The sequence below is a fragment of the Silene latifolia genome, chromosome 6, assembly GCF_048544455.1.
Source record: "Silene latifolia isolate original U9 population chromosome 6, ASM4854445v1, whole genome shotgun sequence".
Taxonomy (NCBI): Eukaryota; Viridiplantae; Streptophyta; class Magnoliopsida; order Caryophyllales; family Caryophyllaceae; genus Silene; species Silene latifolia.
The window spans coordinates 95059756-95130311 of record NC_133531.1 but is presented as its reverse complement, the minus strand read 5'-3'; the positions used below and the strand labels follow the sequence as shown (position 1 = coordinate 95130311).

At 36.3% G+C, this 70556-nt stretch overlaps 1 protein-coding gene across 1 annotated transcript; it reads left to right on the top strand.

The window, feature by feature from the left end:
- Positions 1-28652: 28652 nt before the first annotated feature.
- On the top strand, positions 28653-50821 carry LOC141658864 (protein MODIFYING WALL LIGNIN-1-like). The gene is made up of 3 exons (XM_074465632.1): positions 28653-29318; positions 29425-29636; positions 50522-50821. The coding sequence occupies exons 1-3, from the start codon at positions 29208-29210 to the stop codon at positions 50772-50774; spliced, it is 576 nt and encodes a 191-aa protein (XP_074321733.1). The 5' UTR covers positions 28653-29207; the 3' UTR covers positions 50775-50821.
- Positions 50822-70556: the final 19735 nt, after the last annotated feature.

Here is a 70556-nt window from a genome sequence, read left to right as displayed (position 1 = left end):
TATTTCATGAGAAATTAATTCAGCATGAGCTTACTGTCAAAAACCAACCACAAAATACCACCACTGCCGCCTTTACACCTTCTGCTCACGCAGCCTTCCATCGCTCCTACACCACTAACCAATCTCGCCCACCCCATTCCAACCACAACAACCAATCCCGTCACAACTATCAACACCAAAACACCTTCACCAACCGTGATTCCAACAACACCAACCCGACCCCAAACCCGTTCAAAGGACGCTGCCAATATTGTCGCACCCAAGGTCATGTCATTCGTGATTGTCCCGATTTTAAGAGGGATTATCCGAATGTAGTTTTCCCACCACCACCCACCCGTCAGCCTCGACATCACGCCCACACAGCCACCACCAATCCGGGTTCCTCTTCTTCCTACCTCATTGATAGCGGGGCCTCACATCACATTACGAACGACCTCAACACACTCTCCTTCCACACACCATACGACGGACCTGACGACCTAGTGATTGGCGACGGCTCGTCCTTACCTATCTCGCACCTTGGTTATTTTTCTATCCCTAATTCATCTCATATTTTACGATTTACCAATGTGCTTCTTGTTCCTAAAATTTCCAAACCATTAATTTTTGTCTCGCAATTTTGCACCGATAACCATGCTTATGCTCTCTTTTCCTCTACTTCTTTTTGTTTTAAGGAAATCAAGACGGGGGAAACTCTGCTTGAAGGACCATTTGTTGACGGTTCGTACCAATGGACTCCCTCCACCAAGCCTCCTCACGCCCTTGCTGCCAATAAATCCTCGAGTGTATTGTGGCACACTCGTTTAGGACACCCATCAAATTCTACTTTACGTTTGTTAAACACTAGTTTTAATTTCAACATTTCTGATTTCTTGCATTGTAATTCTTGCTTAATCAACAAGAGCCACAAACTACCTTTTTCGACTTCTACTCTCCAATCTCATGCACCACTCGACTTAATCTACTCCGATGTATGGACGTCACCAGTTTTGTCAAATGATTCATACAAATATTATGTCATATTTGTTGACCATTTCACCCACTACTTTTGGCTATACCCGTTAAAACATAAGTCCGACACCGCTATCACATTTCATCGCTTCAAAGCTATAGTTGAGAAATACTTTAATCGTCCTATTCGCCAATTCTATTCCGACAACGGTGGTGAATACACCAAAATAAACCCCGATCTTCTCAACGATGGCATAACCCATCTTACCTCACCCCCGCACACTCCCGAGCACAATGGTTTTGCGGAGCGTCGTCACCGACATATTGTTGAAACGGAACTAGCATTACTCACTCAAGCTCAAATGCCCACCAAATATTGGCCCTATGCGTTTTCGACCGCGACGTACCTCATTAATCGTCTTCCATCTGTCACCCTCACCAACCAATCGCCCTACAAGCTCCTCTTTGGCCAACATCCCAACTATCACAAACTCCGTCCCTTCGGTTGTCTTTGCTACCCATGGCTCAAACCTTACACTAGCCACAAACTCGACCCCAAGTCCGTCCCTTGTGTGTTTGTTGGCTATTCCAACACCCAAAGTGCGTATCTTTGCTTGAACCCTATTACTAATCGGCTTTATACCTCGCGACATGTTCGCTTCGTTGAGCTGGAATTTCCATACCTCACCTTATCGAACTCCAAACCCGAACCTCTACATACTCCCACTCAATGGTGTACACTCACCCTACCACTCCTACCCCCTGCCCAGCCGCCAATCGACCCACCTCCTACCCCTCCTTCACCACCCGTGACCCCACCAGCTTCCCCACCCCCTGCTGTCACACCCCCTGCCTCCCCTTCCCCTCCACCACCTCCTCCTCCTCCTCCACCTCCTTCCCATTCCCATCGAACCCGCCTCTCCAACATCACCGTTCCCAACCCTCGCTACTTTAAGACCACCAAGACTGCCCAAACTGCCTCTCTTTCCCTTCTTCACACCACGCCAACCACAACCAAGCAAGCTCTCCTTCACCCTCAATGGCGTCAAGCCATGGTGGATGAGTTCGATGCCTTAACCCGGAATCAAACATGGACCTTAGTCCCACCCACCCAAGCCCCTAATGTTATTGGTTGCAAATGGGTATATCGAATTAAATACAACCCCGATGGTAGCCTCAAGCAACACAAGGCCCGACTTGTCGCCAAAGGATTCCATCAACGACCCGGTATTGACTATTCGGAAACGTTTAGTCCGGTTATCAAACCAACAACCATTCGGTTAATTCTTACTATTGCTGTCACCAACAAATGGCACTTACATCAAATTGATATTAACAACGCATTTTTACAGGGACGACTCACGGACACCGTGTTCATGAGTCAACCAGCCGGCTTTGTTGACACTACTAACCCCTCTTATGTTTGCAGACTCAACAAGGCTATTTACGGTCTTAAACAAGCACCACGTGCGTGGTACACCGAATTAAAGAACTACCTCCTTGCCACAGGTTTTCGAAATTCACTCTCTGACCCGTCTCTTTTCGTTTTCAAAACCGACCACACCACATTATTTGTTTTAGTTTACGTTGACGATATAATCGTCACTGGACCAAATAAAATTCATATTACCAATTTTATCAACCAAATTTCCCAAAAATTTGCCCTTAAAGACTTAGGCCCTCTGTCCTATTTCTTAGGCATCGAGGTCACCCCAACCAAAAATGGCTTACATTTAAACCAAACCAAGTACCTATATGATCTTCTTGTTAAATTTAAAATGGAACAATCCAAACCCGCGTCCACACCAATGCTCGCCCATCCACCTTTACTAATGGACAAAACCGCACCCATTGAAAACCAGTCTGACTATCGCTCAATTGTTGGTAGTTTGCAATACCTCTCCCTTACGCGACCCGACATTGCCTTTTCCGTCAACAAACTAGCCCAGTTTTTAACCCACCCCACCGCGGCCCATTGGACTGCTCTAAAGCGTCTCCTCCGTTACCTTAATGGCACGCTCCATCTTGGCATTCATTTGACCAACTCGACACCATTGTGCCTTCATGCGTTTTGTGATGCGGATTGGGGGGTGATCCTCATGATTACCTTTCTACCCCTGGTTACATAATATATTTGGGCAGTAATCCTATTTCGTGGTCCGCTAAGAAACAAAAAGCGGTCTCATGCTCTTCCACTGAAGCTGAGTTTTGAGCTGTTGTAAGCACCACTGCCGAGCTCATTTGGCTCCAAAACCTCCTACTCGAACTTGGCATCTCGGCCCCTGCTCCACCAATGATATATTGTGATAACTTAAGTACTACTACCTACTCGGCTAACCCTGTTTTTCACTCGAGAATGAAGCACGTTGCCCTTGCTTTTCATTTCGTTAAAGAGCAAATCCGCCATGGTTATGTTCGAGTGCAACACATAAACGGGTCTGATCAGCTTGCGGATACTCTCACTAAACCGCTCCATAAGCCACGGTTTCAATTGCTTTCTTCCAAGATTGGCCTTCGCTATCGCCCGTCCATCTTGAGCGGGAATGTTAAAGAAACAAGTCAACCAAGCTAATTGTCAAAGTCCACTCTCCTTCAATTGTGGAACATATCTCTCGTGTTTGTTAAGCATATACATATTATCTTGTAATTAGTTAAGTTGTTACCTCTTTTCTCTCCTTAAAATATGTAAGTGTATCTTAGTTAACCTAGCTTAGCTTGTATACAGTAGTATATAAACAAACCATATGTAACTCTTTTATTCATCAATACAATTACTAATATTCACATATATCTTATATGGAGTTGTGACAAGAAATACAAAAATAGCTAAATTTTCATTGAAATATGTAGAAAAATTTACAGAAATTCTTTCGGATTATCGCTGATCGAATACATCCAATCTGAGGTGCAAGAGTCTGTTTGAAAATTATTTCCGAGAATAGACCTATTGCCATCAATTACTCAAATACATTCAATATGAGGTGCAAGATACTGTTTCTTAGATCGACAAATACTCAATATTCATCGGCATTCTCGTAGATATTAATGCAAAATAACTCAGTAACTGACTGTTTCTTATATCGAACTAATCGTCAGTCAACATTCATCAGTATTATGCTATTTCCAACTTCTTCTTGCTTGTCCGAGATTTTCGGATTGGTGTTTCTCGTCATAAAGATGATGATCGAATAAGGAATACTTTGATTGGTGTTTGTCGGATTAACGAGAATGTCGAGCTCGGAAAGAGAACCGCTGAACAACTTATTGAACGGTACCCACAAGATTATGCTCCATGTTTATTGCTCTCAAGCATACATGCTGCCGGAAATTGGGAGAGTGTCGAGATGACTAGACGGTGGCCGGTCTGAGGAGGTCGTCAAGACGAGCCGATGTAGCAGGGGGCAGCGTTCACGGTTGTGGATGGTGAATGACGGGTCGGGCTTTAGTGTGGTGGGCGTCGTCGGTCAAGGGAAGCGAGGGAAGGAGGCGGTGGTTGGCGGCTAGTGAGACCGGGAAGGGCAGTGGCAAGGTGGTGGCAAGAGTGGGAGAGGGAGGCGGTGGAATTCAATGAGAATTGAACATAGAGGTAGAAAATTGAAAATTGGGGAGTTAAAATAAGAGGGGTAAAATGGTCATTTTCGTCCATAAAAAGTAAAACTCGTCCATGAATTAGCACCACTTTCTCAAAACTTCCTTTGAAGCTTTGGCAACCACTCTTTCCCGTCACAGCCACGCTAATTCGTTTTCACTTTGTAAATATTGTTTTATTTATTTTTACACTTTTGATCATATTTTCACACATTCATAAGTAAGATCTAATCTTTACGGGATTTAAGCCTTAATTAACCATATAAACTGACCACACACTACGAAGAAACGTATAAACGAATGCGTCCATTAGAAGAAACGCACAATTTGGTGCGCCTCTTCTTAGGGTCTGCCAATCTGTTTTTGTTTTCTTCCTTGGTTCTCTAACTCGGGTTATGTGATTAATTATCGTTTACGCGGGGATCTTCATAGATCCCCAAGACTTTGTTTTTTAACTCTTTTATTTTCAATCATTTTCTTATTTCTCTTATAATAAGTTTTTATTTTACTTTTACATCTTTTATAAAGCTTTAATCTTTGTTTGGTTTAAATCAATTTGAATATCTGACAATCGATATGAGAAGGTTTGAATTTATTTTAATCCTATTTTATTAATTTAGATCTCTAATAATTCATATTGGAAGTTTTAATTGAGATTTAAAATATTATAAAGTTTTCATAATTAAATTTCGAACAATTTCACTTTCTTTTCTTGAACTCGATCCTAAGTTCCTAATAATCAGTATTAGGTGCCCTAGGGTCGATTTTCAAATATTTAGATCTTATTGCGCTCATTGTTTTTGGTTTGCGTTATAAATCATAAATAAAGGCGTTTTTGGTCCGTTCTTAAGTGAATTCTGACTGTGCAAAACGTTTGTTATTTTCGTAATATAACATAAGGTGGATTTGATTTCCGCAGTCAGAATCCGCCTAAGAACGGATACAACAGGTGATACGCCTATTCAAAGGGGGCACCCCACTAGATGTGCCTATTCTTAGTTGGCTTCTGTCCCTGGACTCGTTCTGTTCAGACCTAAGATGTTTTTGATGGAGTAAGTATCCTCAACAATAGTGCGATCACATTATTAAATCTCAAAATAAGAATATGTAAGGGATGATTTAATTATATAGTCAACTGATCAACATTTATCGGTAACGATTGGCTAACTAGAGTTTGACGTTACTATCGTTTGACGGTGGTGATCAGTTGATCCCTTAAGGTCACACCTATAGGACAATTCCCTTAACAGTAAAGTTAATTAATTGTATATCGATACATATTAATTAATTCCTTAAATTTGAACAAATTTTATTGTAAGTGAGAATATTATATCTTATTGTAATATGATTAAATAAGATTCAATTTAGTAATTAAAATATTATATTACTAAAATTGATTAATGTTTATGAAACATTTGAGTATTAGTTAGTTATAATTACAAAATATTGTAGATTATATTAACTAAATTCAAAATGACCCATTTTACATTCATGTAATTATGAATTACTATTTAATTTGTTATGTTATTTATTTGATATGTAATGATATTTAATTGTTAAATATGCATTAATATGACTAACAACATGTCATATGTCACATATTACACATTGTATGACAATTGACAAAATATGTAAGATAAAATGGAGGTCCATTTTGAAAGGGGGTCGGTTTTTTAATTAGGGTGGTTAGGGTTGTGATTAGTTGGTTGTTTTAATGCATAAACAACATAATTACTTTTATACACCTAGACCTACCTTAATGTTTTGGTAAGACCAAAAGCAAGAGTAGGCATGCCCTTCCCAAGGGCCTAAAACCGGCACACCCCCTCCCCTTTTAATGAGATTAGTTCTCATTTTTAATAGATTGAAGATTCTTATGCTCTCACTCCTCCCTCTCTCATAAATAGTTTATGTTCATAAAATTTGTTCAAAATCTAATATTATCACAAGAATACTAATGTAGTATTTATATTAATACTAGATTTAATAATTTAAGGTTACTAGTAATATTATCTAGTTAATAATATTATTAGTGTTATGGGTAATGTCTTGGGGGCAACTAAGAGGAGTGTTTCTATACTTAAAACTTGAAGATCTTGGAGGATCATCCTAAAATACTTTTAGCTCAAGAACAAGGCTAGGAAGGAGTCCTACCTTGTGCCCTAAATCGGTCCACCATTTTGTAAGGATAAATCCATTTTCTCCTTATTTCATTTATTTACATATTGCATGCACTAGATCTATTATTCTAAATTAGTGAGTAATTTAGAAACTAATTAGAAAAGTCTAATTAGGAGTTAATGAACCTAACAAGTGGTATCAAAGCTCTGTTGATGCATGCAAATCATTTTATAGGTTTTTTACGAGTTATTAGATGACTAAAATAAAAACCGGAAATTTTTTGTCTATATAGGATAGACAAGAAATTTTTCATGCATGTATACATTCTGGTCCTAAAATATTTTAGGTCATTTTAGATGATTTATGGAATTTTATTGCTCACTTTTATAATTTATTGGATAATAATAACATTTTAATGAGTAAAATGGTGGTTTATTAACTAAAGATAGTTAAACTTCGAATCTGACCATGAAATTTTAATATGATCTCATATGCATATTTTACTTATTGTATGTAAAATTTGAGATTAATTTGATTAATTTTGCATGATTTATGATTTTAATGGTTAAAATTGGAATAAATTTGAGATTAATTTGATTAATTTTGCATGATTTATGATTTTCGTATGCTTTAAGTATTTTATTTGATAAAATCGATAAATCGCAACTATATTTTTCTCTTAATTAATTCGAATTTTTAACCCAAATTTTTGACATTATGAAGGTCATGGGAATATTCCAGAATGTTCAAAATTTTAAATTTCAAATTTTGAGATTATTGTAATTAAATTTGGAATTATTTCATAAAAGTTATGATAATTAGGGTTAAATATGAGCAATAATATAAAAACAAGTTGAATTATTGCCAAATCTTATTATAGACTAATATTTGAGTCCTAAAACAGTTAGGGTAATTGATTTGCGCTTAAATTTGATTTAAATATTATTTTAGTGATTGTAATAAGTTAAAAGTCACGCATTTCCATAAAACCAAAGCGATATACGATATAATCTAGTAGGGCGATTTGGCACATTCATTTTACATGTTGAATACATATATTATGCTGCATATTTTTATGAATGAATGTCATTTAAATTTATGTACTTTTGAATCATGTAATTTGTCTTAGTATGGCCTTAGTTTAATTTGTATTTCCCGTAATGTAAGGGAATATCGATTCGGTTGTAATTTTATTGTGATCTCGCATCACCGTTCTGTAATTTAATAGATTTAAATTTTTTATTACAAATGTATAATAGGAAATGCAATATATTTTTATTATTATATTTGTAATTTCGGAGTTTCCTAAAGACGGAGCCATTCGGAAAGGAGTTTCGATCAAGACGGTGTCCTTGGGAGGCGTGCCACATGAAGTTCAAGGGACCAAAAGAGTTGGTTTCCGAATTTGTAATAGATAATTAGTTTTTCTATTTTGGAAAGGCCATACTAGGAAATTGCTTTTCTTTACATGTTCTATTTTATATGTTTGCATACATGCCAAATCGCCATAACATCTCATGCATTTTTTATATCGAATCATCGACCTTGTCAATTATAATTATCGATAGATCACTAATTTAGTTCACTTAAAAGAGAGAGATGATAAATTGACAAGACCTCTCACATTTTAATAAAATTGAGACTTAGCCTTACCAAATAGTAGGAACTCATGAATCCCAATTTCATTAGGGGTACAATACGGTATTTTACTATACCGGGGTGCTTTCTTTTTACGTTGGGTAAGTGGGGTAATAAAAAGTTATTACATTTCGAAATTTGGTTGATCTCAACGAAAGTATTAGGTATCGTTGTCTCAATAGGTCCGGGCTAAAGATGAAATTGATGTAACTTCATCGACCGAGAGTTCTAAGTGTAGAATTGGTTAAAAGAGTTAACCTACCAAATTATATTAGTAAAGGTGTAGAGGGCCCGTTGGCTCACAACCGAGTTAATATGAATTTGGGTATTGGAATCATTTATATAATTGGGTGGAGGTCATTATATAAATGTTAAAACTTGCTAAAATGTTTACAAGTCTAATATAACGATGAATGTTTGTTTTTCCACTATTTCGTTGTTTTAATATTGTTCTACATCATTGCTCCTAGACATATACAATATCATTTCGATTTTAACATATGTCTCCATTAAACCTCTATAGCTAAAGACAAATAGAATCTCCTTTCTAAAAGCCAAAATTGAACCGTTTAAATATGGCATGAACTAGCTTCATAAGGAATCGTTCTATTCCATAGAACTCCATAGGAATCGTCCTATGTAATATAAGATTAGCATCTTAAATTCCTTACATACCTATATATGATCTCTTATGAAGAAGAATGAATAGAAGTGATAATTAGTCAAAATATATTTTGATAATGTCTTCTATGTATTCACGGTTCAAAGGTCTTATTGCTCAAGCTAAACACTTTTCATCAAGCACTTAAATAGTTAAGAACATGACAATGTTGAAAATAAATTGGTAAATTGATTTGTTAGAAATCTTGATTGACCAAGTACCACAAATGCTTCATAAAGTTGACCCTAATGAGGGTTTAAGTAGGAATTAAAAGAAGAAATGTCTTCATCGAGTAGAATTTCTTAGAAGTGAGTGCGAGTAATACGAAGAACGTGTCTATCTTAAATTGTTAAGGATAGAACTAGGTTCGAAAGGGAAAGTGTTAGACACTAAAATAGATACAACCCCAAATTAGTAAAGATCAAGGAAGTTGGTTGTATGACCCCAACATATTCCTTCTTGAATATCTATGACATTGACATTGCAATCTTGCCAATTACCACATCATGAGTATTTGAATATCCATGAACATATAAATGTTATAGTGTATTCATTTTAGTTATATATTTAGAAATGTACCTCAATAATTGTGATGTACACTAGCTCTAAATAAGAATATAATTCAAGTTTTGTATAATACGAAAAGGGTTTCACTATTATGCAATTAAAACAAGCGTTGTGTCCTTACATACCATGATTAGGTTTATGGTTAGACCATACATATCAAGGTAATTATATTCTAATTCAAACTAGAAATAAATGTCATATATATAAGATTCAAGTTAATGACCCCAATCATTTCTCAATTCTCAATTGAAAATCGCATTTAGAAACTAGTTTTGACTAGTGTCCCAAATCATTTGATTACGAATCTCTTAGTGTGTGCGAATCTTGTATTCAAAGCAAGATAATTCATGACTTTTTATTGAAAGGATTACGAATAGAGAAAGATATTCGCCCTATTTACACTTTGAAGTGTATGGTCGAATACAATTTCAATCAGAAAAGGTTATTATTACTTCTTCATCTCTTTTACCAATGAACTAGGTAGATACTTGGTATCCACTTAATGAGGTAAGAAGAGAAATTCTTTGAATAAGTTCAATGAATTCTTTTTAAAGTATCAAAACTTAGAGATTATAAAACCAAAGTATTAGTACTTTGTTAAGGTTGGGAACAATAAAGTAATGACTCTGATTTGCACTAAAAGGAGTGTGATATGGTATCACAAGTTCACATTTATAAGCACATAATATTAGATAGGGTGTGTTAGAAAGTGACAAACAATCCTATATGATATGATTGAATCTTTACAATAGAGTTAGAGGTAGTTTCTGTTATAAAATTTGTCTAGCATTTAAATTTTTCACTAAAGTAAAACATAGTTAAAGCAATCATCTACATTTCATATGAGATATGTTTAGGCATGGTACCTAAATTGTAGCTTGTTTCGATAAGTAAACATGTGCTCATTTTTCCTACATAATCATGAGAACGAAGGGTTCTATGGCTCGTGATGCTGTCTATTCAGAAAAGAGGATTATTTCTTAAAGATATAGTGGGAGAAAATGTTCAAGAGCCACAAACGGAACATAAGACGTAAGAAAATGTTCCTTCTTGGTCAAAATCAGTAAATATTTCTTCGAAACCTAAGTGGACAGGAGTCATGTTATTTTTTTGAAAGTGACAAACCTGTAACTTATGAAGATGCTTTATCTAGTTTCAACTCCACTAAAGTCCGAACTGAACATAAACATTGAAATGTTTCCATAACTTGGTTGATTGGTGGTAAAAGATTTGTACCAATTTCAACGTTTCATTAAATTCGGATTTCATAATATTATTTGACTGTTGGATTTTAAAAATCATCTTGCATGAGTTTTGTAAATCACAACTATCCTAAGGTAGGATGCGAACTTAAGAAGAAGTCTTAAGTAGACGTCAAAGAGTTGAATGATATGTTTTAATCATGTGATAAGTCTTTCTCGAATTGTCGAGTAGTTTTGTTTATACATGAAGTTTAGTGGGAGTAGGGTGGTATTATTAATCTTATATGTAAATGACATATTGATCACTATGAGTGATGAAAGACTTAGGAGAAGAATAATACATCTCTAAGATATCCAGTTCGATGGATATTAGCGTAAAGTTAATATTCTTATTTTAATAAGAATCTTGACAAGTTCTAAAGTATTGAACATGTAGAAATTGAATCTATTTGCTTCCACTGATGGATTAATTCATTATGCTAAGATGTATCACTATTCTTATACTTCGTATACTTAGAGTATGACGAGAAATTAAAATCGAATCTTGTGAAAGTCACTATATAACCATATAGTTCATCCGTTACTACTCAAGAAGGACTAAAGATATGAAGCTAAATGTTTGGAAATAATTGTTGGATTTATGTGCAGTGAGTTACACAAAAACCATATTCTAAACACATAAGGATGGTTAGAGAACCATCTTGGCTATGATCATTTGAGGAGTAAATCTGCGAGAAACGTTCTAGGCAGTTGAACAATGAGAGATATACAATGGATATTATATTGTCAGCTGATCAACATTTATCGGTAACGATTGGCTCACTAGAGTTTGACGTTACTGTCGTTTGACGGTGGTGATCGGTTGATCCCTTGAGTACACTTGTAACTATGAGATATGCAAGAAGGATGAATCCCACATACTGTGAGTACAGTGGGAGTTATCCTAAGGCAAGAGAGCCTATGTCTAGATTGGATCTAGATACGTACTCAAAAAGGTTTTTATAATATAAGATTATAGCTAACAAAGGGAAATAGTATGTAGTAAGGTTAGGAAAGGTGCAACATGTTGCTGAAACTCACTAACCAAGGCCTTCTCATAGGCTTAACATGATAAGTAATGCCATTTCCGCGGCAAATGGGCATCTTTTACAAAATTGAATTAAAATGTACCATTATATACAAAATTAAATATGGATTATAGATTATGTAGTAATTGATATTGTATCAATTTTACATATGTGATAATGCATTCATCGTTTGAGTTTTACTTTGTTAAATCCAAATAGGTTGTAAAGACAACGTTGAACCCTATTAAAGTGAACTGGATTAACATAGTATTGGCACCTAGTCACTTATATGAGGTGACGTCTCCTAGTGACTAGAGTGTGAGTCGATTGATGGCAAGTTCAAGTGCCATAAAGTCATAATGGATGACTAGTCGATCACATAGGCAGACTGTATGGGACACTCTGTCGGGCAGTGACCGCTTATAGAGTTCTTGTAATTTTTATATAGCCTGGTCGTGGCGAGAGCTACTATAATATTCTTTTTGAGCCGATTCTTTGACTAGAGACTGTTCGCCCAAGTCGGCACAGTTTCTGATTGGCTTTGATTTTTGCTCTACGACTTTCGAATATGGAGTGCAAATGGGCATCTTTTGGGTCATCATGAACTGTGGCTGAACAAACGGAACAATGCGATAGGAATTGTCCACCACCTTGTCAGGGTTATCTAAATCTCAGGGCCACTCAAGGAGTAGTGAACTGAAAATGCGTGGCCACGCTCGGAAGGTATCTACGGTAGATAATTCCGGTCAGACAGTTACTCTCCAGATCGAGGAAACCACTCTAGATATGATCAAATGCAAGTACGACCTGCAAGACACCTTGCATTGAGTGAGAGATGTAATAGGACAAGAGAATTGGTGACGCACACTTGTATCGGACAAGTGGGAGATTGTTGGAGTAAGTGTCCTCAACAATAGTGCGATCACATTATTAAATCTCATAATAAGAATACATAAGGGATGATTTAATTATACAGTCAACTGATCAACATTTATCGGTAACGATTGGCTAACTAGAGTTTGACGTTACTGTCGTTTGACGGTGGTGATCAGTTGATCCCTTAAGGTCACACCTATAGGACAACTCCCTTAACAGTAAAGTTAATTAATTGTATATCGATACAGATTAATTAATTCCTTAAATTTGAACAAATTTTATTTGTAAGTGAGAATATTATATCTTATTGTAATATGATTAAATAAGATTCAATTTAGTAATTAAAATGTTATATTACTAAAATTGATTAATGTTTATGAAACATTTGAGATAAGAATTATTAGTTAGTTATAATTACAAAATGTTGTAGATTATATTAACTAAATTCAAAATGACCCATTTTACATTCATGTAATTATGAATTACTATTTAATTTGTTATGTGTGATTTATTTGATATGTAATGATATTTAATTGTTAAATATGCATTAATATGACTAACAACATGTCATATGTCACATATTACACATTGTATGACAATTGACAAAATATGTAAGATAAAATGGAGGTCCATTTTGAAAAGGGACCGGGTTTTTTAATTAGGATGGTTAGGGTTGTGATTAGTTGGTTGTTTTAATGCATAAACAACATAATTACTCTTACACACCTAGACCTACCCTAATGTTTTGGTAAGACCAAAAGCAAGAGTAGGCATGCCCTTCCCAAGGGCCTAAAACCGGCACAGCCCCTCCCCTTTTAATGAGATTAGTTCTCATTTTTAATAGATTGAAGATTCTTATGCTCTCACTCCTCCCTCTCTCATAAATAGTTTATGTTCATAAAATTTGTTCAAAATCTAATATTATCACAAGAATACTAATGTAGTATTTATATTAATACTAGATTTAATAATTTAAGGTTACTAGTAATATTATCTAGTTAATAATATTATTAGTGTTATGGGTAATGTCTTGGGTGCTACTAAGAGGAGTGTTTCTATACTTGAAACTTGAAGATCTTGGAGGATCATCCTAAAATACTTTTAGCTCAAGAACAAGGCTAGGAAGGAGTCCTACCTTGTGCCCTAAATCGGTCCACCATTTTGTAAGGATAAATCCATTTTCTCCTTATTTCATTTATTTACATATTGTATGCACTAGATCTATTATTCGAAATTACTGAGTAATTTAGAAACTAATTTAGAAACTAATTAGAAGAGTCTAATTAAAAGAGTCAAATTAGGGGTTAATGAACCTAACAGTTTTAGTTAGTATTAATTGACTATTATTATGGATTATCACTGTAGCCAGAATATAATAGCTTATTATTAGTATTTTGGCCCTTTTCTACTTTAACTCTCATTTTATTTTCGTATTTTCAAAACATTCATTCATTTGCTTTCTTTCATTTGTTTGTATGATTTCACATGTAATCAATCTTATTTCCTACTTCGATTCATCAATTTTGCTTGTTATATCCACCGACATAGTTTAGTTCACATGCTAGAATCAATCTATTGTTTGTTGCATTACATGCATACTCGTTAGAGTCAGCTCCCAATCATAAACCCCAATTGATTAGTAGAGGCCGCTATAGAGAGCGGGTGAGATTGGGTGTTCAATTAGTGAGCTTCTCATTACGTACCCTTACCCCTTAATCAGATCTCTTTGAATACTGGATATTCGTATTCATTGACATTCAAGAGTCATTCTAGAAATAGAATTCTAAGGGGAACAACTTCATCTTTAGTGTTCATGTCAATTCTGGTTTGTCCTTAATCTGACATGGTATAAAGTTGATTCGAACAGTTTCCAAATTTTCCATAATAATTTAATTCCAACTCCTAATTACAGGCTTGTGTAAAACCTTTCACCACTTTCAAAACATTACAAATTAGTATCAAACTCATGACGTGTAATACTACGGATTTTATAGGCTGGTACTCGATCGGGTATGGCCTACTCGGTCGAGTAGAGTGTGTCGTGCAGCCTGTTTGGCTACTGCCCAGGAACACTCGGCCGAGTATGCTGAATACTCGGCCGAGTAGAGGGTACTCGGCCGAGTATACTTTATACTCGACCGAGTATCCGGTCTGTCGAGTATTATTTCCGCGGTTTTGATTAAAATGATTAGAGATTATTTATATAATCGTTTGTCAGTTTCTAAAGGCATTTTCTTCCAAAACATAAACTATGTTTCTTCCCCCCTCTAATCATCTTCATCAATTCCAAGGCAAAGGTCATCGATTGTGGGTTCTAGCACCATATTCCGTGTCAGTCGTCATAGTAAGTGCCTTATCTTTATTGATCTATTGTTGTCCTTATAAGTTAGCAAACCCTAGTTTGATTTAATTTGGGGGTTTAAGGTTTGCTCATCATATATGTGTTGATTGTTGATTACCATTGTTGTAGGTGACGATGTGGTATTTGTTATGTATTTGTATGATTGATTGCAGCATAGCGGATTGCGAAAAGGTAGGGTTTCCCTACTCAGTTACTGTTAATTGATTTAAGACTGTGCTTGTGTTGTAATTGTTGTTATCTGCTGATCATCGGAGTATGGGTGTTGTGATGACGGTGGTGATGTGGTTGTGTTGTGACGGTTGTGGTGTTGTGACAGCTGTGATGCTGTGGTGTTGTGGTGGAGTCACTTGCGGAAGTGGCTTCACACCCTAGTTCGCCCTCCGTGGAACCCGTCATGGGAGGGGATGTGCACATTAAGGGACAAGGATTGTTAGTCGCTCGTTGATGAGCTGGACTTGGTGGGGATGGGATGCGGTCACCCACTGGCAGAGTAGATTACCTGTTGCGATGGGTAATCTGGTAGGGCTACACACTTCGGTGTGTAGTTGGTTACTGTGGAGGATGATCAGCCGGTTACATTATTTGTTTGTCTTATCTTGATTGAGCGGTACTGACCCCGTGTTGATGTTATGTAAAACCTGCGGTGATCCATTCGGGGATGGTGAGCAGATTATGACAGGTAATGCAGATGTTTAGCTATGAGACAGTCATGGGGAGTCATCACTTCGAGTCTAGCTTCCGCTGTTACGAGTTTAGCTGTCTTTGATTTCAGTTGTATTGAGTTTCTTACACTTTTATTTTGAGTTGGTCTGAGATTATGTAATTGTTAAACTCTTTATACTTTATTAAAGTTGTTTTGGATTGTTGCTTTTGATATACTAACCTCGGGCAACCGAGATGGCAACCACCTTTCATACTAGGGTAGTCTTTGGTAAGGTACCTTGGTATGAGGGGGTGTTACAAAGTGGTATCAGAGCCGACGATTCCGGCACCTAAAAGTAATGAACCCAATGAACTTAGGGAGTCTAAATAAAATGAATCCGAGGAGAGTTGTTTGGAGCTACCGCAAAGACTTGGGAGACGTACCGAAGTCGCATTAAGGCCCTTACGATCTTAAGCCGGTCACATGGGGGGGGGGGGACTGTTATGTGTTGAGTCATTTATGTGTGTGTGGTACTTGGAACTTGAATGGTTGGATAATGCGGTATGAGAAGTGGTATGTGGAAACATGTGAAAAGCGTGGAGAGATTTACTAATTTGAATTTTAGTATGGAATATGTTGGCATGTTAAGTGTTTATTATGTGTCTTTCAAAAAGGGTAGTGGTACATGCGTATATGATCATGATGATGTTAATGTTTGGTTGTTGGTAGTAGCATGTGATTAAGGTCATGCGTCTATATATATATGAATGTTGTGTTTAATTTTCATGTGAGTATGGTAAGAGTTCAATTATGTACTGCTTTCTTGAAGTATTGAGTTGTTGTTGACTTGTTGTTGCCTTATGCATGTTCAGATTGTTTGGGTTTAGAAAATTTGATTTGTATGAAGATTGATTACGGAAGGGTTGTCTTAAAACTGTCATAAGTCGAGTTCTAGAAATGATATGGCTGTGATTCCAAGTTGAGGTGATAGCTTGTCTTCTTAAGATTCTAACAATAGGTCACACGCCCAAAACGACGAAGTAACGAGTGAGATATGACTGTTTTACGAAAACTGGACGATGCTGAGAATTGTGTTGGTACTCGACCGAGTAAGGGCTACTCGGCCGAGTATTCCCAATACTCGACCGAGTAATCCTCTGTGATAATTACGTTCGCTTCTGGAGTCGAAAACTCGGCCGAGTAATATAGTTACTCGACCGAGTATCCTGTACTCGACCTAGTATGCTATGTACTCGACCGAGTACCTCAGTGGGCGGCTATTTTGAGTCGGTGGCTATATTTTCACCTTAATTTTTAAGTCGGTGGCTATGTTCTTACATTTGTTTTGAGTCGTGGGGTATGTGCACACGCATGTTTTGAGTCTTAACGCATTCTTTTATATATGTGACGATCTTGATACGTAAGTTACCAAATGCTATGATAGGGAGGATGCCGGCGTATGGGGGATAGGTGTTGGATATAAAGGACATGAGTTATATGTGGTTGTGAGGGATAGTGGAACAAGAAAAGAGTAGATTGATGAGCTAATCGAGACAAGGAGCATGTTTTGTGAGATATGATGAGTGATATAGTCGTGGGTTGAGTAATATAAAAGTAAGTGTATATGGGCAAGGGTGATGTAAGTGTAAAGAAACGTGAGAATGAAAGATTGAGATGAGGGATACGAATAGTGGCATATTGGGATGTGTAAGGATTTATGGAGGGAGACGGTTTGGATTGAGTTGCTTAAGGATATATGTGATAAAAGGTCGCTATAGAGAGATGGAAACGAATAGTGTATAGTGAGGTCAAGTTATGCCGCGATGAGTAGACAGTGGTTGATTTGGGAATTTGGAATATCAAGAGGTGAGCCTAGTGTTTAATTCTTTGGGCAATTAACGGTAAGAGATGAATTTTTGGTTTCCTAGAGATACGACAGGGAGATACAGCTTATTGAAGAATAACCGTTAGTGTGTAGACTTGATGGTAACAAGTGCGAGTGAATAGTATGATGGGAGGAGATAAGTGATAAGAAATAAAGAGAAGATATCGATATGAATTACTGGAATTTGAGTTGTGGAGTAACAAGAAGGTAATCGGATTACTAAAGAGTTAGGTAGAAAGAGAAAGGAGATGATTTATTAATTGGTATTATTGAGTAAAAAGGGGGAAAGAGGGATGGAAGTAAGTTGAGAGAACGTTGTCCGGAGTTAAGGAGCATGAAGGTAAGAAATTATGGAAATGTACGATACCCTCACTAGAGGGTGTGAGTTAATGGTTATATAGGAGAACATGACGACATGTTAGCCGTGAGTTTCGAGGTATTAAGAGAATAAGAAGCTTGTAGAGTGTTTGCACGATCTGAGATTTTGGTGGAGAGTTAGGTAACAATACGATAAAGGATAGAATTGGGAATAATGTTGAGGTAGATTTTGTTGATGGATTGGATGTTCGTTATTTGGGATGATAACAAAAGAGAGGAAACGGATTGTTATATTAAGAAGTGATAGGAAGAGAGTAGTCACATGAAGGATGTTGGCGTCATAGTATTGTCGCTAGTGGTTGAGGATGATGTTACTTTAGGGAAGTTAGTTGTTCTAATGAGGTTGATTTTGTGGAGGTGATTAGTATGTTTGGTTGTGAGGGAGTATAAGATGTAGATATATGAGGTGCTCGCTGGAAGTTGAGCACTGATGTTATGGCTACATTTGCCGGAGGGGTGATAATTGTGTGTATGAGAGGATATGTTATGAAAGGCACCTGAGTTAAGTCCGGATGAGAGGTATTCATTGTCAAGTGGTAACTTACGTGGTCAGGATTGGCTAGTTATATTCGATTATGGGTCCATGAGGTGTGTAAAACTTTGTGTGAGGTCCTGGCCTCACGAGTAATGGCGTGACGTGATAGTTACGAGTCGTTATGTGTGTGTTCCGCGTCATATGTTATACTTATATGTGTATGTATGATATTTGTAAGTGATGGTGTGAGGTTCCGGCCTCAAGAGTCATGGTATGGATAATATTCATAAGGTTGGTATTTGGGATCCTGTCTAATGTCTTTGCGTCGTGATCCGGTAGAGCGATTTTAAAACAGTCTTATGGTCAAGGAAGTTGTGCTGAGTCAGTATTATGAGATTGTAAGAGTTGCAATGACTATCGATGTGGTTTTGTGCACTGGGCACGGTAATTCGTGTTGTGATATGAGTATTTTCGTGTTGTCATCGATCGTTGTTTGTTTACTGCTATTTCTTGTCAGTGTCGGTCGGGGCATATAGACCGTTGTGTTGTTTCCCGATGTTTCTTACCAGTGTCAGCTTAGGAGTGAAAATAGAGTATGGTATGAGAGAGAGTTGGGTATGGTGCTGTTGATGTCATGGCATAGTAATATTCTATTAATGGGACACCATTGTGAGAGGTTGTTGGAGTGCTTTTGATCTTGTGTTAGATGAGGCATTGGTGGACATAGTTGTGAAAAGAAATTGTGGAACATGTGTGGTATTGAACTTGAAACTACAAGTGGTTTAGCACCTTTCCTTGGGACAGGGAGTACGGAGGTTTAGGACTTAGTATCGTGTCAAGTTAAGGGAGTAGTGGTAATAAAGAAGATGAACTTGAGAAGCTAATGTAAGTATGTGTAACACTTGAGGATTGTGAGATAAGATTGTGGAGATGAATGTATATGTATATAGAAGTATGTCGTGTTGTGGTAATGTAGAAGAGATGGAGTAGTGGTTATACTGAGGATTTTATGATATATGTTATGGGAGTGCAGAATAATTGGAGGCACGAGAATTGTTAAAGAAAGAGAGTCCTGGATATAGGAATGGTTGTAGGTGTTGAGGTTATAGTGGGTTATCGTTGTCATGCAGTAGTAATGAGGATTATGGGAGGTATAGCAAAGGACCTAATATTAGTGAGTTACGAGGACATAACATTTATCTTAAGAGGAGTAGGATGCGACAAGAGAGTTTGATGGTCATACAGGTTGCAATTGGAAGTTTGAGTGTTGGTGCAAAATAAGGATGGATTTGTGTGATTGCCGATTTTATTACAGGTAATGGCAGTGCTCGTAGTAGTATGATGTTTATGAGTGAGAGTAACGGATTGTGTGAGGATGTTTATGTGTGTGAGTAAACTTCAAGGACGAAGTTCGTTTTAAGGATGGTAGAATGTAACATTCCGTTTTGATGGTTGATCTTATTTTGTGGATTGTCTTGGTATTGAGTTGCTAGTGAGTGTTATGAAAGTGAGACAAGGTTGACAACATTATATTGTGGTTATTTGGTAATATTACGGAGTTAGTATTGAGAGTATATGTTGTAGTTGGGACGATATCGTGAGTCATGTTGTGGAAGTAAGTGTGGTTGGTAGACCTAGTGTTAGATGTCCCTGTTTCATAGGTTGGGTTGGAACTTCGGGGACGAAGTTCTTTTTAAGGAGGGAAGACTGTAATACTATGGATTTTATAGGCTGGTACTCGACCGAGTATGGCCTACTTGGTCTAGTAGAGTGTGTCGTGCAGCCTGTTTGGCTACTGCCCAGGAACACTCGGCCGAGTATGCTGAATACTCGACCGAGTAGAGGGTACTCGGCCGAGTATACTTTATACTCGACCGAGTATCCGGTCTGTCGGGTATTATTTCTGCGATTTTGATTAAAATGATTAGAGATTATTTATATAATCGTTTTCAGTTTCTAAAGGCATTTTCTTCCAAAACATAAACTACGTTTCTTCCCCCGTCTAATCATCTTCATCAATTCCAAGGCAAAGGTCATCGATTGTGGGTTCTAGCACCATATTCCATGTCAGTCGTCATAGTAAGTGCCTTATCTTTATTGATCTATTGTTGTCCTTATAAGTTAGCAAACCCTAGTTTGGATTAATTTGGGGGTTTAGGGTTTGCTCATCATATATGTGTTGATTGTTTATTACCATTGTTGTAGGTGACGATTTGGTATTTGTTATGCATTTGTATGATTGATTACAGCATAGCGGATTGCGAAAAGGTAGGGTTTCCCTACTCAGTTACTGTTAATTGATTTAAGACTGTGCTTGTGTTGTAATTGTTGTTATCTGCTGATCATCGGAGTATGGGTGTTGGGATGACGGTGGTGATGTGGTTGTGTTGTGACGGTTGTGGTGTTGTGACAGCTGTGATGCTGTGGTGTTGTGTGATTGTGGTGGAGTCACTTGCGGGAGTGGCTTCACACCCTAGTTCGCCCTCCGTGGAACCCGTCACGGGAGGGGATGTGCACATTAAGGGACATAGATTGTTAGTCGCTCGTTGATGAGTTGGACTTGGTGGGGATGGGCCGCGGTCACCCACTGGCGGAGTGGATTACCTGTTGCGATGGGTAATCTGGCAGGGCTACACACTTCGGTGTGTAGTCGGTTACTGTGGAGGATGATCAACCGGTTATATTATTTGTTTGTCTTATCTTGATTGAGCGGTACTGACCCCGTGTTGTTGTTTTGTAAAACCTGCGGTGATCCATTCGGGGATGGTGAGCAGATTATGACAGGTAATGCAGATGTTTAGCTATGGGACAGTCATGGGGAGTCATCACTTCGAGTCTAGCTTCCGCTTTTACGAGTTTAGCTGTCTTTGATTTCAGTTGTATTGAGTTCCTTACACTTTTATTTTGAGTTGGTCTGAGATTATGTAATCGTTAAACTCTTTATACTTTATTAAAGTTGTTTTGGATTGTTGCTTTTGATATACTAACCTCGGGCAACCGAGATGGTAACAGCCTTTCATACTAGGGTAGTCCTTGGTAAGGTACCTTGGTATGAGGGGGTGTTACATGACGTGCCTACCCTCTCTAGGGGCGAGTGAAGTCGCGTCGCGGCTACTGCGCACGTGGGTGGCGTGGTCCACAGTTTGACGACTCCGCTGAGGATGATACACCTAGACTTAGTGTGTTACCCGTGATGAAACTTGAACGAGGTTAGGATTTAAATTTGTATTTGGCATTATCGATTCCCATTTGCAGTCTTCATAGTCCTTCTTTCTTAGCCTTCCTAAACTTCTACGTTACCCAATTCGACGAATTGTCCGGTCTCAAAGATACAAATTCTTATTTGTTTCCAAGTAGATGGATAATGGTTGATGTGTATCAACCACACCGTGGTGCATACTCATGTTTTTATTGACAAGCTATATCGCGCACCTTTACAAAATAAACATATCCTCTTTAACTAATGCAGTCAGGATAAGTCGGGATCGAATCCACCTGGAGACTATTATATTCCAATTGCTAATAAACAAGTTTGTCAAGTAACAATCTAGGTTGTTTTGTTTGGTTTTCTAAACTAATGCAAATAAATAAATATGCGAGAATGAAAATACGAGTAAAGGTATAAGGAGAAGCGACTAGGATTGTCGGTTTAGCATGAATTATTATAGGTCAAAGGTAGGGTCATAAATCAGTCTCAATTACTAATCTAAAGGGTAGTGATAATGTCCTCTCGGATTGCTAGTCACCTTAGAATGCATCTAACGAGTTCTCTCTCTACTTATTAGGAATTCTATTATTTGCAACAGGCCTAATCCTCACCAAGTTTTCGATCTTAACCCGGGATTTACCAATTCAAATAATCGATTGTGGCCTTTAATCAATTCCTCGTAAATTAAATGTTGCAAGTAACAATTTAGACTAATAAATTTGACCGATATAATCACCTAATTAAAGACCCTTGATTAGTCCATGGATTCCCTAAATCCTATTGATCGATTTAGCTACACGTAGTTTGATTAAAGCTAACAAGGCTAATAGTGAGAATAATGAATGAAATCATAATTATAAGACGATAAAGACAATTAAGCATAAAATGAATAACAAAGAAAGGAAAGATCAAAGGAAGCAATAATAGATAATGAAAAACGAAGGTTAATTAAATTACCTAATCGAAGGAGTGTAAATAGATGATCACAAGCTTTGATGATGGAAAAGTTCAAACGTAATAACTAGAATCTAGAGCAATGTAAAGTGTAACCTAAAAAAGGCTTAAATATTCCATCTAAAAACCAAACTAATTAACATACTAACTAGTTTTGTACCCGCGAAAATCACGGACTTGTTCTATTTGTCCCATTTATTTGCTTTTGTTGACGTCCATCTTTAACTAAAATATAAAATATTTTTTTTATCGCGAATAAGCTATAAACCAAACATTTGTAAATATTTACTTCTTTTACATTATTTTTCATGATCATAGTAATATAGATAGAAGTTTTAATTTGAATTTTATTTCCATATATTTTAATACATGTTAATACTATTCATGAATATTTTGTAGTCAACAATTTAATGTAGCTAATTTTATAACTATAAATGTTTGTTTAATTTTTTTACAAATTTGTTATTTTTATGTATTTATGATGTACGTCATAAATAATTAAGCTAAAAATGGCTGCGTCGTTAGGATGATAAACAAAGCACTCCAAGATCGCGGTTACATATCTGATAGGTTTTTTTAAGAAAGTTAAATAGATACTATTAATTTAACTTTTCCTCAAAATCTATACTTTTTATAAAAAATATACATGTAAAATAGAGAATCTCGCCGATGATGAATGGTGATGTTTTGTAAGCCAACTAAAAGAGTAAAAAATATGTTTTCGTTTGTCACATTTAGATCCAAACATGTAATCTCGACTTTTTAATAGCCTCCTCACAATCAATAATCTGCAAATTGAGATAGTTAAAATTAAAATTAAAATTAAAATTAAATAAGCATCATCTTATTACAAAACTAACTATACAACTTATTAAACGTTTAAAATTTTAAAATCTTAAAAGATAGAAATATGGAGTACTTTTAAGAAGACTATGAATGTTTGAATCACATGCACATATACACCTTATTTTTCACTTTTTCGCAAGTGTGCTAATTACAATATTTAAGATGGTTTTGAAATAAATCAAAAGTAACAATATGAGAAATTGTGAAGCTTTATAATCCAAGTTATTGGATTTTTCATTTACCACATATAAGAACTTTTAGCTACTATCTTTATTACTAATGTGGAATTATATGGATAAATTTTACGATTTAAAATTTTAAATAATGAGAGTAAATTCTTAATTTATTTTTGTAATTTAGTACATGATCTTATGGTTTCCACTAAAAAATATTATTAGTAGCTTTATAATCCAAATTATTAGACTTTTTATTTACTACATATAAGACCTTTTAACTACTATCTCTATGGTTAATGAAGAGTTAGATGGACAAATTGTACGATTTAAATGATGAGAGTAAATTGTTAATTAATTTTTATAATTTAAATCATGATCGGTATTATGATTTCCATCAAAAAATATTAGTAAACCTTATGAAGAATTTTAATAAATAAGTTTGATGTAGCCTTAATATTAACCAATATAAAAATGACATGTGAATTAAAATTAGATGTTTTAAGTAGCATTTTAACTATATTGTACTTTTTTTTTTTTTACAAAAACAAAGTTATAAAAAAAAACAATTTACTAAGATCCTCTAAATTCGAATTAAAAACTAAAAATGTTTTGTTTTTATATCAAGTGAGACAATTACGTACCAAATAAGTTTTAATATCATTAGAACATGGTTCAAGGACGGATATCAAGTTTTTGTTCAACTAAATCCTTCTGTTGCCTACACATTTCCCATGTAGTTTTTTTTAACACACTATGTTAATATTATGAGAAGACAAAGGAAGCATCACCTACAAAAATAGAATAAGAAACAAACATACATTTAACGATAATTCATTAATCTTGTAAGAGGGTTTACATCAAGATAGTATAAAATAAATCTACCACAAAACGATATTAGTGGATAAATTACAAAAAACTGTGCATTTTACAATAAGCTTATATAAATTACACAAACAAAACTCGTAGAAAATACCTTATGTATAACGTAATTAACTGCACAATCCAACTTTGCAATAATAAGAAAATTGTACCATTCCATCTGCAAAAATAAATCAAGGTGAGAAATACAAATTGACATCAATAAAAGTTATTTAAACAATACCAAATAAAACACAAATCTTATGTATGATATAACTTTATTTTTTTCACAAATGCAAATGATTAATAAAAATTATATGCAATGAAAAGTTTCAATAACATATGAATATGCCAAAAGGTTAGAAAAAGAGGGTAAAAAATAAAAGTGCTTATTTTAAAGATTTTACTTATATTAACTTAACATCAAATAAGGAGTTAAATTTTAGGGGGAGAAATGAATCATCAAAAAGGAAAAGGAAGAGCTAAAGAGAAAATGAAGAGTCGAGATGAATAAGGGGTCATAAACGTGATAATAAGTATTCTATCTTAATTCTATGAATGAATATTATTAATTAGTCACATATTATCAAATGAAAGTTTCTTAGTGATTCTACGTTGTCGCATGTCTTATACATATGCTCAAGGTAACCTTTTTATATTATTGTATAGATATGACATGTAGATTATGATAGGTAATTTAGCATGCCTTTAAGTTAGATATATAGATTTTGTATTTAGATTATAGAGTTATTGATTTTACATACATAAATATGGAGGAAGGAGAAATGTAATGTAAAAGGTTTGCATGAGAGTGGTTTATAAATTATCTTATGAAATTAAAATAAGACATATAGTTGATGGTTGATAGTTTGACTTACTTTTTAATTATATTTATAGATTATTATTAGGGTTTTTTTTGTCAGAAACTACCTTTTATTTAGGGTCATTTGTGAACAACTACCTTTCATTTTATTTTTGGCTTTCAATTACCTTTCATTTCTTCATTTTGCGAAAGACTACCAAAAATCTACTTCCGGCAAAAAAAAGTCAACTTTGGCATTGACTTACCATTTCATGTTGAATCTAACTCTTTACTTCATAACCCTAATAATCGATGATAAAGATTGATTAAACCCAACATTAATCACCTCAATTTGTCTATCTCTTACCCGAAGCAAAGTCCTAATCACTGAAACAAAATCATCATTGATATTAATCTTAACATGGTAAATAATTCTTCAACAATAATGATCTATTATGACCTTGTTGGCAAAATTAACTCCTAGTGTTAACTATTCGGAAAAAAAAAACATGGATTCATTCTTAGGATCACTTGTGTGCTACTATCTCATTAGTATCTCTTACCATAAAGAGAGAAAGAAGGTACTTTAATATGACTTAGATGGACAGTAGATTGATGAATCATGAGTAGTCAATAAGGTTGTTGAAATGTAAGGGTGAATGTGAAAGTGGTAGTAAAGGTGACGACGGAGATGGAGATGGAGATGGAGATGGTTGATACGTTGGTATTGCTTTGAACAAACTTTTGATAAGGTGTTGAGCATGGAGATGAGTTTTTTCGGATTTTGTTGGGTGAACAAAGGGAGAAATATAGGTTATATGTGTGAAAAAAGGAGAAAAGAGCAAGTCAACGCCGGAAAGTTGACTTTTTTTCGCCGGAAGTGGATTTTTGGTAGTCTTTCGCAAAATGAAGAAATGAAAGGTAGTTGAAAGCCAAAAATAAAATGAAAGGTGATTGTTCACAAATGACCCTAAATAAAAGGTAGTTTCTGACAAAAAACCCTTATTATTATTATTATTATTATTAAATCCACTCTGCATGAGAGTGATTTAAAAATTATCCTATGAAATTAAAATTTTCTAAATTTAGTTTTTTACCATTAATTATGAGAGTAACTTTTAAATGTGGAATTGATAATTTTTTTTCATGTGTACTACTATGCTAGTAATTCCACGTGGACTATATTTTGCCACGTCACAATTAATTGTTGTCATGTCACATTTGTCTACGTGGCATTTAATGTCTAGCCTTTTAATAATATTTATCGATGGACTTCTAATTATAAAATAAACCGGACAACATTGTACTTTGGTCGATCGACCAAATGGTCATGTCGATTAACAGGACTAAGTGGTCGATTTCTGTTTGCAACATTCTTAAGTTCTGTCCGGTTGCATTTGCACGGGTTCGAGTCAGGTCACTCGGGTCGGATCACTCGGATCGTGTCAAGCTTGCCTGCTCTAGATGAGGACAAATTTTTGTTAGTATGTAAACATTTTACTTTGATCACATCTATTTACTGGACCCATTTTAGGTTCAAGACCACTTAGACCTGTCGATTTACCATAAAGGTCAGTCGATTAACCACCCTAAGCTTTTGTGTCGACCGAAGATCCTTCTTTTGCTCAATAAACCATCTTTCATGGATAATGGTCAACATTTCTAGCGGTCTACTAATATTCTTAGTCAAGCCTCCTCACTTCACTACGAACTCAAAATGGATGGTTTTCGAGCTCTATTTGCATCGACAGAAGCTCATTTCACCTCTTCGGAATTTGGCTTGCATTTGGGCGTCAAACCTGCAAAAATCATAATCAAGTACCCAAAGTATCAAAAGCAGGGAATAAAGTAACGAAATAGTATCTAAAATGCATGGAAATGTGTGCCAAAATAGTCAAACAAACGTATATAAAAGGAACGCATCATGTATCCAGAGCTTTCACTTCTCGCACAAGTTAATGGAACTAGGAATCGACCTTACTTTTGTTTGGCACAGATCTCTCCATAAATAGGAGTTTGATTGCTTGGTGATTTTACTTTGATCACATCTCTTTACTTGACCCATTTTAAGTTCAAGACGGATATATCCGTGTAAAACAAGTATCTGTGACGAGGAAGGAGTATATAAGGCTGGGCCAAGTTACAATCGAGTTCATCATGAAAGGGTGGATTTGAAATGTGTCATATTGAATCCGTTTAACTTTAGTAGGTTTATGTCACGTTGTCATAGGTAATGAATTGAGTTAAGTTTTGCTCATCTCCTCGTTAAATTATGTTATCAATATACATTTTTTTCCTTACTACACACATAGATGAATTTTAGTTGGAACATTTTTCATGTTTTAAACGATAATTTTGGGATTAAACTACACATAGATATTTTTTTTTCTTTTATAAAAATGAAGTTTAACGTCACAAATTGTAAAATATTAAACCAATTTGTTATCATGTTTTTTTTTGAAAAATTCTCGGGTACACCGGGTGTACAAGATTATCGTACACCCTAATCAATGATAAACCTTTAATTATATTTCACATAGATTTCGCTTCATTATTTATGGAGAGTTTGGGTAGTTCTAATGATCTTATTGGCTAGGGTGTACGATGACGTGGTACACTCGGTGTACCCAAGAATTTTTTTTTTTTTATTGTATTGGTTGATAATCGATATCCAATTATGGTTGTATGGGTTATCTTGATCAGGTTTAAGTCCTATTAAGTGAAAGAAATACGGTTGTTAATAGTTGCATCGGTTTGGTAGATTTAACAATTACTATGAGTTACTTATCTTGTCCGTTCAGCGTATCGTATTCGTATGTTTCAGTTTACACAATAACTTGTGAATTCCAACCTATCTAATTTTTAAGACAGTTGAAACCAAGTTTTCAAAACAAATCAAAAAAGTATACGTTACGATAATGGTCTACTCATGCGTTAATTATTACCTTCCCTGGTACAGCCGAATTGTCAAAAATCTTAATATTCCCAAATGAGTTGCACAACTTAACTTCCTCGAGTCTTCCCTTCCCAGGCTCCACCTTTCACACACCTCTATCCTTTTCTATAGTGTCCTAAATTCAACTATTCTCAATGATAACTGATATAGACCAAATAATAGAAAAACAGCTAGTCTCGTTTAAAATAGTACAATCCGTCTTAAGCTTAAACCAGGGGCGGATCCAAGATTTTTGTACAAGGGGGCACAAAATTATTTTTTAACAAATTGTCTTCCATTTTATTTCGTATAAGGCACTTTATACATATTATAATTTATTTTTTCTATAAAATATAAAAAAGTAATATGCTAAATGTTCTTTATACATCACAAAAAATTCTTAATTATTTACTCTTTTACAAAACCTAATTTACTTGGATATTAAACATTGAACACTTGGATGTGTCATTTAAGATAAAACACATTTTACTTAAGAGTGAGATACCAAATGGGACAGATGATCCTTACTGTTTACTTAGATGAGCCCCAAAAATACACTTTGTTGGGAGAGTTGATCCCTGGACTTCCCACTATAAGTTCAAGTATTCTACCAACTGTGTTACAACAATTGTCTAATAATTATCTGCACATACAAATATATATTCTTGAACTTTCATGGCCCCTAGATCCGCCCCTGCTTAAAACGGGTCAAATTCCCGTCTTAAATAAGAATTTGTGATAAAAAAAATGCATGAAATTACAAATATTCCAAAACCCTCCAGGACTCCAAACAAAACAACTCTCAGAATAGTTTCATTTCATTGCAAAGCAAGCAAGCAATTACAAAATACAAATAATCTTGCTTCAAAGAAACTCTCTCTTCTCTTTCAACAACTACATCAATTTCCATTCACCAACCTTAATAAAAACTAGCATGCCTTCCTATTCCAATATTCCCCTGTTTTCGCTCATGTTTTATTCATCCATTTAATAAATAAAAAAAACAGGGTATTTATGGAAAAATCAAATCAAAATTACACATACCCATTAATCATTTCTCTTGTATTTGCTTTGGCTGTCCCATCATTTGTGTTTTGCATTCTTGCGGAATTTAACAAGTCTAAGGTACGCAATTTTGTGTAGATGTTAGCTAATTTAACTGATTATTTCAACTTGTGGTCTATATTATTCTATAATAATGCCATTTGTTTGATTATGTTGCTTTTGATAGATAGAGAATGTGAGGTTGGATGGGAAATTGTGTGAATTGCCAGGAAATAAAGCATTTGGGTTCGGAATTGCGGCTTTGATATGTAGTTCGATTGCTCAGATTATTGGGAACTTGATCATTTTCGTGAGATGTTGCCCGGATTCGAGGGAAAAAAATTCATTTTGTCGGACAAAATGGCCTACTACTGCCACCCTACTTTTTGCTGTTTCGTGGTAAGCTCTAATTGACTAATTCCTCATCTTAATATAACGTTTATGTCCGTTAGATAGAATCTTGATCGTTGAGATAAAATCTTCATTGTAAGCTCTAATTCCTAACCGAGATAGAGGGCCCATTTCCTCTCACAAGATAATACAGTATAATCAGTGGTGGAGGAAAGGGTAATTGCAAGAATGTCGCCTTTTGCGGATAAATTTTCGAAGTTTTTAGTTAAATTTTTCGAAATTTTTTCGGGGTGCCTTATGAAATTAGTCGTTCGCCCCCCCCTAAAATTTTTCGCCCCCTAAGTTCAAATCCTGGCTCCGCCACTGAGTATAATACAACACTTCTTATTCTAATGTTTTTTTCCTTTATTTTTCGGTATAAACCGTTAGATAAAATCTTGATTGGTTGAGAAGAAATGAAAGCGCCATTTCTTTAAGGAAATGGTGAGGATCCTAATTGATTATATACATGGATAGTGAGAAATAATGGAAATTAGTGACATATCAGCAAATTAACTATTCATTTACATACTCACAATGCTTAATGAGATAAGATTGCATACATTAATCTTTTATTTAAGTCGGTTGATATAGTGATTAGTTGAAAATGGGTTATACTTATGTCCAGGTATGTAGGCCTAGAAAATTAGTTAGGATGGAAACTTTGGACCTACTTCTATAGTTCTAGTTATTATGATGCTTCGTTATCTCTTCTCTTTATATCTTGTTTGTATTTTAGATACTCGTAATTCCAAATTAGTATAGTTGGAATTAGCAACAAGCCACGTTCAGTTCCCCTCCAATGCATATATGAGAATGGTTTACTTAACATACAACAACCACCACGTTAGAGTTTTCTTAACCTACATGACTTGTAAAGTTGAAATCTGAACTACTCAACTACTTCAGACGCTGATTTACATAGTTAGTCGTCGCACCAGGGGTGTCTCAAACAAAAAGTAGATGACAATAAATATAGTGAAAATTGTAAGTTACCACCTAGTATTTTCCGTATTTTACAAATTACCACCTTATATTTCATTTATTACTAATTAGTAATTACCACCTACCTTATCTTATATATATATATAAAACTGGGTTGAAGCGCTGTGGATGCGACACGTGTCAACACAGCATTTAATACACGTATTAATTACAGCTGAACATTAAATATAAACATAATAAATGACACATAAATCTCAGCAAAGTATTAATTAGAGTTTAATAAATGTATTATAAAATTACAGATAACAATTATGATGATTTGATTTTAAATTTATTAAAAAATTATCTTCATAAAAAATTTAAAATGTAAATAATTACGTTCATTGCGAAAAATGCTTTTAATTGAATATAATTTTCATTATATTTATTGAAATATTTTTATATGCAGAGATGATTAGAGGGAGTGTCTCACAATGATTTAAATTTACGTAAAAAAATATTTTGAGAAAGTGATAAAACTTAGACATCCATTAAGAAAAACATATTTGGAAGAGTTATTGTATTTGTTAAAAACAAAACGTACAGAAAATTACAAGAGATAGGTTTTTGCGATAGTGGTAACTAAGCACCGTAACTTTGTTTGTGAAATTAGGCCTCATAAGTTTTATTTGCAGCAATCAAGCCCCTTAAGTTTCACAAAAAGTGAAATTCAACCTCATCTTTAAATTTTTTACCAAATTCTTATATTAAAATCACTTTTAATACTCCCTCCCAGTCACTATATTGTTCCCATTTGATATGAGCACAATACTTAAGGAAAAATATTAAAATAGGAGTAAAAGAGTTGTGTGAGGTTGGTGATAGGAAAGATGGATGAATTATTAGTAGTTAAATAAAGAATTGTGGGGCAAAACATAAAGGAAAGTAATAAAATAGGAGTAAAAGAGTTGTGTGGGGTTTGGTGATAGGAGAGATGAATGAATAAAATAAGAGTAAAAGTTACTAAAAATAAAAAGGGGAACATTAGTTCAATAATCCGTTTCGGGAAAGAGGGAACATTATAGTGACAAGGAGGGAGTACTATTTATCAAATATAAAATATTTTGTTTTATAATTTTAGAACTTTCATATTTATATTAAATACTGAGTTTTTTTTTTTGAATTTTATAGTATATAGACAATTTATTATATATGTGTGAATACTATATAAATTATAAACAATTTACTAAATATGTATGTAAAAGCGTTCTTCTATGATTAATAAATTATGTAGAAATTCGTAAAGTTTTAATTAGTTATTTTTAGTATTTAATAAGTTGTTTAATACTAATATAAAATAATTTTAATATAAAAATTTGGTGAAAATTTAGAAAATGGGGTTGAATTTCACTTTTGGTGAAACTTAAGGGGCATAATTGCTTCAAATGAAACTTATGGGGCCTAATTTCACAATTAAACAAAGTTAAGGGGCTTAATTAAAACTTTCGCGAATAAGCCTTTATAGTGTGTGAATGAAAAAAAGTAATATTGCGAGAAATTTAAATACATATGAGATTTTGATAGTTTTAAATAGTGTGAAAACGAGTATGTGTACAAGTATGTATGTACACAGTGATCGCGAGTGCATTTGAATAATAAAAAACAAAGTTAATGATTACCAATTAATATAGTATTATAAAAGACATAAAAAAGTAGAAAATACGTTACATTTTTATTTAATATTTCCAATTAAATATGTATATACGTCAAGTATAAAATATTGATTATGACTAACTACATTACTTTTAGTTAAATATTTTATATGTTATCTTTTAAATACTTTGAAGTTAAACCTCAAAAAATAATATTTGAGAAAAGTTCAACCTATTTTATTACAGAAAACTCTTAAACATCGTTATATATAGTTGTTTAAAACACCAAAAAGTGCAAATTTCTTATAGATATGTTTGACACATAGCAGATGCAAAACACAATCAAAACATTTGAATAAGTTGAGTTTGGACCATATATGTTTGATACATAAAAATATCATACGTTATACATAAAAAATCAAAAATTACATAAAATTATATTCACATCATTTTAAACAAATATTAATTGATTTGGAACTTAACCTATCGTGAAATGATATAATTTGAGAATTTAATGTTGATTGTTGCATTATTCGAATAAATTTTATTTTAATTAATATGATATTTGATCAGTCACAAATTTATTTATAAAATGTTGATCATGCATAATTAATTATCACTTATTAGTTTTAATTAAAAGTGTATGTATTTTTATTTTAAAACATTGAAGTTAAACCTAACAAAATTAATTTATTTTATTTATAAGTAACAATATTAAAGGTCATATATGAATTATATTATTTTTCTTCAATTATAATAATAAAATTTTAAAACAGGCCGCGCTTCGCGCGGGATACAACCTAGTAATGTATAATCCCAACTCACACATTATTTCAATACCGATCATGTTTTTACTTATTTTCTTAGTGGATTACAAACTAAACTTACAAATTACCTCAACTACCCTGGCTAATTATTCATGTGTTGAATTAAAACACTTTTTAGATGTAAACCCATTCATTCCCTTATAGTGCGGAGTACGTTATTCATGTGTTGAATTAAAACACTTTTTAGATGTAAACCCATTCATTCCCTTATAGTGCGGAGTACCAACGTACTGATCAAAGAATCAAAAATTAAAGAACATCACTCATCATTGGTTCATTACTACTCAAACGTGAACTAATGAACCCCTAAATTGACACCATCACCAAATTTAGTCAACCCTAAATTGATCATCACTAGAAATCAACAAGCAATTTCAGATACATCTTCTTCTTTGTTGAACCTTTATTGGTGTATCTTTCGTGTGCCTTATTTCAGCTAATGCCTTCTTCTCCGTGTTGATGAAGGTCATCAGATTATCAATCTCTACCTAGTCCATGTTCATTTTAATCTGATCAGATTTGAGCTTGTTGATAAATAGGAAAGCCACACTTACACTTGCCAACATTTAAAGGAGTAAGCTGACCTCCATTTGCTGACATTAGCGCTATATGGTGGAGAAAAACAAAAAAGAAATATTAATCTTCACAATAACCCAAAAATTTGGACTTGGCTACAACTAAAGGCGTCACCTTTGGACTTAATTTCGTCAATAAACACTGTTTTTGCCATAAATTTCGAACAAATTAGGACTTTTACAAACAAATTATCGTGTACAATCAAAGAATCAAACCCAAAATTAACCCAGAAAATTAAACTAATACTAACCCCTAAATTAAACCCAGAAATTACCTTAGTTGGGAAGATGATGAACAAGTAGGAAAAGTTAGCTGCCGTGGGGAAGAAGATGAAGACAGGAAGGAGAGAGGCAATGAATTTCACTAATTTGAATTGAAAAAGTTGAAATATGTAAATGGGGTTTATGGAGTGCATTGGGGGGTTTAGTTAAGGTCGCGAAAGTGGTAATTATGCCCCTTAACTTTGTTCAATTGTGAAATTAGGCCCCATAAGTTTTATTTGAAGCAATCAAACCTCTTAAGTTTCACCAAAAGTGAAATTCAACCCCATTTTTATAATTTTCACCAAATTCTTATATTAAAATCACATTTGATACAATTTATCAAATATAAAATATTTTGTTTTATAATTTTACAACTTTTATATTTATATTAAATATTGAGAATTGTTTTATTTTGAATTTTTTTAGTATATCGACAATTTATTATATATGTATGAATATTATATAAATTATAAACAATTTACTAAATATGTATGTAAAAGTGTTCTTCAATGATTAATAAATTATGTAGAAATTCGTAAAGTTGCAATTAGTAATTTTTAGTTATTTAATAAATTGTTTAATAATAATATAGAATGTTTTTAATTAAAATTCTTGTGAAAATTTAAAAAATGAGGTTGAATTTCACTTTTGGTGAAACTTAAGGGGCTTGCTTGCTCCAAATAAAACTTATGAGGCCTAATTTCACAATTGAACAGAGTTAAGGGGCTTAATTACCACTTTTGCAGTAATTCGTAAGTTTAATTGGTAATCGACTCGGAAAATAAGTAAAAACATGATCGGTATTGAAATACGGTGTGAGTTGGGATATATACACTATAAGGTAGGTGGTAATTAGTAATAAATGGAATACAAGGTGGTAATTTGTAAAATACGGAAAATGCTAGGTGGTAACCCACAATTTTCACATATATATATTGTGCGGATATAGGGAAACAAAATTTCTAAACATATATCAATCAATAGGTTTTTAGTACTACGCTGCTACTACTGCTACTACTACTACTACTACTACTACTACTACTTTTTTAGAATATTACATAGCATATTCTAGTATCTTCTTATGATCTTATTGTATATAGTTAGTGTATAATATTTGATATCTTTCCTACTCTTTTGTCTTGTATAATGGCAAGTATATTTCTCTAGGTCAGTTTTATTCTTGTAGGAAAATAAGGACTAACCTTTATGTGGAAGCGATCAGATCGTTGTGTTCGTTAACTGCCCACTACCATATATCGTACCTCTGGCGGCTACTAGAGTCCCGAAATATATCCACACCCCAAATCCCAAGTCCCATATTGATGGTGGACTTAGCAACTAGAGAAGTATGTTTGTATGTGTATAATATATGTTGTATACCATGACATCTTATTCACCTCTACTTATAATGCTCAAATATGGGAGTTATAAGGAGGAAATATATCACATTTAGTGACTTACTAAATGACTTAACATCATAATAATGAAGCAATTGAATGGGAATAATGTGGCCGTTACAACTTTTAATATCCAACCGTTACCAATTTCAATACTCCCACTCGGTCACACAACCGATTCAATACTCCTACTTGGCCACTAAATCAAGTGACCACACCTCTTGACCACAAAGTCAAGATAATTGTTTTACTCGACATAAAGATAGAGAAAACACACTTACTTGGATACACAACCAAGTTTTTCACAACAGAATACTACAAAACAATCTCTTATGCTTCATATAGAAAATGAGGTGTGCGACCAAAACGTAACAAAGTAATGTTATATTAAGTTACCATCAAAACTAACATAACACTTTCACATTATCAATACTCCAAATCATTCAAACATCACTGTTAGCATACACAGTCCCCATATGCTACATAATCATATTAGTTATATACACAATATAACCCCTGGCCAGGAAATTATGGTGAAGTTGAATTGATCATTCCTTAGACATTAATAATAATCCGTCTCAACTTAACTGCTTTCCTAACATGATCCATTGAACCTTAGTATTTTAGATCCTTAGAATTCATATTAAAGTAGCAACATCAAAAATTAACTTCATATCATAGCTCCAAGTCAAAGGGCATCGAACAAAGTTGGACAACACAGTCCATAGGATCACACAGTGACAAAGTAGGGAATCATATGTCACTCCTAATGGCCGACTTACTAACACATCTTATAAAATAATGCGCCAACCATCTTGTTAGTTAATCTTACTTGATGACAACTCTTAGTCCCACCCAAGAACTAATTTACTCTTACCACAAAGGTAAAAGTGAAAATCATTTGATTACATATCATTATACGTGTAGAGGATTGATTAGGTAACAAATATTTATCAATCACAAATTGACGGTCAACCATGTACTAATCAAGGTACACATCAAAATGCCAACTACAACAGAATAAGAAACAATACTTAATCGTTTCTTACTTTTGAGCAAAGGTTTAGACATAAAAACTTTATTTTTCTTCTAAATACAAATATGTCATCCATTAACATATGTCATCCATTAACAAAGAGAAACTTATTCTCCTATATAATTTTGACATAAGAAAAAATATTTTACCATTCCAATTAAATCATCACACAAATGATTTATGAAATTAGAAATAAATATAGATCATTCAACATATGAATAAGCTTTCAGTATACAAAGATTTATCATCTTAATCATTTGAGACAAACTCAACTGAACAATCTATGCATATAGGTTTTTCTCGAGCAACTTGATACGAGAAAATAGTCTTTACATCCATTTGAAAACAAAATCCAAATAGATAATCAAAGCTTAGAAGAAATGGGAACAAATCCCAACATTTGAGAACATATCTCATAATAGTCTTAAACCTAACTGCCATAAAAACACATTGTCACAATGTCTATCTACTCTCATAATAACAATCTATTCTCTATTACTTGGCGAAAACTCTCACTTACTAAAAGTAATAACTCCCACTTACTAAAATGGTACAAAAATGAATGAATAGATGGAACAACTCCCACTATCCCCCATAATTAGCAAAACGCCATAAAGATCGACCTTATTTTAATCTTTATAACTTGATATATAAGTTAATATTTACTCATTAGTAGACAAACTCTAATCATTACCTTGGATCATGGAACTACTTCCACTACCCAAACATGAAGAGAAGTTAAACTATCATTGGTGCCTCAATGGGTTCACTAAAATTCTCCCACTCACCAAGAGATAGTTTTGCATTGTAATGAATACAACACAAATGTCTACTAGGCTTCACCAACACTTAGAAACACATACAAGTGAATAAATATTGTGGGTCACTTAAACACAAACTTTGACAAATGTTAAGACATGAATGACCAATCTACTATCCAAAACTTATTTGGAGCGAGCGAAATTTCCTTAAAACATATTTTAGGAATCCTCCCCAATCTATAAGAAGGAAAACTTGATCAGCGTTAGACGTCACTTTGCCATGTCAAGTGATGTACAATTCATCAATTAAAACAACCTCTTGTCATAACAATTAGGAATTGTAAGATCAACGCACATATTTTTCCTCATTTACACTTTGAACATACAAAAGAGTTATTCACAACCAACACATATACTAAGAGTTCTGACTCTATGTTTGAAGTTGGTTTTCACCTCTATCATAAAATGGTTGAACATATAAAACACTTTATAAAATGACAAAATAATGGATACAAAACCCATTGCAGTGAATCATCTCAAAAGAAGAGGAAAAACAACGGTCTCATGATACTCCATAACATTTAACTACTCACAATTAAAATAAAAAATAGATTGAAATATAAAAATTTATAGACAATATAACATATATATGAAAAATGTAATCAAACAGACGAATAAAGTAATGCGGTGAACATATTATGGCCAAACACATAGCCATAATGAACTATGAATGAACATGAGGCTAAAAAAACTGTGATTTCCAATAACTAATTATTGAAAAATAACCATACACTCCAAGTGCATAGAGAATTAACAAATCAAAGTAGCGCAAAGCCTCTTTGAATTATCCATCGACAAACAATGGATTAAACAACTACGAGTTATAAAAAATTCTCGCTCCGTTTCTAAATCCACAAAGGACAAGAACTAGCCGCAGATGCAAGAAACAAATAACATATAACTCGAATTGATGGAGAAGGATGTCATTTGGCACGAAACTAACATGAACCAAATTTATAGTATCTCCATATTATTCTCTCGCCGACACTAACTCAGACATATTAAACAATACAAACATATTTGTACACATAGTAAGAAAAAACTAAGACTATTAACAATCGTATCGGAAGATATTAGCGCCAAAAGGCACTCTTTTCTCGTCACGATAAATATTGAGACTTTTGCTAAGGATTGAGTGTCTTGACTATGACCCATTAAGAGCTTTCTATTTTTTTCTAATCCCAGAATCGGATGGCAAACAAATCGCCATGGAAAAAATAAACTCTTACGTCAGCGAATCGCGTGTTAAAAAAACATTTCACGTAAGATAAAAAAATCGGTCACAATCCTCAAACACTTCGGGGTAAGACACACAATCTTATACCCTACGTCAAAACAAAATTGACTTATACATTAGTCTCACGCTACACAAGCTGTAAGATATGTCTCAAAACTAGTTGATAGGTCTACATACAAAATAACACAATTTTGCATGCATCAAGTTTACTATATTTGAACAAATACTGGTAAAGAGAAACAATTATCATTATCCTACTCATTAGAAAGATATTTAACCTCGGTCATATAATAGTGATCACAATTTCTCAAATCGTGATTATTAATAAGATACTAAATCTTATCACTCTAGTAATCAAAATTCAAACCGCTTCACTATGTCTATATATGGTGAACAAATCACCAAAAACACTTGTTGTCAAACACAAGTATATGGATTAAGGCACAATTCGAAATTAAATTCCTAAAATCTCTTCATTTATATTGTTCGTTCGAAAATTTCGCTAAGCTCAAAATCATCACAAACTCTATAAACGAGAAATTTAAAAAAAATTAATTTACTCCTGAAAATGAAACGAATTCATTATCGCTTAATAAACAGCTAAAAAAAATTAGCCATTCATCTTATAAATAGCACTAAACAAATTAGCATGTATAATAATATCATTTTATTTGATATTAGACAAACACTATGCAAAACAAATTTGCACGTTGTTAAAATAAAAAAACTTGATCATAACACATATGATAGTTTTATGAGTTATTGATACACAACTAATATGTATTCAATCCTTTCTCATCTCTCATGTAAAACCCAAATTCACATGTTATCATATATCACTAAGATATAACGGGATGTATGTCAGATGTAAAACGAATTTATATTTCCAAATATAACACAAAGAGATAAATCTTTTTGTAAAACAAATTTACGATAACTATTATATCACAAAGATATACGCCTTGTATGTAAGTTATAAAGTCTCATGAACAACAAATGTCAATAAGATATTTATTTATTTTCTATGTAATACAAAATTACACACTTTTCACAAGATAAAATAAACGAAACGGATTCGTAAATTTTAACTCTATCTTGCAAAATACAATATACCCCATAATTATGAGTAGCATATACAAATCGAACACGGAGTCGAAAATTAGTATTTCTCACACTCATAAATTTTGCTAGCCAAACTTCTCAAAGCAAATGTCACTAAGACATCTAAATTTTACATACAAGGAGAAACTTTACGTAAATTATAAAATATCACTAAGATATTTACCATTTACATGTAAAATAAATTTATGAAACATATTCATAAAATAGTAGAATATAATGTAATTAATATCATAAAAAATATGTATTACCCACATAAAACATATTTATATGGTCCAAATACCAAGCACATATGAAACATATTCATAAATTACTATGGTATGATTTAAAAACACTAAGAAATTAAATTATTCATATAAAACACATTTATATGATTCCCACTTATTTGTATATATATGAAACATATTCATATAATTGTATTTTTTAATCAAACAAAATGCTACATCATAATATCACAAAGACATTATTACTATAAAATAAATTCAATATAAAACAAATTCATATGATACACATTAAGTTTTATGAGAGAAACTCATGTACTCATAAAATCTTCCTGTAGCCGAACTTATTAGTTTGATTAAAAATATATATACGTAGGACAATAATATCACATGAGATGGATGAGAAGTACGATATATCGTATGAAACATAATCATCTTGAAATTTAACTAAACAGATTAGCTATCAACAAATATCGCTCTAAGATATTAATTATAAACGCAGGGTCGTATAGATATAACTATTTAACGTATAACATACAAGCTTGTAATAAAATATAAACACTGCATGTCCTTCAGCCGTTTCAACTCATGAAACACATTTAACAATTAATAACTCCAAAAAACAATATCCTCATGGTGTCACCACACCCTTCGAAAGCGAGGCCGGACAAACCGACTAGGCTCACAATCACAGCCCTCACGATGGGTCTGTTTACACCACCGTGTCGATCTTGAAAGAAAAAAAAAATTGAGATTGCCCGTGATCCAGCCACGAGTTACTGATGGCAAGTGAGCTAGATCAACCGTAGTTAAGTATTGATCCCTCGTCATAGTCGTCACATAGATCTGCTAGTAAAGAGCCATCACACTCATGCTGATTTTCTTTCATTATAAGCTTATAGCCTCTGCCTTAATTAAGACCGAGGCTCCATCTTCGGCGAGTGACACACACTTGCCGACTAAGACATGGTCGTGCTTCCAACACATGGATGTGGATCTGAGAGCGAGCTTCATCACGAGAACTCGACTTTCAGAAGGCCGCGAGTCTCGCATATCGCCATTATTTTGGTGAGTACAAGGCTGACAGTTTCTATGAGATCTGGTGAAGGTTCATCATCAAAAAGGATAACATGACTAGCCACATAGGCCGAACGAAACACACAAAGTGTTTTAGGAGGTATAGAAGTGCACCAAACAAAAAACGAGTAAACTAACATATATTTCTCGTATTACACATTTTGACTTGCTAATAGATGCGTAAATTCTCATATGGTTACACAAACAATATCTGATACGGTCGTTATGTACCAAAAATAAATACCTATCTACTACTAACATAAGTCAGCGGTAAGTAGGGTCGATCTCCACAGGGAGGCGGTTTACTATCTACTTGTCTATTCTATCTGTCTAATGTCACTACTGGGGGTTTGAAATGTTTTGACTAGACTAAAGAAGCTAAAGGCAAGAGAAAAGGGTGAGAGAAATTAACAGTAAGAGAAGGGAAATATGCTAGGAGTCGGTCTACCGTGGCAGCTACACTATCGGGTCAACTGAGTCGATTAAGTTATTGATAAGAAGAGCGAGGTCGTCACCTTTCGGTCCTTAAACCTACGATTATACCGTTTCGGTCTCTAATCGCCCTAGGGTCTCCCTAACTTAGCTTTCGCCCTAATTAGGTGGCACCTATTGTAATTAAGCAAGCCTTCCCTTCCAATATTTCGATCCAGGTCGGGGGTAACTAATTAAATTGGTCTCCTGCATGCATTCATTCAACCTAACAACAATTATATTGCTTAATACAATTCTTGTCGCAAAACTAATCTAATCATGTCGATCCTAACATATTGCTACCACGGCTTCCCTAATCCTAACATATTAAAGAAATTAGCTACACATGGCTCGGGGTAGTACACTAGCAATTGCTAATCTAATAACATAAGACATGACAACTAAAAGGAGAAACAATAAAAGCAATAAAAGAACAAGGAAGAATAAAAGGGAAGAAATAAATTACTGAATTAATGATCCGGAAATAAGAGAAACAAAGTAACAGTGTATTGGAACAATAAGAGAGGAGAAGCCCCCTTTAACTGACGTCCTAATCTCCCTATTTATAAGAAAATAGGATTTATTACTTAACCTAATAGCGAAATAAGCTTAAAAGCCCAGCCCGTAAGAGAATCCACTCGATCGAGTGGAATAAAACCACTCGATCGAGCAAACCTGAGCCAAAACCGTTCGATCAACCAAACAAAGTGCTCGATTGACTAAACCCATATATGAAACTGGTCGATCGACCATATTATCTACTCGATCGACTTATTACTCAACCTAAAACCACTCGATCGACTAATAAAGTACTCGATCGAGTGAAAACTAACTTCAACAGCTACAAAATCTCGTTAGTTTGACTTTGACTTGTCCTTTTAACTCCCGAAACAGCTTCACGCATCCCAAGACAGCAATATATCCGCTCCAAATTCACTCTTCCTCCAAATGCATGCAAAACGGACGATAAATGGCTTGTTTTCACTACTTTATGGTTCATTCCTGCAAATAAGACAAAATAACCCAAAGTAGCATATTCGGGGCATTTCGTAGCATAAAACCACGATAAAAGCATAGAAATACGTGCATAAAATAGGCTAAAAAGACTATATAAAATGCACGTATCAAATCTCCCCAAACCAAACCTTTACTCGTCCTCGAGTAAACCAAATGCAACTAATGGAACGGAAAAGATAACTCAGAGCTAGCTACAAATGCCCACTTGAGCCAATTTAATGCAAGAAAACTAACACTTATAGCTAAACAGTCAAATGCAAACGAGTTGTAGGATGTTTACAATAAAGCTGAACCGTCGACCTTGCAAGACCTTTAATAGTGGACTCTCACGGGTCACTCTTCTCTCATGAAGCAAAGGGTGAACATATATATGTAAGAGAGAAAGAAAAATAGTCGCTCACCTAGACTACGACCCACATAAACATGCATGCAACTTATATGATAGACAATTCTAGCTACCGTACACACATTCCAACCAAACAAGGTCTGTGACAGCCGAGGGCTTACAAAAATATGGTAAAGTGAGGCAATGGGTAAGAAAAGGCAGAACATTTCTGGGAATGTGGAGGTATAGGTGATCAAGCTAGTACCTAAACAGAACCATATGACAACATCCATTTCTCATCTCAATTATAGAATTAAGCACATGCCCTTCATTTGGCATAAAATCTCACCAAACCGAACTAGAAAAACTCCTCAAATGATATAAGATAGAACATAGGAGCAGAAACCGATCTACAAACAACATCTTTTTTTTCGAAATCTTTTTTTTTTTTCGGTTTCTTTCTTTTTTCATATTTTTTCCGGTTTCTTCTTTTTCACATTTTTCGTCTCTTTTTTTTTTTTTTTTTTTTTCTTTTTCACGTCTTTTTTCATCATCCTCCTTTTCTTCATAAATTACCAACTCCGAATCAATAGATACAAGCCAAACTTGATACAATAGACAATATACCGCAGAACAATCTAAACTAGCTTGACAAGGCAGGGCTAAATTTGGAATGTAGCTTAGGGTCAACAGGCAAATTTGGCTAATGTGGAGTTAAATGGGTAAAAATGAAAGAAAGGGAAATTGTAAGCACCTCCCTGCATGTGACACCAACCACTAACCCGAATGTATGCAGGCAAAAAACAATTGAATTTCATATTCGTGCAAATTAATGAACATGCTATGCAAGGAGTAACTACTCACAATCCTACATGAAACTGGTCATAAATGACACCAGTTTATAAGGCTCTAAATCTTAGAAATTATAAGTAGGTTGCCAAAATTTCAGGTCAAGTCTATTCGTTCAGCTAAATTTAACATAAACTCGTAGATTATGCAATGAGACAAAGCTAAAAGATAATTAGTTTATGCAAGGCTTAAGTAAAAAGACAAATATAGTGCAATTTCATCACTGAAATCCACCGTTCCGACTCAACCTATATGCAAAAATAAACATGAAATTTTAAATTTAACAATTTTTCAATTTTTATGGAATTTTTTTCAATTTTTATGGAATTTTTTGAATTTTAATGCGAAATAAACAACAATGCATACATAAATTAAACGTGATAACAGAAATGCAATAAAAACAAGATGCAGACACAGATATGGATGCATAACCTCCCCAAACCAAACCGTACAATGCCCCCATTGTACCAAAACATGGAAAGGAAATGCAAACTAAAGAAGAAAGAGAGTAAATACGGAAAAACTCACAAGATGCGCGAATAAAGGGACCTCCCCAAACCGACCATGAACATGGGAGGTTGCTAAAGGTCCGAAAAACCGTCACAGGAAGCTAATCCAAGTCAAAAGCGTGAATGGGCATCCAAAAACTGCTCGATCGAGAGGAATAGTGGTCGATCGAGTAGTTCTTTATTTTGCAGGTGGTCGATCGAGTAGAAAACTGTTCGATCGAGAGGAATTAGCAGCAAAAGTGCTCGATCGAGTACAAAAAGTACTCGATCGAGTGGATCTTCAGTGTGTTCCTGCAAAACGCAAATAAAAACAGCCCGCAAACTAACAAGACAAGCATACTGAGATAGTCTACGGTATGAAAACCATTTATTACAACTGTAATGAAATAAAAATGCAAAATAAAATCTCCGGGTTGCCTCCCGGGTAGCGCTAGCTTCAGTCAGGTCCCAGCTCGACCTTCTTTTTCTTCGAGGCTCTCTAATTAGTCATAATCAAAACAGCTCAAAGCGCGCAGCATGAGATCGTACATCTGCGCATGTGCTACACAAAAATGTAAGTAGCACCACAGTGGAATAAAGAAATAGGAAATAAAAGTATGTAAACATTTAAGTTTAACAAATTTCCTATGAGAGCTCCTAAATTTATCCACAAAATATAGGAGCGCGGGAGCAATAGATGATAAATTAAGGTCCCGATTCAGATTAGCAATTTTGACATGACAAGTACGGTGAAAATTCGTTAAATTATACGTCCACATGGGAGGGGGTATAGCATTAAAAGAATTAGCACGAGTCAAACGAGGTAGCATACTTTGAATATTAACAATAATAAAATTATCGCTAATTACCTCAGGTAGGTTGCTCTCAAAGGAATCATCGACAAAAGAATGTAATACCTCATCCGTGCTAGGAGCAAATACCGACTCAGCTGTCCTTTCGTCGCCCTCAGTGGAGTTCGTCCCGTAAATCTCAGCCTCAAGCGCATCCAGCTCGGCCTTGAAAAGGGGAGACTCACCATAACCGTTATCATCATCAAAAGTGTCGTCTAAATCAAACCCATATGACGAAATATTGCTCTCGCTGGCCAGTTCAGTCGATCGAGCAGAATTGTTACTCGATCGACTACTTCCTTCCTGATTTTCACTCGATCGAGTGCTTTTATCTGCTAGATCGAACGATTTTTCTGGAATTTCACTCGATCGACTAATATAAGTCACTCGATCGAGTGATTCATCCTATACAGCGCTGAAATCTTCGTGTAGGGCAGTGAAATATGATAGAAATTCGTCGTCCGAGTCATAAAAATCATCCTCAGCATTGGGCAACACGAGTTCTTCATGGGAAAAACCGCTCTCGGTAAAGTATACCTCTTCTGGTTGCCAACTATCCGACTCAGCTGCTAACTGATCAATTCCAGACTCGAGCTTATCAAACCGCGCAAAAGTGCGTCTATCATGTTCTTGCACTTGGGATACAAGTGTCTCCAACAGAGATTTCAGCTCCGCAACTTCTTCTTTCTGTATATAAGGAGGATCTTGTTGCAGTGGCCATTGATAGGGTGGATGTGGCGGCACAACTACAGAGGAATGGCTAGCTCGTCCCCAAAGCCTGAACTCGAGGAGCGCGTCATTATCTGCCATGCAAAGGGCTGCATTGTGCTCAGCAGCACCACATCTCCCGCAGCAAATCACCTGCTGTGCCATATAATGGGACATAGATGATGGGTCAAAGGTACTCAAGCCTTCCCTTTGACAATCTTTCACCTAGAACTGTCTAGGTAGTACCTGTAAGGCCTATCAAAACAGCACTAAAGGAAAAGATTAGAACTGCCTCAAGGAATAAATTCCTTGAGGCTAAAAACAAACAAAATAAAACAAGTAAATAAATAGTTGCCTCCCCGGCAACGGCGCCAAAATTTGATACGGTCGTTTCTGTACCAAAAATAAATACCTATATACTACTAACATAAGTCGGCGGTAAGTAGGGTCGATCTCCACAGGGAGGCGGTTTACTATCTACTTGTCTATTCTATCCGTCTAATGTCACTACCGGGGTTTGAAATGTTTTGACTAGACTAAAGAAGCTAAAGGCAAGAGAAAAGGGTGAGAGAAATTAACAGTAAGAGAAGGGAAATATGCTAGGAGTCGGTCTACCGTGGCAGCTACACTATCGGGTCAACTGAGTCGATTAAGTTATTGATAAGAAGAGCGAGGTCATCACCTTTCGGTCCTTAAACCTACGATTATATCGTTTCGGTCTCTAATCGCCCTAGGGTCTCCCTAACTTAGCTTTCGCCCTAATTAGGTGGCACCTATTGTAATTAAGCAAGCCTTCCCTTCCAATCTTTCGATCCAGGTCGGGGGTAACTAATTAAATTGGTCTCCTGCATGCATTCATTCAACCTAACAACAATTATATTGCTTAATACAATTCTTGTCGCAAAACTAATCTAATCATGTCGATCCTAACATATTGCTACCACGGCTTCCCTAATCCTAACATATTAAAGAAATTAGCTACACATGGCTCGGGGTAGTACACTAGCAATTGCTAATCTAATAACATAAGACATGGCAACTAAAAGGAGAAACAATAAAAGCAATAAAAGAACAAGGAAGAATAAAAGGGAAGAAATAAATTACTGAATTAATGATCCGGAAATAAGAGAAACAAAGTAACAGTGTATTGGAACAATAAGAGAGGAGAAGCCCCCTTTAGCTGACGTCCTAATCTCCCTATTTATAAGAAAATAGGATTTATTACTTAACCTAATAGCGAAATAAGCTTAAAAGCCCAGCCCGTAAGAGAATCCACTCGATCGAGTGGAATAAAACCACTCGATCGAGCAAACCTGAGCCAAAACCGTTCGATCGACCAAACAAAGTGCTCGATCGACTAAACCCATATATGAAACTGGTCGATCGACCATATTATCTACTCGATCGACTTATTACTCAACCTAAAACCACTCGATCGATTAATAAAGTACTCGATCGAGTGAAAACTAACTTCAGCAGCTACAAAATCTCGTTAGTTTGACTTTGACTTGTCCTTTTAACTCCCGAAACAGCTTCACACATCCCAAGACAACAATATATCCGCTCCAAATTCACTCTTCCTCCAAATGCATGCAAAACGGACGATAAATGGCTTGTTTTCACTACTTTATGGTTCATTCCTGCAAATAAGACAAAATAACCCAAAGTAGCATATTCGGGGCATTTCGTAGCATAAAACCACGATAAAAGCATAGAAATACGTGCATAAAATAGGCGAAAAAGATTATATAAAATGCACGTATCAATATCTATAACGAAATTGCTAACATATGAACTAATCATAATCGAACGTATTAAAATGGGAAAAAGAAGATTGGTAGGAGCGGTAGCAAAACACATTTGCTCTGATACCACTGTCGAAAAATAAGGACTAACCTTTATGCGGAAGCGATCAGATCGTTGTGTTCGCTAACTGCCCACTACCATATATCGTACCTCCGGCGGCTACTAGAGTCCCGGAATATATCCACGCCCCAAATCCCAAGTCCCATATTGATGGTGGACTTAGCAACTAGAGAAGTATGTGTGTATGTGTATAGTGTATGTTGTATACCATGACATCTTATTCACCTCTACTTATAATGCTCAAATATGGGAGTTATAAGGAGGAAATATATCACATTTAGTGACTTACTAAATGACTTAACATCATAATAATGAAGCAATTGAATGGGAATAATGTGACCGTTACAACTTTTAATATCTGACCGTTACAAATTTCAATAATTCTCATGTAATTAGTATATAAACATAGGCTTGTAACTTTATTATTTATGCTATTCTAATACAATTCATACATTTCTCATAATTCTATCACGGTATCAGAGACTCGTGCTCTTGATAACGGTTAATGCCTTAAGAGTTGATCCTCTTCCGCTACCACCTCCCACCACTCTAATTACCCCATCTTCCGCTACCCCAAGAATTGCATCAAACTATCCAAACTATCCTCACATGATCATACGATCAACCCTATTTTGGCCTTCCAAATCCGATCAACCCCTTGACCACCCCTCATAAACTTTGTGCCCTTGTGGCCACCCCTCCAAATTCGGTCAACCGCTTGACCATCCCTCAAAAACTTTGTCACCAGTTTGGCCACACCTCATAAATTTGGTCACCTCTTGCCACCACATCCACTCCTTATAATTATGGTTTCCCACGCAACCATCCCTTTACATACCGGTCTACCACTCGACCACCCCTTAAAAACTTGGTCACCCATGACCACCCCTTTATAAACTTTGTCATCAACGCGGCCACCACTTCAAACTTTGTGCCCACGCGGCCACAACTCTCATGGCCACACACTCAAATTTCGTCAATCTATATTGACAACCCATGTTCTTCATAACTCTATCAGAACAACAATGATTACGATCATATCACTCCTTGGCTTTGTCCAAATACAAGTTTTATTGCTTACTTCTGAAACTCTCTTATTTCAAAAAAAAAAAAAAAAAAAAAAATTCTTCGTCACAATTCTCCTGCTTACTCACAGTCCACTTTTTAGTCTTTCATGCATAAATATCCCCTCTAATCCTATTAAACCCTATCTTCTTCCCAAAAAAAAACCAACTATACGTCAAAACTTTAGCACTTCCCTCATCATCAACCTATCCTCCTATTTCTTCAATACTTACCCTCGTCCCTCTTCATCCTTATTGTCTGTTAACTCAACTTCCACTTCTTAGTGCAAAGAAACCACCATATACCATTCACCATCACACACCTATGCATTTCCTTTGGCCACCGAGCCCTTGTCCTCGCACTCCTGCCCAAATTGGTTTTAACCAACCCGAACTAACCATCCTCAACATTCTCTTCATTCTCGGACTCGAAACATCGCCTAGTACTGTTGTACTCATCACCGTCTTCTTCTAATCTCCAAGATCAGACTTTCTCTCTGACCATCCGTCTTGCAGGGGCATATTGAGAATATTACATAGCATATTCTAGTATCTTCTTATGATCTTATTGTATATAGTTAGTGTATAATATTTGATATCTTTCCTATTCTTTTCTCTTGTATAATGACAATTATATTTCTCTAGGTTAGTTTTATTCTCATGTAATTAGTATATAAACACAGGCTTGTAACTTTATTATTTACTAGTTTTAAACCCGTGAAATTCACGGGCCTACTCTAATAGTTTTAATATTGTATACTTGTAATTAAACGCTCCTATTTCTTATGATGATGATGATGATAATGATATTCATTTTATAATGAGAATTTTATTCGTAGCATATCTGATTTAATAATGTCATAAATTATTTTATTTATACTTTATTCAAATATGCGGTTGACGCTATTCCGTAGAAACTTTATTCATTGTACATTTGTTTAATTCATCATACTCGCAGCCTAGATATACACATTCTTTCTATGAATTGTCAGTCAGGTACTCCGTATTATATTTTTAGAACTCAGAAATTAGTATTCAGAAGTCATTAAGGAATAAAAAAAGAGACAATCACCTTAATGCTTCTTTGAGACGATATACTTCCATTTCACTTGTCTTTCTTGCAGACCCATATACCACAAAACTTCTAACAACTTTACGGTACAGTACTTAACGGTTGTGTCCATATATCATAATGATTTCAAGAGTAACATATCTTCTCGCCTAAATTTCATTGAGCATATTGAAATCGAAATATATACAATAGTGTTTTGATCAGTAAATCTAATACGTAATTGATTAGGGATATCAGTGGTCAATACCTTCCCGTTTGGACCTTGAATATACTGAATGATAATAATGGGCCATTTCACTGGTTCCCCGACGACTTGTTGTTGTAGCTCTTTATATCCCTTAAATGCATAACGCGTCCGCTGATCTCCGTCATATGCATGTTTGCTTTCAAGTGATGTATGGCGACATGAGTGTAAATGAGGACCATAGTTGAAAATATAGTAATTGGATTCTAGATTTGTGAATGTTTATGTCGATCACTGAGAATAATTGCAGCGGTGGTTGACATAGTTAATTTATACGGAGTAGGTTTTTTTATTCTGTTAACTTGAGCGTGATTTAGGATGTAAATCTCGAGATTAGGGGGGTAATTGAAAAATGTTAAAATTATGGAAAAATCTGGAAAAGATAACGTGTAACTATTTTTGTAATTAAATCCCACTCATATAGGAACATTTTACAAATCCTAGTCAATTAGAAAACTTTTTATGTATAATATAAAATATATTACGTATAAATGGGGATGGAAATTGGGGATAATATATGGAATATTCCGTGCACATCATATATTCCATGCTACTTTTTTTTTATGTTTTTTTTTTATTTTGCTATTAGAGTTAGGTGTCATTGCATTTAAGCTTCTTATTGACTGCCACGTAAGATTGTAATGTAAAATTAAGATGCCAAGTCAGCTTCTTTGGCAACTACATTAGAGAAATATATGATGTGATTTTAATACAATTCATACCTTTCTCATAATTTTATCACTACTACTACAATTGAAGTTTTGACGCTACTTCTCCGTGTTGTTACAGGATTAGTTTTGCGGCATGGGTGATGCTAATAAGCACAGCATCAATCATGAACAGAAGGCAGGTCTTTGGAAAAGGGTGGTTAGATGGGGAGTGCTATTTAGTCAAGGATGGTGTTTTTGTTACTGCTGCAATTCTGGTTCTACTTTCCTTAGGATGCACTCTAGCTTCTGGGGTCACAACACTAAGGAATAAATTTCATGTATCAGTCGATGACAATTCCAGAAATGGTTCATTAACTGCTTGTATTAAATAACAATAAAATACGGAATTACTCTTTCACATATGAGTTTTACTATTTCACATACATTTTGCCATAAATTTTCCATAAACTACCCTTCCTCTAAAACAAGAAGAAATTTATCATCCCTTTCCATTTTTTCTCAAAATCTAATCAATTTTTTTTCCGGAATAATTCAATAATTCATCATAGTCAGTACTATAAAACAGGCAATATTCGATTTTGTTAATCAAATTACACAAAATGTTGTTTTAGATTGAATTAATTTGCTATTTTTGTTTTTCAAATTTGGGTTCTATATATTTATGTGACTGAATCAATTAGGGGGTGATGGTGGTGAAGATAAGAGGATTTATGGACGACGGTGAGGTAGAGTGGAGCACCGACGTCGATACGCTCGGCATATTCACAGGTTTTCAAGATTCGGGCAATACAACTTGTAAATTGACTTTGCCAAACAACCTGTCATTAATGGTGATTTTGTTCAGCACAAGGATTAGGGGTAGGGCGGTGGTTAGGTCGACTGATGGTGAAGAGTAGTAGGCCACACGCAGTGGTGATCGGAGTATCGAGAGAGTGGTGTGTGGTGGTGGGTCGTAGCGTGGTGGTGTAGTGGGAGGGTGAGAGAGTGGCTGTGCTTGCTAGTGTGAGAGAGTGGTTGTGCTTGCTAGGGTAGTGACTGTTGTGTGGGTGGTGGTTGACTTGTTGGTAGGTGGATTTATTAGGTTTTGAGAGAGAAGGGAGAAAAAATGACAAGGGTAATATTGTAAAAATCGTATGTGAAAGAGTAAAATTCGTATGTGAAAAAGCACGTCCCATAAAATATTAAGTCAATTAACAATTACTCCCTTTTACATACCAGTTTTCTAAAATAACGTCCTTTTATAATTTTTTTAAAATTATTCCCTTAGGAAGCATTTTTAACAAAAATTGCTTCAAAACTCCAACTTAGGTGATTTATTTGTCTATTTTTCAACTTATTACGTTTGTGGATTAGCCAATTTATACTTGAAAGGTATAACAATGGATAATAAGTTCAAAAACAAACTGAATAAGTCGCCTAAGTTGGAGTTTTGAAACAATTTTTGATAAAAGTGTATCTTAAGGGGGGTAATTTAAAAAAAAGAAAATTATAAAAGAGAGTTGTTTTAGAAAATTGGTATGTAAAAGGGAGTAATTGTTAATTGACTCATAAATATTTCAATTTTGGTGTCAAGGTTTTCAAATTTATACTTTGGGCGACTTAGGGCTTACAAGGGTGGGTAAAATTAAACGATGCGGTTTTATTATACGCATACGATAAGATATACGGTTTAAGCTATACAGATATCTATATGACGATATGGATTTTTGTATTTACAATATGAATGTTTTAAAACCGTATATTTTCCACAGTTTTTGATATGGTTTTTGAAGATAAAAACAAAACAAAAAAATCGTTGTAACTAAATAATTTAAGCATATATAATCTCTCTAATTTGCTGATCAAACGTATTTACTAGGTGCTAATTTGGTTGAATTTGTGCAAATTTAAGATTTTGGGATAGTCTTTTCGGATTTTATGTAGTAATTTGTTATTTTTTTTTGGCTAAAATGTCAGCTTTTCATTGATAAAACAGCAATACACATACATTTTGTTCATATTTTGTGCTAATTTTACATCAAATGCACCTTAGACATCCAAAGTGTCCATCTTTATAAGAGATGGACTTAATAAAGCATGTTCTAATTCTATTTCGAAGTGAAGCAATGATTTGCCTAGCCACCACTGACAGGCTAAGGAGCCTGTGATTGAGCCAAGCATCGTTCCTTTGTAGCCACACTGTGTACCAGACTGTAATGATTGCAGCAGTGGTCACAACTTTCCTCATCCTGCTCCATCTCCTTCTCTTAATCCGCTGCAACTGATTTGAGGGACCTAGGTGAGCCCCCAACTCAGCATCAATTTTCTGCAACACCTGTTTGGCATATGAACATTCCCGAAATAAGTGAATGTGACTCTCAGTAGCTAGAGCACATATGCAACAAAGGTGGTTGTGGTAAATCTCGTCGTCAAAGCTACCAACCAAAACAATATTTTTAACTCTACAAACTACTCTTTAGTGGAGTGGTAAGTAAAGGTCGGATCCCAAGGGACGGGTATTGATTTAGGATTTCAATTGCCAATAGTTTATGTCTTAGGGTGTCACAAATTATGGGTTGAGATGAGATGTAATATAAACTAATCAACAAGATGAATGTAAAGTGATGAAAACAAAGTAAAGCAATGAAAGGGGTTGTAAACAAATGATTAAAGGCACTAGGGTGTCATGGGGTCATAAGGAAATCATGGAAATAGATCATACAAACATGTTCTTAAGTAGATGCAAGCAACTTATTGTTGTGATGGAATCGAGTTAGTGTATATCTTACAATTCCTAGGAAGTTTAGGTCCCGGAGCCGAGTCGATCAAGACTTTACAACACTTACAAGTCGACTTAGCCTCTTTCTATTCAACTCTATGCATGGTCTAACAAGGCTCGAGTTGGCTTATATCTTACAAGCCTCATTGAAAAGATAAGAGATGGGTAAAAAATGCAAGGATTCATAGTCTCGCATTTCATCAAACATAACATGTGCATAGGTTGAAATCACAACAAGCAAGCAAGTGATTATGAAAGCATATTAGATTAAGCATAGATCAATTCCCATGATTGTTTCCCCTAATTCCCCATTAACCCTAACTAAAGGACTACTCACTCATGATCAAGTTTAACATGCTAATAAGGTTGTCAATCATACTAACAAAGCAAAACATGATGAATAAATGACGTGATTAACAATAATTAAGCAAAGGTAAAAAGAGATTATACCTACTTGAGATTAGAGCTGAGCAAAAAAGCCTGAACCGTATTTTTAAACCGAACTCGAACCGAAAACCGAATTGTGGAGTCCGAATATTCGGTTTTTTTTCCGGTGCGGTAACCGAACCGGATTTTGTACTATAAAAACGGAGCGAATTCGGTTGTAGAAAATTCAAAACCGGGGACCGGTTTTTAAACCAGTTTCTTTATTTTTAGTTTTTTTGAAACCAACATGTTTCTTTTTTAGAAACTAAAAGTCAAAAATAATGTAAATTTAAAACCGGAGACCGGTTTTTAAACCGGTAACCTAATTTTTCGATGTGTTTCTATGCATTTGATTGTGGATCTTTCTTGAAACCGGTTATAAAAACCGGAGCGGGTAAACCGGTTTACGGATCCGGTTTTTAAATTCCGAAAAAACCGGTTAACCGGATTAATCCAGAGCGGATTCGGTGTTGAAAAAAAACTATTTTTTAAAACTGGTTACCGAACCGGTTTGCAAAACCGGAGCGGATAACCGGTTTTGCTCAGCCCTACTTGAGATGTTCCAAATAATAATGCAAAGAATAATAGAAGTAAACTTGATGATTGATGGAAGATTGTCAATCCTCCAATAAACCCCAAATAATCTTCTAATTACCCAACTAAACTAAGAACAATTGAGAGAATTAAGGAATGATTAAGATGTGATTAATATTGAAATGTGTATTTGGCGTGGTTACAACTCGTCGTCAAAAGCTACCAACCAAAACAATATTTATAACTTCACAAACTACTCTTAGCAAAGAGGCCAGTAAAGGTCGGATCCCAAGGGACGGGCATTGATGTAGGATTTTCAATTGTAAATGGTCGTGTCTTAGAGTGTCACAAATTGGGGTTGAGGTAGGAGATCAACTAAAACTAATCAACAATAAAAACAAAGCAAGGTAAATAGAATGGAGATGTAAACAATTGATTAAAAGCAGTAGGGTGTCATGGGTTCATAGGGGATTCATGGGAGTTGATCATACAAACATGTTCTTAATTATATAGCAAGCAATTATTATTGTGATGGGATCGAGTTGGTGTATAAGCTTACAATCCCTAAGAAGGTTTGGGTCCCGGAGCCGAATCGATTAGATTGTACAACACCTACAAGTCGACTTAATCCTTCCTATTCAACTATATGCATGGTCTAATAAGGCTCGAGTTGGTGTATAAGCTTACAAGCCTCATTGAAGAGATAGATGATGGGTAAAAAATGCAAGGATTCATAGGCTCGCATTTCATCAAACATAACATGTGCGTAAGTTGAAATCACAACAAGCAAGAAAAATAATTATGAAAACATATTAGATTAAGCATGAATCATTCCCCATGTTTGTTTCCCCTAATTCCCCCCATTAACCCTAGCTAGGAGACTACTCACTCATTATCAAGTTCAAGATGCTAATAAGATTGTCAATCAAACTAACAAGGCTAAACATGATGAACAAATGAAAGTAATTAACAATAATTAAAACAAGGGTTAAGAGAATTATACCTATGGAGATTCCAAAATAATAATGCAAAGATTAATAGAAGTACTTGATGATTGATGGAAGGTTGTCAATCTCCCAAATAAACCCAAATAATCTTCTAATTACCCAAAATAAATGAAGAACAATAGAGAAATTAAGGAAAGATTAAGATATAATTAATATTGATAAATTGTATTACAATTAATTTGAGAGTATTAAGATGAGATTACAACTTGATTAAAACTTAATTCAAGCTTGATTATAATCTAGGTAGTACAAAGGGGTATTTATACTAAAGATTAGGTACAAAGATTAGGGTTATTAAGGGCTTAAATGACTATTAAGACCCTTAAGAAAAGTTGAGGAAATGCTCCTTTCGAAGGAAATGAGCATATCCGTGTTGCTGGTCCCGTCACAATCCGTGCGTCTTGAGCTGTGGCACGAGCTCTCTGACTAAGGATCCGCTCGGATTGGCTGGGAGACGCTCGGCTCCCTGTGCTGTGATCCGCTCGTCTTAGCCGAAAGACGCCCAGATGTTAATGGAGGGAGACGCCCGGATCGTGTCTGATCCGCTCGGATCCCTGGGCAGTCAACTACTCTTCTTTTCTTCCTCTACAATCTGCAAGGATCATTTCGGGGATGCAAGGATCCTTTCATCATTGCCCAATTCACTTTATTATCTACTTAGGCCTCTAGTATTGGTCTTTTCTGTGATGCTTGGTCATTAGACGCGATCAATTTAGCTCCATTTCGCCATGTAAATGCAAGGTTAACAATCCTTTCCTACCAAGGAGACAAAACCTCAAAGAATATGCAAAACGGGAAACTAAATATAGTAAATGACCCAATTATGTGCTATAAAGCATAGGAACGAGGTTAATTCGGGGACTAAATGTGCTCAAATATGAGTCACATCAGTATTACAACTTTGATTAAGACTAAATTAAGAGATTGATTATGATAAGATAATTCTAAGCTAGTACAATAGGGTATTTATACTAAAATTAAGTACAAGGATTAGGGTTACTAAGGGCTTAAATGACGATTAAGACCCTAAGAGAAGCTTGATAGTTTGCAACTCCCGAGGGACATGCGCGGATTGAGCTAGTGACTCCCCAGGGACACGCACGGATTGAGCTGAAGCACGCTTAGTCCTGTGAGGTGATGCGCTATGGCTGACTGTCGGGACGCTCGGATCCTGGCTCTGGGACGCTCGTCCTGAGCTCAGGACGCTCGGATCCTGGGACAGGGTTCTTCTCTTGCTTGGCTCCTTAACAATCCGTGGGGACTGTCTTAAGGATGCACGGATCGTTCATCATTGCCCATTTCTCTTCATTTATTTGCTTAGGCTTCTAGTGTCGGTCTCCTCTTTGATGATTGGTCATTAGATGCAATCCATTTAGCTCCATTTTGCTTCATAAAAATAAGGCTAGCAATCCTCTCTTACCAAGGACACAAAACCATAAAGAATATTCAAATGGGAAACTAAAGATAATAAATGACCCTAATAGGGGCTAGAAAGCATGAGAACGAGGCTAATTCGGGGACTAAATGTGCTCAAATATGAGTCACATCAAACATCCCCAAACCGAACCTTTGCTCGTCCCGAGTAAAGAGGTGACTAAAACTATGATCTTTATTTAAACTAACCTACTAACATAGCCGATATGAGACGATTAGCGGGTCTCACTCCGCCCCTTCAACTCACAACAAGACACCCATGAGGTAAGATGCCTTCTTGCAAGGCAAGGTGGGGCTTGCCAAAATGGTGATACATCCAATCATTAAGCACACAAAAACAAGTAATGGATACATCTACAAAAGAATAGCCACTTTCCTCATCTAAGTGGCGGAAATTATCTAAGGGGGAAGCAATCTAAGGGTACACACTCCATTATAGATATGGTTTCTTCAAATTACTAAGCCTAAGAGGATACCAACAAATCACCTCCAAGTTGTGTCAAGCTAGGGTACCTTTGTCCTCAATTGCTAAATGCTTTCGTCAAGAGTAGACTCCCTATGATGTGAGAAATACTGTAGGATCGCGGAATTCCCCTTCTTGCCTAGACAAGAAGAAGGGTCGTCCCCTCTCTACCATGCACAAAAGTGGAATCAATGGATAAAGGGATCAATAAGATTTTGAGTTTCATAGTGGGAGTTTGCTTTTGATTTTGTTATTCCCCCCAATTTCTTGTGGCATTTGACATTTTTGAGAACAATTTCTTGCCATTTCTTTGATGTTTGGTATTTTGATACTTGGCAAATTTTTCAATATTTGCATTTTTGAAAATTTTCAAAGTCACCCCAATTTCTAACGAGGATGCTTTTATTGAAGCATAGGAGCTCTTATTTTTGTACTCCTCTTTTGATGTAAATTTGTGCAAACTTCTTGATTTTCATTTTGGTACTTGAACTCAAATTGAGGTTTTTGTGCGCATTCCCTTTTTGTTGACAAAACATGATGATAGAAGTGGAAGATGGTTGCATGGTTTCAAGGGTCACCTTGGAATAAACGGTAGCCAAGGAGTCATCACATCACAAGGTACTCTTGACTAGGCCTTAGTCCATGGGTCAAAAGATACTAGCATGACACATCCTAGGGTGTTTTAGAGGTATTCTAATGAGCAAAGTCTCAAGAAGAAAAAGTATCTACAAAGGCCTTATATACACTTATCAAGCTTCCCAAATAGATGCTTTCACAAAATTTTTCCTAAAATGCAACTACATGCCATGATGCAACTAACATATATACAACCTAATGCAAATGCTTCTATCAACTAGTATGCCATATAAACTAAATGCAACTCCTAACAACACATTAGTTTGTACCACATCAACCAAAATAAAGCCACATTGTCATTAACATATAAAAGGAGGAAGGCGATTTGGAAAGATCATACCATGCGGTCTTCTATTTCCTTCATGCCTCGAATGTGGCGTAGTCAATCCAATGTGATAAGAGTGACAAACAAACACAAATATATACAATATATACAACTCTATACTACAAAGGAATGAACATGTTTTTGGGTTTTTGAGAAAATTTTCAATTTTTATCATTTTTATCATTTTTGAATGCAAGGTTAAGTTAGAATTTCTCATCCCCACACTAGTATGGGCATTGTCCTCAATGGCCAATACGATAGGAAATTATGCAATGCAATCTATATGAATATGCATGATTGCTAAACTAATATGCAAACTATATGACATATAAAACAGGTGAATGCAATCTAATCTATCCTATATGATGCATGCTTTCGATTGGTCGGACAACTAATTTGAATTAACTCGCATCCCTTGTGAGTGAACTTACCCAAACCAAACAAGACACTATTTCTAGTGGAAAAAGAGGGAAAGTTCATGCACAAGGTAAGAGTGCAATGCATGAATTCTAATTGTCATTTTGGATTTTACAAGTGGGAACAAAATATTAATCATCACCTAAATGTTGCTAAGGTGGAAAAATAGTCCTTAATTTTTACAAGGACACCGATAGAATAGAAACAATTAAAGATAAAGTAAGTTAGAAAAGCATATGAAATTTTTGACATGAAAAAGTGAGAGGGAATTGAAGAGCTTCACCTAAGCCATGGTGGGTGCCTCTTTCCCGCTCCACCAAGCTCATGAACATCTTCACTTATTTGTCATCCTCTCCTCCAAGATCGTCATCCCATTGTGTTCTTGATTCATCACTTTCATAAAAATCCATAAATTCATCACCATCACTATTGACCTCCACCGTGTCGCCACCACTTGACCCCGCTCCGTCCCCATTTCCATTGCTATGTGCTCCACCATTTGCATGTTCCGAATTTGGAAAGAGAATTTCTATTTTTGGCCAAGAGGGGAGCATTCCTCTTCATTAATGTGCCCTTGACGAGCCATCTGGTGGAATTGAGGATAAAGAGCATAATAGTTGTCCAGTCTATATTCATATTGTTGACGGTGCAAGGCTTGGAGTAGACCCGTTGCAAAATCATCTCGAGGAAGGATGAAGGGGTAAGGATGATTGTAAGGTTGATATGGAAAGGGGTATGGTGGGATGGTGATCTTTTCCTTTTCATTCACTTGGGGCTCATTTGGTTGTTGTTGAGTGGGAGGTGTGGTTTGGTTTGCTTGTTACAAGGTAGGATGGCACTCGGGAAAGGGGACCCCTTCTAGGTGAAATTCTTGATAGACCTTCCATTGGAAGAGAAAGTGGGGTGCTCCTATTGGTGAGCCACTTGATTCTTTGTTCATAGCCTTCATAAGCAATCCAATGGTGTTGTCGGAAGATTAGCATTTCACTGATTTTGGTAGTACCCGGGAGAGGTACATACATGTTGTTGAAATTCGGTTAAAGTACTTGGCAAGTGGAGTTACTAATCTGCCATTGACAACGTGGATCATTCCACTATCATCTCCATTCCGAAATCGCGCCCACCTCTCAAGAAGTACCAATGGGGCATTGAAATGATAGCCACTCTTTCCTTGTATCTTCAAGTAGGACTCCATAAAGATTAGATCAAGTTCATTTACGACCGCGGGATCGCGGCGAGCTATGAGAGTGCTTGTTATGAACCGATAGGTAAGCTGGATGATGGGATTTTGAATAAAAGAGGCCGAACAATCTTTGATTTTGGAAAAATCACGACCCGTCAATGCTCGCCAAAGCGGTGGTACACTATAGTTCCGGGGTTTTGAGGTACGAATAGGCGATACATCAAGTCCCAATACATCCGAGAATTCTACAAGGGTCATCATTCTTGTTGTGTTCCCAAGACGGAATTCCACACAAATCTTCTTGTTTAAGGTGGATATTTTCATGAAACTTAGGAATTCAAGAACTAATGGTCGATATCTAAGCTCATGCGTGTGGAATAATGTAGAAAGACCAAAAAGTTCAAAGAGTGCCCCGGTTTGGTGGTATATCCCTAATTTCCTTAATGTCTCATAACAAATAAACTTTGTTGGGAGAATATTCTTACCTAGGAGACGGTGAAAGACGATTCGCTATGCATCATTGACAAACTCGATGTTTGAGAACTCATTTAACCTTGAAAGATCGATGATTTCTTCATTTTCCCTTCTAAATGTGTTGAGATGAGAAGTTGAAGAGCTTCATATGACCTTTTTTCTTCTCCTTTCTCTTGGTAAGGATCCCCTTGTTCTCATCTTGAAAGTAGATCAAGATTTTTGCTTGTCTTAAGATGGAAGATTAATCTTTGTATTGTAGATCCTTTTGAAACCCTAGGTTTTGGGTGTTTTTATTTCAAGATGCAATTGGGTGTTGTGAGTGTTTGGGAGATGATTTTTTCTTTTATTGAGGAGGAAAGGGTGATGTGTTTTAATATGTGTGGTGGAAAGAAGGGTTTGTCTTTGAGAATAGAAGAGTGGCACGAGAGGGAGACGCGCGGATCGCTCTCGGCTCGAGCCGATTCTTTCCTGTAGAGAAATTATACAAGCAGGTAGGGACGCGCAGATCGTGGTCGGGACGCGCGGATTTTCTTACAGGGTTTTCTGAAATAGCAAAGCAGGTTTGGGACGCGCGTATCGTGCTCGGCTCGAGCGGATTTCCGCTGAGACGCTCGGGTTATGTCTGGGACGTGCAGATCTTCTTACAGGACTTTTTCCCACAATTTGAAGCTCCCCAGCTCCCACGTCCCGACAACAGGACGCGCGGATCGAGCTTGGAGATGCTCGGATTGCCCTCAGCTCCCACGAGCTCAGGTCTGCTCGTGGGGATCCTCCTTTTTACTCTTCTTTTCTATTCTTTCATGAATTAACAAGGGTGCTTCCCCACACTAGAATCGTCATATCCTTCATTCATCAAACAAGATTAGTAACACTCCCTCACTAACTCTCATGCCAAAATAATGCTATAGGAAAATTAAATGCATATGCAATAAAATACAAGTAAGAAGGGTTAGTATATTTATAAGTGGTGGTTTAGGGAGGACTCAACCAAACTCTTCTTCATTCAATGACTTTGTCATGTTGGGAGAGGCTCGAGGCGAAGGACCTCCACTTCTCCTATGAATGCTCCTTCATAGTAAGGTTTCAATCTTTGACCGTTGACCTTGAATTTGTTTCCATCCTCCGACTTTATCTCAAAGTCTTCATACTTTCCTACCTTGGTGATCACAAAGGGACCCATCCATCTTGAATTTAACTTTCCGGGAAAAAAGTCGATATCAGGAGTTGAATAGAAGAACTTTGTCTCCTTTGTGCAAGGCCTTTTGCTTAATCCTCTTGTCATGAAGCAATTTGGGTTTTTCCTTTTAAATCTTTGCATTCCCGTAAGAGTGTAGTCAGAATTCTTCCAACTCTTGAATTTGCAAGATCCTCTTCTTTCCACTTAGCTTAAGATCAAGGTTGAGGGCTTTGATTGCCCAAAAAGCTTTGTACTCCAACTCAATTGGCAAATGACATGCCTTTCCATAGACTAGCTTATAAGGAGAGGATCCTATGGGAGTCTTATATGCCGTACTATAAGCCCAAAGAGTATCATCAAGCTTCATGCTCCAATCCTTACGAGTCTTGTTAACAACCTTCTCAAGAATTTGCTTGATCTCTCTATTAGAAACTTCAACTTGACCACTTGTTTGAGGATGGTACCCCAAGCCGGTTCTATGTTGAACACCATACTTTGTAAAAAGGGATGTGAGCTTCTTTTCATGGAAGTGTGTTCCTCCATCACTAATAATTGCTCTAGGGACTCCGAATCTTGGAAAGATCACTTTCTTGAGGAGCTTAGTAACCGTTTTTGCGTCATCGGTTGGGGTAGCAATTGGTTTCACCCACTTTAATACATAATCAACGGCTATTAGAATGTACTTGTTCCCTTGAGATGATACGAATGGTCCTTGGTAGTCAATTCCCCAAACATCGAAAATTTCTACCTCCAATATTCCTCGTTGTGGCATCTCATTTCTCCAAGAAATGTTTCCGGTTCTTTGGCAAGGATCACAATGGTTAATAAATTCCCTAGCATCTTCTGTAATACCCGTCCTTTTAGGGACCCGTTGACTGACGTTGACCGACCTTAGGGGCCTGTTGTAGTCTTTGGGAAATCGTACAGGAGATGTCTTGTGTCATGTTAAGCTTTGGATGAGTGGTACTCGATCTAGTCTAGCCTACTCGATCGAGTAACTTGAGTACTCGATCGAGTAAGGGTCACTCGATCGAGTAAGCTAGTTACTCGATCGAGTAGCGTCCTTACAGCGGAGATTTATAATCGTGTTTTGATAGAATCGCAAATCATTTCCGCCTCTCTTCTCGAAACCTAGATGTCGCCTTTCCTCTTTCCCTTCACCATAATCCCTTCCCTTGGAGCCTTGGATTATGCTTATGCCTTGGGGGTAGATCGCTTGAGTTGGGTAGCGGTCTTGACGCCGGATAGCTATGCGTAGGTATGTCATCGTCATCATCATTGTCGTTGTCCTTTTCAGTTAGGGTTGTAGTAGTGGTAATGGATTATTGTACTGTTTGTATAGGTGTATTTCTTTCTTGGTTGATGTCATGTGGTTGAACATGGAATCGCTGCGGTTGGCTAAAGGTAGGTTCGCCTACTCAGTTTCTGTCGGTTGTCTAGTGTGTTGTTTGTTGTGTTGTTTGTGGCGTCGTTATGATTGGATTGATTGTGATATTGGTTGCTGGTGATTGTGACGGTTGTTGGTTTATATTGTTGATTGTTGTTGTATAACTGTCTGTGATATTTGGGGCGCGTCCCTGGCTGAGTGGAGTCACTTGCGGGAATGGCTTCACGCCCTAGTTTTGCCCTCCGTGGAACCCGCCACGGGAGGGGATGTGCACATTAATAAGACAGGGTTATCGCTCGGTATGATGAGCGGGGATTTGGCGGGTACGGCTGCGGCCCCCCACTGGCAGGGCTGGTCCAGTGGACAGTCGGTGACAAAGATTGGTTGGAGTGGTTGTGGCTTATGTGTGTGCTTTGTTGTGTCTGTGGTATGTTGGCTGTTGATGTTGTGTCATACTTCAGTTACTGACCTTGTGTGGTTTGTTTTCTTGTTTGCTTCTGTTGTGTCTGCCGTGATCCCTTATGGTGAGCAGTCGGTCTTACATGTGATGTCTTGGAAGTTAGCCGGAGTCTTGGCAGAGAAGGGTCTTTCACAAGTTATGTCAAGGATAGTTCACATATGGATGACGAGTTATATCTTTTGTTTTAGTAGTTTTGGTTTAATCACTTGTAATAACTTATAAATGTTCTTTTATCGAATTTTGATGATTGCTTTCCTCGGGCAACCGAAATGGTAACGCCTTTATATGCTAGCGAAGGTCTTGTTAAGGCTCCTTGGTATATGGGGGTGTTACAAAGTGGTATAAGAGCGACGATTTTGGAACCTGTAACAAATGAGCCTAATGAATATAGTGAGTCTAATAAAATGAACCTGGTGTATGTATATTGGGAGCCCCAGCTGATGCTAGATTTTGGGTGAGTAGGCGCCCTCATTTCAAAATCATGACCCCATTATGCTTAAGCCAGTCACTGGTTAAGGGAACATTGAGTCAGGAATTATGTGCCTAGTGTGTATGATAGTGATGTAGGGATGTTTGTAGTGGAGTCCTTATGGATGCTCGTGTGTATATTGTGATTAGAGCTGCGAAAATCTATAGCTGAGTGGTATGGGAGTGATGATGTGTTTGTAATACGTGACGGTGTGTATAATAATTATGCCATGATGTATGTGATGGAAATGAGAATGGTGAAAGTCTATGGTTGGATAGAGGTGTTTGTGAAAGGAATAGAAGTGGTGAAATCTTTATAATGTGTGACAGTGAGTAGAATGTGGTGATGGTGGTGCTTACTTCGAATGGTTGATATTAGTAATTGATATAAAAGCTTGTGAGTCTCGTATGTGGTAGTAATAACAGTAGTTAGTAAGTTATAGATGTGTTGTAATGATCAACAAAATAATATGGGCACGAATGTGATAGATGAATGTTTGAATGCTTCCGCAAAATGGTGTAATTGAGTTGAGTAAGCTATCTGTTGATTGTCGTGGGAAGTTAGAATTGTAAATTTGTTGTTTGAATGTTTAGATGTTAAAGAAGGATTCATGTTATATGAATGATTAGAATGGTATGATTAAAAGTTATTTTGTTGTAATCGTAATCGTATGCTTATGAACAAAGGAAACGTGTTAAGAATATCATGAGAAAATTTAAAGGTTAACCATTTGGTTGTGTAATGGTCGTCATAGAATAAAAATGAAGAGTTTAATGAAGTAATGTATTTGTTGGATTGATACGTTGTATTTGTGTAATAGTAATACGATGTGAATGAGTATGTTAATCTGTGCCGATATCCGAATTCATTTTTGGAATCGACACGCGTTGCTGTTTTGCAGGATTCTTTAGTTAATCTTATATTTCCGACCTCGTATCTAGCCTTTCCTAATCGAGTACGAGTGACTACTAGACCGAGTAGACCTCATTCGATCTAGTTAGGAAGCTATTACGTCGAGAAAGTTGGAATTTCCTACGAAAACTCGACCGAGTAGCTCCAACCCGATCGAGTGGAGGCCACTCGATCGAGTAACATACTTACTCGATCGAGTAAGTGCTACAGTACCCGGGGAATTGCGGGTTCATAACCCTTTTCTTTTGTTCTTTCTTCTTATTCTTTCCTCTATCTCGCAAACCCTAACCTCTAATCTCTCTCAAAACTCTTTGATTTTGTTGATTGTGGTGCTTGAACTTGGTGATTTCTTTGCCTAAATTCGTTCTTTCTACTTGCTAATCGATCAAGGTATGAATGTTCACCCTATTTTGATGTTTTAATTAATTAGAAGCATGTAGGATGTTGGTGACTGCTGAAAAATCGATTTATATGAATTAAATCTTGCTTCTAATTGTTGCAATATGATCTAGATGCTTCCCTTTGATGATTATTGTTGATAGCTATGCAAAAATCGAATCAAAATTGGGGTTTAAGTGACTCGACTATTCTAGGGTTTGGGATTTTAAATTGGTTTTTGGTTGTCTTTTGGGTGAAAAAGGGGGAAAATTGAGTAATCAATGTCATACATATCATGTTTAGGGTTGATTTTTGTGATTTTCACTCAAACAATTGCCTTAAAAGTCCATCATAAAAGTGCCCCAAATTGAAATTCGTCTCATGTTGGTGTGAAATTGGTTTGTATGTGAATATGTTTTGGAAGTTTGAGTTCTAAAAGTAGTAGTAGTGATGTTAATTCATGCTAAATATGTCAAAATTTTTACAGCTGTAGAGACCGTCTGAAGACTAGAATTGAGAATTTTACTTATAATTTTGGATTGTTGGTGATGGTGTGTACCTAGTTGCTTCTTTTATGATCAAACATGAATGCTTTGTATGTTTTTCGTATATATGTGGTTGTATATTTAAGTTATATGTTGAAACAGATGCCGAGACCAACAGTGGGAACCCGACAGAGTAAGAGAGGAAGGGCTTCTGAGCCCGAGGTGGGAGAAGGGAGTGGGCCTGTAGTCCCGGCCGTGCCTGAATACCCATCCGTAGTCTTTGTCGATTTTACCCAAAGGGGTAATTTTGTGGCCTTACAGCAGCGGAAGATGAGACCTACCCGGTGTATAGACACCGTTCTCTTGTCTGACTTAGGAATTGAGACCGATGTCAGACATATTTTTGAGACCTTGGGGATGACAGGGTTATACCATCTAAGGAAACATTCCTATGCCTTCTTGACCCTTGAATTCATGAGTTCGTTTAAATACGACGCTGTGGCAGAAACTGTGGAGTTTCGCCTTATGAACACGAGCTTTCTGTTGACCATGGATATGTTTGCAACCCACCTTGGCTTGGCCAAGCCTGCCAAGGGAGCTCTCCGTGACATTCCTTCTGAGTATGGGGGTTAGTAGCCTCATGCCGTGCCTTACTGGTAAATCAGCTCCTACTTCAAGTAACATGTTGATCAATGATGTTCAAACTGTCACTTTGAAGATCTTTCTTCATGCCTTGACGTGGCTGCTCTACGAGAGGAAGGATGTGAGTAAGTTGAACTCACATGAGTTGATGCTCTTGATGTCTTATCTTAACCCCACCCGGTCACAGCCTGTCACCTTTAGTGCCCCTGCCTTTGTTTGTGCCAGTCTAGCTCTGATGGCCTCGTCTGACACTAAATTTCTGAGTTGTGGTGCCATCGCCACACGTCTACCTGAGAGGTTGACATCCTTTGAGGCCTCCTTGGCCTATACTCCTTTGACCACCACAGTGCCTACCTTAGTCCGTCAGTACTTCCTCGACCAGAAATGGTTGTGAACTTTGGCGGATGGGAGTTTAGCATGGAGAGTATGAGGTTTGAGTTGGATGCGGATACCAGCTCCTGAGCACCTACCTGCGACTGAGCCTTTACCACCGGCAGTTATAGCTGCCGATTCTGACCATGAGGAGGAGGAGGGGCGTCCACCGGTGCAGACGTACCTCATTAACCCGGAGATCCTACAGGTTATGCCTGAGCCGAGGAAGGGGGAGAACGAGAGAGCTGAGGAGGACCGGCCTAGGTTGGGGAGGGGACCACGCCGAGTGAGGGAGAGAGTGGCTGAGACTCAGCCCGTGCAGCCAGAGCAGCCAGTGCCGCCACAATACCAGTTTCCTGGCTACCCTTCCTTCGATAGCCCAGAGGTGCGTGAGAGCTACCTTTCAGAGAGAGTGTCTTCTACCCTGACACTCAGGAACCTGCATACGATGGCTTATGTTTAGGGGCACGGGACCACGGGACCTCAGCCGGTATGGTGGAGAGGAGTCGGGGACAGCAGTGGGGTCTTCCACTCTTATGGTGTGGATATGTCTACCTGGAGAGAGCCTCAGTCGTACCCCTATGGCTGTTTGACCCCTTGGTACACGGGAGTAGATGCTGGAGCTGGAGGTGATGCAGGTCTTGGTGCGTCAGGAGCAGGCACTTCGGGTGGAGGTGGTGATGAGGATACAGTGATGGATGAGCAGCAGCAGGAGGAGGAGTGATGATACTCCATTTCTTTCTTTTATATTTGTAGTTGATGATGGATATTACTTCGTTTGGTTGATACTTTTTCGAACTTGGTTTGTATCGGTGGCCATAAGGCCGTACTTGCGTATTCCTGGACTTGTTTTACAGGATTTGTGGGTCGGGTTAGCATCCCGGCTCGTGGTTATGTGATCATATATCTTGTGTTTGGAATTATGGGCAATTTTTGACTTGTGGCAACTCGATCAAGTGCCCCTCACTCGATCGAGTAGCTGCAGGTGTGGCAATTGGAGGGGTATTCTGATCTCGGGCTACTCGATCGAGTACCTAAGAGACTCGATCGAGTAGAGCCAACTCGATCGAGTGTCTAACCAACTCGATCGAGTGTCACTGTTACAGGCACAATTCGATGTTTAAATTATTTGCATCTTCATATTTTTGGATGTTTTTATATTGGTCATGGTTGTTAGCGGTTAGTAACATGTTTTAGCTTCATCGTTGGTCTTATATTAACTTGTGGTTGGGTATGAGTGAAGTTTTATACCAGATAAGTGCGTCAAAACGATGAGACACATTGTTGCAGGAAATTGGTGTGCAAGTGATGTTGTTTGAGTACATATTTGTATATATATCTATATCTTGTAAGTCGCGGTTAAGTAATGTCAAGAAAGTGTTGTTCCTGTCATGTGTCGGATAGGTATTTTGATTACTTCATGCGGTTTTAGTGGTATTTGTATCACCTTGTAATATTCATGCGGGTACCGTCTGTCGTGGTTTAATCGAATCCTATGTTTATAATATTCTCACTTGTTCAGTATGGTTGTATAATATATAATTATTGGGTTGCTGCTAGTTTGTCACAAGGTACAAAACCGTGATGTAGTAGGTAATTTCAATGAGCTACTTTTGTGTGAATTGTTGTAATCACGTAATGTCCTTTAGTAGGTAGTATTTGTGTGAATTAATGTTGTTTATGGTTGTGAGTAATGTCAAAGTAGTGCTGTTTCTGTCGGTCTGAGGGACAGGGAAGTTTTTCGATGGTGAACTTCGGGGACGAAGTTCCTTTTTAGAGGGGAAGAGTAATGTCGAAAAAGGAAAATGATGTAATTATAACAATGTTACGGTATTTTGTGGTATTTTTAAGTATGTGAATAATTGCTTCAATAGTTTCATATATGTGTTTTATAGTGTCATATGTATGTTTTGGTAGCTCCATAGTGATTGTAGTACATTTGAGTAAGGATTTATAACAATTGTCGAATGGTATAGTAGGTTGTATACTTTGTTTCGGTGATATTTTAAAGTGATGATTTGAAACTTTAATGATTTTAGCGGAATCGTGTTGTAAGGTCAGGGTAATTGAGTATAATGAAACATGTGTCGTGGTGAACTTGTGACAAATCAGTTGGGTTGTGTGTTTTGGTAAGTGGTAGTTGTTGCCCGGTGATGAATGAAAGTATAGTCTCGCAATCGTGTTGGTACATGTATGAGTAATTCGATGTAGTAGTATAAGTGATAGTCGAAGTTGATTGTATTGGTGTATGATATGTGTTCAGTAGCTAAAAAGGAAGTTAGTAGTTGTTGACGTTTGAGTGTGTGACGTGTGTTAGGTGGTTGACGATGATGATGTTTGATAGACATACGTAGCGGGATAATATTTCTAAACAGTTTTGTTGACCTGTGTCGGGTAAACGGTGGTGTTGACTTGAGTTCTTTGTCATGTGGTTTGGGAGAGGATGAGCCGAACTTCGGGGACGAAGTTCTTTTTAAGGGGGGAAGACTGTAATACCCGTCCTTTTAGGGACCCATTGACTGACGTTGACCGACCTTAGGGGCCTGTTGTAGTCTTTGGGAAATCGTACAGTAGATGTCTTGTGTCATGTTAAGCTTTGGATGAGTGGTACTCGATCTAGTCGAGGCTACTCGATCGAGTAGCTTAAGTACTCGATCGAGTAAGGGTCACTCGATCGAGTAAGTTAGTTACTCGATCGAGTGGCGTCTTTACAGCGGGGATTTATAATCGTGTTTTGATAGAATCGCAAATCATTTCCGCCTCTCTTCTCTAAACCTAGATGTCGCCTTTCCTCTTTCCCTTCACCATAATCCCTTCCCTTGGAGCCTTGGATGATGCTTATGCCTTGGGGGTAGATTGCTTGAGTCGGGTAGCGGTCTTGACGCCGGATAGCTATGCGTAGGTATGTCATCGTCATCATCATTGTCGTTGTCATTTTCAGTTAGGGTTGTAGTAGTGGTAATGGATTATTGTACTGTTTGTATAGGTGTATTGCTTGCTTGGTTGATGTCATGTGGTTGAACATGGAATCGCTGTGGTTGGCTAAAGGTAGGTTCGCCTACTCAGTTTCTGTCGGTTGTCTAGTGTGTCGTTTGTTGTGTTGTTTGTGGCGTCGGTATGATTGGATTGATTGTGATATTGGTTGCTGGTGATTGTGACGGTTGTTGGTTTATATTGTTGATTGTTGTTATATAACTATCTGTGATATTCGGGGCGCGTCCCTGGCTGAGTGGAGTCACTTGCGGAAGTGGCTTCACGCCCTAGTTTCGCCCTCCCTTGAACCCGCCACGGGAGGGGATATGCACATTAATGGGACAGGGTTATCGCTCGGTATGATGAGCGGGGATTTGGTGGGTACGGCTGCGGTCCCCCACTGGCAGGGCTGGTCCAGTGGACAGTCGGTGACGGTGATTGGTTGGAGTGGTTGTGGCTTGTGTGTGTGCTTTGTTGTGTCTGTGGTATGTTGGCTGTTGATGTTGTGTCATACTTCAGTTACTGACCTTGTGTGGTTTGTTTTCTTGTTGGTTCTGTTGTGTCTGCCGTGATCCCTTATGGTGAGCAGTCGGTCTTACAGGTGATGTCTTGGAAGGTAGCCGGAGTCTTGGCAGAGAAGGGTCTTTCACAAGTTATGTCAAGGATAGTTCACATATGGATGACGAGTTATATCTTTTGTTTTAGTAGTTTTGGTTTAATCACTTGTAATAACTTATAAATGTTCTTTTATCGACTTTTGATGATTGCTTTCCCCGGGCAACCGAGATGGTAACGCCTTTATATGCTAGGGAAGGTCTTGTTAAGGCTCCTTGGTATATGGGGGGGTTACATCTTCAAACATGGTAGGCCAAAAGAAGCCCGATTGAAGGACTTTAGCAATTGTTCTTCGTGCTCCATAATGTCCTTCGTATGGTGATGAATGGCATCCTTCTAAAACACCTTGAACTTCCCATTGGGGAACACATTTTCGGTAAAGTCCATCGCTACATTCCTTTTATAGGTTGGGATCATCCAAAAAGTATCTTTTTACTTCAAACAAGAATCTCTTTCTTTCATTGTAGTTCAAGTTTGGGGGAAGAACTCCTCCCACAATGTAATTGGCATAATCGGCGAACCATGGTGTTGTGTGTTTCTCAAGTTGTGAATGGATGGCCATTAATATATCATCGGGAAAAGAGTCATTGATGGGTGTTTCTCCCGCATCATCATGGAATCGAATG

Coding starts and splice junctions, on each gene's coding strand:
- LOC141658864 (XM_074465632.1), top strand. CDS start 29,208: ATGGAAAAATCAAATCAAAATTACACATACCCATTAATCATTTCTCTT. Junction 29,319..29,424: donor CGGAATTTAACAAGTCTAAG/GTACGCAATTTT, acceptor TGCTTTTGATAG/ATAGAGAATGTGAGGTTGGA. Junction 29,637..50,521: donor CTACTTTTTGCTGTTTCGTG/GTAAGCTCTAAT, acceptor GTGTTGTTACAG/GATTAGTTTTGCGGCATGGG.